The sequence below is a fragment of the Panthera pardus genome, unplaced genomic scaffold, assembly GCF_024362965.1.
Source record: "Panthera pardus isolate Hobbes unplaced genomic scaffold, ASM2436296v1 HiC_scaffold_25, whole genome shotgun sequence".
In the NCBI taxonomy this organism is placed as follows: domain Eukaryota; kingdom Metazoa; phylum Chordata; class Mammalia; order Carnivora; family Felidae; genus Panthera; species Panthera pardus.
This window is the reverse complement of record NW_026526821.1, coordinates 27080689-27150789: the sequence shown is the minus strand read 5'-3', so window position 1 is coordinate 27150789 and position 70101 is coordinate 27080689. Positions and strand designations below refer to the sequence as shown.

Genomic DNA, 70101 nt, shown 5'->3' with positions numbered 1-70101 from the left:
CTAAACCCCAAACCCAGGGGTCACTAACAGATGCTCATAGAGTCAGATAGGTAACATAAATCATGAAGTAGACTGAATGGAGGACATTAGGGAGCACCAAGGTCTGCAGCCAACTGGAAGCACCTGCCTTGTGTACGGGGAGCAACAGATCAGAGCTGCCTATTACTGCTGTTAGGAAATGAATCCAGTGTTGCCTGAATTTAGGTTTTTCCAAGAAAGCCAGCAAGGCAGATATTTATGTGAAGTATCCCAATTCTTGTTTTTTTTTTTCAACAAATGGTGTTGACTGTTTATTTATTTTTGAGAGAGAGAGAGACACAGAGTGCAAGCAGGGGAGGGGCAGAGAGAGAGGGAGACACAGAATCCGAAGCAGGCTCCAGCTGTCAGCACAGAGCTCGACGCAGGGCTCGAACTCACGAACTGTGAGATCATGACCTGAGCCAAAGTTGATCGCTTAACCGACTGAACCATCCAGGCGCCCCAAAGTATCCCAATTCTTAAATACTAGTTGCTAATTTTTATTTTTATTTTTTTAAATGCTTATTTATTTTGAGAGAGAGAGAGAGAGAGAGAGAGAGAGAACGAGCAGGGGAGGGGCAGAGAGAGAAGGAGAGAGAGAATCCCAAACAGGCTTCATGCCGTCAGCACAGAGCCCGTCAACCCAGAGCTGGACGCGGGGCTCGATCGCGCAAACCTCTATATCATAACCTGAGCCGAAATCAAGAGGTGGAGTCTTAACCAACTGAGCCACCCAGACGCCCTTGCTAATTTTAATTATTAAAAACCCTGGGGGAGAGGGGAAAGTGGGTGATGGGCATTGAGGAGGGCACCTGTTGGGATGAGCACCGGGTGTTGTATGGAAACCAATTTGACAATAAATTATATTGAATAACTAAATCAATAAATCAGTAAATAATAAAAAGCCTGGACAAGATAAGCAAAACATGTCCAACCAAATTCTGACCAAAGGCCGACAGTTTGTAACCTCTGGTCTGAACCCAAACAGTGACAGAAGAATGTACTCTCAGCCATTCCCCCATCTGCAGGGTCAACCCTCAGACCATGAAGTTAGTACTGAATTATAAGGAACAGCTTGTCCCTTTTGTTCAACTCCTTCCCTCCCCTTTCCAAAAGTGCCTCTTCAAGCCTATTGGGATACCAAAGTTGCCCAGTGCCAAGTAGTATATTTTTTAAATTGAACTTTGAATTACAAAAAGAATACATGTTAATTAGAAGAATAGATCAAAACAACAGAAAATATATGGTAAAAAGTAAAGATGTATTTATTTGTTAAGCTGCCCTCAGCTACACATGATAGAAATCCTTATAAGGATATTTTCTAACAAGGTGTCCAGAGGCCCTAAAAATGCCAGGTCACTGGGTCTGCGTCTCCATAATTCTCTCGGCGTTTCCTTCATGGTTGCAATATGGCTGCAACAACCCCAAGCATCACATCTTCACCCCAGTATCCCAAGCAAGAATGGAAAGGGAAAGGTCAGAAAGAGGTTTTCTTTTTACCAAAGAGGAAACTGTCTCCCAGCAGTTTCCCTTCATATCTCACTGGCCAAACTGGGTCTCACGACCAGATGCAAGGTGGGCTGAGAAAGCCAACTATCTGGCAAAAAGGAAAGAGATTGCCACACCTGGCTCGGGCCAATCATGATTCATCCCTATGCTACCCTAACAAGATGGTTTTCGCAAGCAAAGGATAAGTGGGGAGGGTCATTGGATAGGCAACTTTAGGATTTGCCACAGAACTCCTTTCTTCTCCCCCAGTACCACTCCTTTCCCTGGGGGTTCCCACCATTAGCAGCAGTTTGGGGTGTATCCTTGCAGATTTTTCGGTACATACATGCAGACATTTGGTCATTTTTCTTCTCTTCCACATTGTCAGAGTTGCAATTTTACTCTGTTGTTCTCTTTTCCATGGGATCTAAAAGAAATCCTGATTGCTCAGAACCAGAGATTGGTTTAAAGATGGACCTACAACCCAGCTATGGTCAATAAGACACGAGGGAGATTTTACTGGAGGGTTCTAGAAAAAAGTTTCTTTGCTCTTAAAAAAGAGCTGGGAGGGGTGCCTGGGTGGCTCAGTTGGCTAAGCGTCCAACTTTTGATTTCAGCTCAGGTCATGATCTCATGATTCATGAGTTCGAGCCTGAAGTCCGGCTCCACACCGACAGTGCGGAACCTGCTTGGGATTCTCTCTCTCCCTCTTTCTCTCTGCCCTTCCCCCGCTCATGCCCTCTGTCTATCTCAAAATAAATAAACTTTTCTTAAAAAGGGCTTGTAGATAAACAAACCGAGCTGCAGCAGGAGGAGACCATCCTTTCTCTTCTGCTGGTCATTGAAATGTATGAATGTGATGCTGGAACCGTAGTCAGCATTTTGCAGCTCTGACAAGGTCTAATCAGAGGGTAGCAAGGTAGAAAGATGGGAAGTACCCAAGTCCTTGATGAGGAAGTCAGGTCACTGAATTAGCCATCCCAGAAGTGTTCCACCTCTGGACTTATTGTTATGTAAGAGAATATGTCTTCAATGCTGAAGCAAATTATCTTGGGGACTTCTGCACCAAAGTCAAAATCACCCATTTGATACACATATATAGATTCGCTTGCTGTTTTTCACAGAAATGGAATCAGTTATATGCATTGGCACGGAGTTCATTTGCAAGGAACGAAACCCAAAATAGCAGTAATGGAAATAAGACAGGAGTCTATTTCTCCTTCATGTAAAAGAAGTCCAGGGGCGCCTGGGTGGCTTAGTCGGTTAAGCGGCCGACTTCGGCTCAGGTCACGATCTCACAGTCCGTGAGTTCGAGCCCCGCATCGGGCTCTGTGCTGACCGCTCAGAGCCTGGAGCCTGTTTCGGATTCTGTGTCTCCCTCTCTCTGACCCTCCCCCGTTCATGCTCTGTCTCAAAAATAAATAAACGTTGGGGCGCCTGGGTGGCTCAGTCAGTTAAGCGTCCGACTTCAGCTCAGGTAATGATCTCGCTGTCCGTGAGTTCGATCCCCGTGTCCGGCTCTGGGCTTGATGGCTCAGAGCCTGGAGCCTACTTCCGATTCTGTGTCTCCCTCTCTCTCTGCCCCTCCCCCACTCATGCTCTGTCTCTCTCTGTCTCAAAAATAAATAAAAACATTAAAAAAATTAAAAAAAAATAAATAAACGTTAAAAAAAATTAAAAAAAAATAAAAACGTTCTTCTTTTCTAGTACGAGCATTTAAAGCTATTTTAAAAGGGATGCAACTCTTAATCTTGGGATTGTGAGTTCGAGCCCTGCATTGGGTGTAGAGATTACTTAAAAATAAAACCTTTAAAAATAAAAAATAAAGCTATTTTAGAAAAAAACTACATAATTTATATAAAGCTATAAATTTCCCTCTACGCACTGCTCTAGATGCAGCCCAGAAATTTTAGCGTGTTGTTTCCATGATCACTCAGTTCAAAATATTTTCTAATTTCCCCTGTGATTTCTTCTTTCCACAGGTGATTCAAAGGCATGTGGTTTAATTTCCAAGTACGGAGGGGGGGCAGTTCTACGTATCTTTTTTGTTACTGATTTCTAATTTAATTCGACTGCGAACTTGAAATTTGTTCTATAGCACAACATCTGGTCTACCGCGATTCATGTTCCACTGTGCGCTCAAAAATACTATTCATTCCATGATACTATTGAATACTGTTCAATGTCAGGATTGGGTGGGGTGCTCTAAAATGTCAGTTAGGTCAAGGTAATTACTAATGCTGTTCAAGTGTTCCACACACTCACTGATTTTATCCCTATCACTTCACCAGTTGCTGAGAAAGCAATGTCGGAACCTCCAATTATAATTGTGTTGTGTCAATTCTTTCTGTCTATTTGTTTGTTTTCACCTTGTTCTTTTTTCATGGGTGCCAGATATTCCACAATATGGATGTACATAGTTCACCCACTGAAGGACATTAGTTTACTGTAAATGTTCTGCCCTTACAAACAGGGTGGCAGTGAATATTTTTGCACATATAGGAGAAATCACCAAATGCAAATCTACTAGGTCAAAGAACACGCACCTTTTACATTCTGACAGGCACTACCAAATTGCATTCCAAAAGGACTGCTTTTTTTTATATTCAGACCAACAGTGCCCAATTCCCCATACCATGACCCACATTAGGTATTACTAGTTTTTTCTTGTTTCACATTTTCTTGGGGCCAGGATGAGGAAAGTTTGGAAACAAAGATGCCTCATTACTTACTTTGCATTTCCTTAATTATAACCAAGTTGAGCAGTATTCCTCTTGGTGATTGTGCCCCTTAGCTGCCCAAAACCCCAGTGAAGCTTTGAAATTACAGCTTGTAAGGGCTGGATTAAAAATCTCAGCCAGAGCTATTCTGCTGTTTATTATCTGCCTGAGGCAGAGGGATGTTCTTTCTTCCAGTTACCAGAGCCTTGGTTAGAAGAGGAAGTCTGGAATCAGCCAGATCTGAGTTTGAATCCCTCTGGCTCAGCCATATGACATCTCTGACCTTGGACAAGTTACTTAGCTTCTCTGAACCTTTGGACCCTCGACTTTACAAAGGGGGTGACAGCACCTTGCACAGGTGTTGTATGGATTAGAAATCGGATACATAGGGGCATCTGGGTGGCTGAGTGTCCGACTTCAGCTCAGGTCATGATACCACGGTTCAAGCCCCACATAGGGCTCGCTGCTGTCATCGCAGAGCCCGCTTCAGATCCTCTGTCCCTCTCGCTCTCTGCCCCTCCCCCACTTGCACTCTCCTAACAATAAATAAAACATAAAAAAAAAAAAAGAAATCGGATACGTAAAGCATGTAATACAGCATCTGGCCTCTAGTAGGCTCTAATAACAATTAAAAAAAAAAATAGGTATTCGTTGAACACTTGCCATGTGCAGAGTGCTCAGCTTATTTTATTACCCTCACAACAGTAAGAGACAACACCATTTACAGATGGGGAAAACTGAGGCCCCAGGACGTGTCTTGTCCAAAGTCACACAGTTTAGTAACCAGCTAAGCCAATGAATAAATCAAGAATGTCTGACTCCTGGAGTGCCTGGCTGGCTCAGTTGGTGGAGCGTGCAACTCTTGATCTCAGGGTTGTGAGTTCTAGCCCTACATTGGGTGTAGGGATTTCTTAAAAATAAAATCTTAAAAAAAAAGTCTGACTCTCAAGCCGGCTTCCCAAGGTAGCTAGCTCATTTCACAGATTAAGAAACTGAGGCCCAGGAAGATAAAATGACATGCAAAATTAAAGGGTCCCAGAGCGGCAACCAGTTGACCAAGTAAGTATTTCCCCTCCTTCTGGGTCCTGGTGACCAGCTGGAGAAGAGGCTAGAGAGAGTGGAGGCAGGGACGGCTACCCAGCAGAGGAGTCAAGAGCATGGAAAATGTCTCTTTCAGCCAATTTTCCTGAGGAACCCTGGCTGGGGCTCAGGGCTGGGAATAGAAAGCGTGCAGGGAGGAGGCAGCAGCCGCGTCCATCCGTCCATCCGGAGAAGCTGTTTGCAAAGTCCTGCTGAGAGAGACAAGTGGACTGGGGGCGGGGGGAGAGGAGCAGATCCCGGGGGCCAACGGTCTGGCCTCTGCCCAGGGCCTAGTCTCCTGGGAGAGGGGGAGCAGGCGTCCCCTGAGCTCTCTGCTTCCTCCTTGGGCTCCCCTGCTCTGCCTCTCCTGCTGTGCCCTCCCCACTAGTCTGGGCATCAGTCATCCCGGAATTGAGACGCTGGCAAGTCTGACTCTCTAGGGATTATGCACAGCCTAGTCCAAAGGTGCAGTGACCAGGAAGAAGGACGGATCCTCCTCTCAGAGATCTTGATGAGGGCTTGGCTTGATCCTTCGCTACTCAGTGCCTATAATGCCACTATCAGAGACACAACAGAGGCTCGCGCTCAGCCAGTATGCAGAGTTATGGCCACCCCAGTGGTCAAAATACTTAGCTATTTGCCTACTTGTTGTTAACAACCCCTGTCCCGAGTGCCCTCCAGGTACCCCTCAAGCATACTGGCCACTCTGGACCCTCCTCTGGGACTCCCCAGACCTCCCCACTTACAGCTACTAAAGGGATAACCCCTGCCACTGCAGGGCAGTCCAGGCCTGTGTGGACGGGTCTGTGAGCGATGGCCAGTCAAAACAGTTGTTAATACTTTTCCGATCATTCCTGGAAACTACCCTTTGGCTTAAAACTTGGTCTCTTATTTAAAGGCAAACTGATAGGAATCTAGAGTGAAAAGGGCCTTGTGCAACGTCTTCATTTTCCGGATGTGGAGAAAGGCCCAGAGAGAAGCAAAGACTTGCCCAAGGTTACACAGCGGGTGACGATAAGAGAAGACACAACAAGGCAGGTCCCTGACTCCTGACGCCATCTTTGGGCGTCAGTTTCTCTGGCCCCCCCACAAACACTGAACTTCAGTGGGTGATGGAAGGAGGTGACGGCGAGGGACCTGTGTCGAGGCGGGACTGATAGCCAGTCCATTGGCTCTTGGACCTTGTAATCATAGTCATGGCAACAGTCACCTCGGTCACTATCTCCACAGAGATTGTCGTCAAGGCAACCACGACCTAGGGCCCCAACTTCCTGACACCAAGAGCCTTAAGATAAAACAGAAGCAAGTCTTTTCCATAGCACTGACCCAGATCGGAGCTCCGAGTAGGAAAGAGACTTGCCTGACATCACACAGCAAGTTGAGGGTGAAGGCTCTCACAGCCATTCCGTCCTTTGGCTGACACCCCCACCCTTGACCCATTTTTCTGCCTGCCTTGGTGCTTCCCACATTCCTCCAGCCCTCAGTCAGGGTCTCCTTCCCACGGCATCTCACCCTTGGCTGCCTGTCAGCCAGATCACCCTCCTGGGAACAGGCTGACATGATCTCAGTGTAGAACTCCTCACAGGGGTTTTCATCATTTGCTGGGGTTCCCTGGGGGCCAAAACGTCTTCGACACCCTTTGCCCCCCCCAAAGAAAGTGATCTCTCCACTGGAGGAGCTTCAGGCACTCTTAGCTCAGAATTGAGAAGCTCTTTGGGGGGGGCGGTCAGGCCTGTCCTCTGTGTAACACCAGAGTTGCTGCCCCATCGTGGAAAGGGCTCTGGGCTGGGAGGACAATGGCCCAGATTTCTAGCACAGTCCTGAATCTGATCCCCTGTTGCTTTTCCCAAGTCCCTTCTTCTCTCTGGGACCCTGTATCCCCACCAGAGAGACGGGCACGAGAATACTGGCCTTCTTCAGCACCACCACCGCCCGAAGGCTGCTGGAGACCAGATGCAATCCAGCATTTTAGTGTTACCAGAGAATGATGTGGTTCAAAGACCTGGCCTCCCTTCCGGCCTTCTCCTTTTAGAAGAATGGAATCTCAGGATTGGAAGGACGGTCCTGGCACAGGCAAGGGCTGGAGCCAAAACAGACAGGCTGAAAGAATCTGGAGACCCAAGAGTAGTTAATGTGTTGAAGTGTAGGTATGGTGCTGGGGGCGAAGAGAGACTAGGCCAGAAGGAGAGGCCAGAGGTGAGTGAAAACAATCGATCGGCAGTTCTAGGGGGAGGACATTGCCTCAGGGACTCCCGCCTGGGTCTGACCCTTGTACTCCCGGGCGCCGTGGGACACAGCCATGCAGGAGGAGAGACGAGAGCATACCAGGAATCAGTCCCTCATCCGTTGATTCATGAATACTTATTAGACATGATGCAGGCTGTGTGACCTCGGGCAAGTTATTTAGCCTTTCTGAACTGCAGATTCCTCACATGTAAATGAGGGCAATGAAGACGCCTGCCCATGGGATGGCGTGAGGATCAAATGGGTTGGTTACTATATATAGATGTTAAGCGCAGTGCCCAGGAAGTAAGCACTCCATGTGTGTGCGTGACAATGACCATGATGATAATTGAGTATCCACATATGCCTGGCGCTCTCTAGACAGTAGATGTGCAGGGTGAACACGGATGAACACTGTCCGTCATTCTGCCCTCGAGGGGCTCACAGTCTAATGCAAGAAACAAACCAAAAAAGAGAACCTCATAAAAGCGGAAATAATAAAAATCATAATAATAATTACAGACTGTCACATCAGATGGAAACCTTAACCCCCAGACTCAGGTGTGCAAGAAATACTCATTTCTTTCTTTTCTCAAAAAACAAATCAATTTCAGGATGCCTGGCTGGCTCAGTCGGGACACTATGTGAAACTTGATCTCGGGATTGTGAGTTTGAGCCCCACATTAGGGGTCTCTACCCTTTAAAAAAAAAAAGAAACATGGGGTGCCTGGGTGGCTCAGTCGGTTAAGCATTTTGACTTTGGCTCAGATCATGATACCACAGCTTGTGAGTTTGAGCCCCACGCCGGGCTCTGTGCTGACAGCTAGGAGCCTGGAGCCTGCTTCCAATTTTGCGTCTCCCTCTCTCTGCCCCTCCCCTGCTCACGCTCTCTCTCGCAAAAATAAACATTAAGGGGCGCCTGGGTGGCTCAGTCGGTTAAGCATCCGACTTCAGCTCAGGTCATGATCTCGTGGTCCGTGAGTTCGAGCCCCGCGTCGGGTTCAGGGCTGACAGCTCAGAGCCTGGAGCCCATTTCGGATTCTGTGTCTCCCTCTCTCTCTGACCCTCCCCTGTTCATGCTCTGTCTCTCTCTGTCTCAAAAATAAATAAACATTAAAAAAAATTTTTTTTAAAAACATTAAAAAAATTTTTTTAAGAAACAAAAAAATAAATTTCTACCCCTACTGCCCCCATCCTTCTGGACTAGAGAGAAATTTAATCTCTGCCCTTACTGAAGGCTACTCCCCACCAGAGGACAAGAAGGGAAGCCAGGGGGCTCTCCCTGGCACTGGACCACGGGAGGCCTCTGACGGCTGTGCGCAAAGCCTCAACAAGCCCTAAAGTCCAAGCCTGCTTCCAAGCCTGGGGCCTCAAAGTCTTGCTGGAGTCTGGCATCTCCGGGCCTGGATCCATCCCCACAGAGTCTGGCCACCTGTCGCCGCACTATCAAGAAGGGGGCAGGAGGATCCCCTCCCCCCACCCCATGCCAGCCTCCATCGACCTTCCTTCACAGCTTCCTAGAGCTCCTTTGTGTCTCCCACCGTCCCTGCCCTCAGAAGCAAGGAGCATTCTCTCTGCAACAAGAATTTGCAAACTCAAGAGTCTCTGGAGACCAAACACTTAACAACAGCAACAAAAGTGTGAAGCTTGGTACCGAGAGAACACGTGCTCTACCTAGAGAGGGCAGCACAGCTCAGCCCACAAAACTGCCATCAGGCCATGCGGTCTAACGGTTAGGAGCCCACATTCTAGAGCTTTGTTACCTGGGTTCAAATGCTGGTGCTGCTGTTTACTGCCCGTGAGTTCTTAGGCAAGCCACTTAACCCCTCTGTGCCTGCTTCTTTAGCCATGAAAAAGAATATTTGTACCTACCTGTACAACAGCTCCAGGGGAGAAAGCACTTTGAACGGTGCCTGACATCAGTAGATACTCAATATATATTAGTGGAAATACAAGCATGAGATTGCCAGATCCCCTAAGTGTTCAAGAGAAGCTAGAGATCCAAATTTTTGCTTTGAAATTGCTTTTTCAAAAAATGTGTACTTATTTATTTTGAGAGAGAGAAAGAGAGCACGAGCGTGAGTGGGGGAGGGGCAGAGAGAGAGGGAGAGAGGGAATCCCACGCAGGCTTCGAGCTGTCAGCACAGAGCCGGACGTGGGGCTCAGTCTCATGAACCATGAGATCATGACCTGAGCTGAAATCAAGAGTCAGACGCTTCACTGACTGAGCCACCTAGACACCCCCAAATTACTCTATTTTTGAACTTTGGCAACAGAGTGAAAACAGTTGTTGAACCCGTGAAGGTGAAGGTCATACAAGACACATCTGTGAACAGGACTGGACCTAGGGAGCTGAGTTTCCGTATCTGTTCTATGATGTTTAAACGTGTACAAAATGGAAGCCAGAGAGGAAACCGTCTTGGAGGCAGCTTCAGCTTTGAACTCTATGACCAAACCTTCCCTAGGCAAGAAATACAAAAAGGGGAGGAGAAAAGAGGGACAAAACCACAAACTGATATGTCAAATTACCCTGGTACACAGCACATTACCCACTGCAGTGTTATGTGCTATGAGGATTTTTTTAAGATGCTGAGATAAAGAATTTAAGGTAACATTATCGACTGATGAATGGGTAAAGAAGATGTGGTGTGTATATATACAATGGAATATTACCCGGCAATCAAAAAGAATGAAATCTTGCCATTTGCGACAACATGGATGGAAGTGTTGTATTACGCTAAGTGAAACAAGTCACTGGATGATAAAGATAAATATCATATGATTTCACTCATATATGGAATTAAAAAAAAAAACAAAGAACATAGGGGAAGGGAAAGAAAAATAAGATAAAAACGGAGAGGGAGACAAACCATAAGAGACACTTAAATATAGAGAACAAACTGAGGGTTGCTGGAGGGGCGGTGGGTGGGGGAATGGACGAAATGGGTGATGGGCATGAAGGAGGGCGCTTGTTGGGATGAGCACAGGGTGTTATGTGTAAGTGATGAATCGCTAAATTCTACTCCTGAAATCCATACTGCACTATATGTTAACTAACATGAATTTAAATTAAAAAAAAAAAAAACTAATTTAAGGCAACATTTAAGCTAAGACTCATGAGAAGGAGCTAGCTTAGCCAAGAGAATCAAAAAGAGAGAAGACCAGGAAAGGAGAAACAGCTTATGCAAAGGACCTGAGGCTGAAAAGAATTTAATGCAAAAGAGGAAAGCAATAATGGATGAGCTAAGTATCTTGGCAGGGACAGTGCATTCAGGGCCTTGAAGACCATGATGAGGAAGGAGCATGAGATTATCTTGAGGGCAGGGGGACCATTGAAGGGTTTCAAGCAAAGAGATAAGATACAGGGGGGGTCTCCAGGAGTTGAATGAGGAAGCTGTTGAAATGGCCTAGAAGAAACAATGTGGCCTGGATTGACCAGCAGCTTTGGGCATGGACAGCCCCAGACTTCGGTGTCTGAACTGGCCTCAAAGTCAAAGGCTGGATTTAGGCCTGAGAGCAAACCTACTGCTTTTCCATAAGCCAGGCAATGATTGGCTTTTCCAGAGTCAGGGTCCCTGGGACCGTCCTGGATATCCTCCTACCACCTATGCTGTGTCCGTTCACTGGCCTAGTCTGCCCTCTGCTGGCAGAAGAAGGCACTAGCGCAACGGGAGCATCTGCCTCTGGAAGTAACAGTAACAAGAGAGGACACCCGGGCTCCCAAATCTCCCCCATCTCAGTTCATCTTTATCTCAGCACCTTTATCATCCAGTGACTCTGTTCCAAAATGCAGGACTCAGTTTCTCCTCCTCCCTTACACCCCATCAGGGAGTCTTGTTGATGCCGTTTCCTAAATAGAATCCTAAATCAGAAATTTCCTAAGTATATCTTAATCACACCCACTGCTCCCCATCTCCACCAGGCCACAGTAGCCAAAGCCGCTTCCCTCTCTCCTTTGGTCTACTTACCTTGTTCTGGCCAATCCATTTCCCACTGGGCAGCCAGAGCCCTCACGATACCCTCTAATGCCAAAATTCTTTCTCCTCAATGGATAGCTCCTCGTACCGCTCAGTGTGGAGCCCAACGGGGAAATCCCTGGCATACACATGCCCTGGCATACTCATGTCCTTTCGTTGGCTCCTCTCCTTCCTCCATCCTCCCCTTCATTGCTGTTTGTCTCGTTCTCTGCCTCCTGTTCATGTCTACCACAAAGCAGATTTGTTATTTCTGTTTCTTTGGCACTTGCCAGCCAGGGCTCTCAGGGTCTCACATTCCCCTGGTGCAAATTGTCAAGGTCTTCCCATGCTAACCATATAGACAGTTGCTTCCCTGGGAAAAATACCAATGCCAAGGCGATAACACTTTCACCCTGAGTACAGTGTGATGCTAACATGCTAGGACTCTAATGTCTCATCATTCCAACATCCTATGGCTTGGCCCATGGTTACAGAAATCCTCACTGACCCTCCCAACCCCCACCATGTAATGGAAGGCTCACCCACCCCAGAGGCCTTCTGACAGTGGGGCGGCACATCATGACCACCCTGAACCAAGAGGGTTCATGAACCCAGGAGCCTCTGGGTTCCCAAGGCAAATCATAACATGTTAACTCAGCTCATGGGAGATGCCATTTGTAACACACAGGTTTGCTGTGAAAGAGAATAAAGACAGGGAGCAGAGACGAGCCAAGAGACAATCCTGGCAGCACAGGTGCCCTGGTTTCGGAGGGAAACTGAGGCCCAGCTCGGTCCCTGACGTCCTGTCCACGGGTTCAGTTATTCACCTCTTCCTTGTTGTTCAAGAGCCAAACATTCCTATCGTTGCCCAAAGTGTTTCCAGCTGGGTTTTCAGCCCTTGCAAACCAAAGAACCCTGACTCACTGTCTGAAGGGCACTTCATTCCTTTTGCAAATCCAGCCTCTGTCCCCAACCCAACAAAGAAGAAAGAGAACTCTGAAATGAGTCTTTGCTTCAAGTCTTCAGATATCTTGTCTTTTCTTTCTTTTTTAAGTAGGCTCCATGGCCAACGTGGGGCTTGGACCCATGACCCTGAGGTCAAGAGGCACATGCTCTCCCGACTGAGCCAGGCAGGCGCCCCATGTATTTTCTTTCTTGAATCTCCAAAGTAGAGGGATGAGTTCATCATACTCCTTCCTTCATGGCAGACGGTCTTCACTGCTGTCCGGCAAAGTCCCTGTTTTATTTTACTTATGTAAGTTTTGTTGTTGCTGTTGTTGTTTAAAGTTTATTTATTTTTGGTAATCTCTACACCCAACGTGGGGCTTGAACTCGCAACCCCGAGATCAAGAGTCGCATGCTTTTCCAACTGAGCCAACCAGGCACCCCTGTTGTCGTTGTTTTAATCCCCAGTTCCCACTCTCATTCCCACCCCTCTCTAGGGAACCATTCTAATGTGCTTGATGTATACTCTTTTCTTTTCTTTTCTTTTCTTTTCTTTTCTTTTCTTTCCTTTTCTTTTCTTTTCTTTTTAGGATTTATTCAGACCCAGGGTTTGGTTTGTTTTTTTTTATTATTTATTTATTTATTTTTAATTTACATCCAAATTAGTTAGCATATAATGCAACAATGATTCCAGGATTAGATTCCTTAATGCTCCTTACCCATTTAGCCCATCCCCCCCTCCCACACTCCCTCCAGTAACCCTCTGTTTGTTCTCCATATTTAAGAGTCTCTTATGTTTTGTCCTCCTCCCTGTTTTTATATTATTTTTGCTTCCCTTCCTTTATGTTCCTCTGTTTTGTATCTTAAAGTCTTCATGTGAGTGAAGTCAAGAAATTGGTCTTTTTCTGACTGACTAATTTCGCTTAGGGTAATACCCTCTAGTTCCATCCACGTTGTTGCAAATGGCAAGATTTCATTCTTTTTGATTGCTGAGTAATACTCCATTGTGTATATATATCCATTCATCATCCTTCAATGGACATTTGGGCTCTTTCCATACTTTGGCTATTGTCGATAGCGCTGCTATAAACATTGGGGTGCATGTGCCCCTTCAAAACAGCACACCTATACCCCTTGGATAAATTCCTAGTAGTGCAATTGCTGGGTGGTAGGGTAGTTCTATTTTTAATTTTTTGAGGAACCTCCCTACCGCTTTCCAGAGTGGCTGCACCAGTTTGCATTCCCAGATGTATATTCTTTAATATGCAAATATTCCTGTTAGATTTGCAATGTTGCTATGTGATAAGGACTTGTGATTTATGGAAATCATGTTGCACATTTCTTCATACTCAGCTCCACGTTTTAAAGATCTCTACATGTTGATGAAGATAAGGGAGATTATAAGGGATGTATTTGGTGCCCCACCCAGATCCCCTTTAACAGACATAGTGGCCCATCCCCCAGCTGTTGGGAGTGTTGGCTGAAAGCCACCGGCAATGGCCACCTTCTCTGGAGAATTGCCCTTGGTCAAACAGGGGCCAACTAGTCAGGGTACCTCACCCCTGACTCTTACACTTTGGCCAGTGACTGACAGATACAGGGTACAAGAGGTCTGGCCTCAAGGCAGGAACGATTCTGTGATGCCCCAGAACTCTCCTTGGGGTCACAGAGAACAAAGTCTCTGGCTGAGACCTCCTCCTCACTTAGTCTTTTATTTCCTGCATTCCCTCATGCCCGTCCCCCTAAAAACACTCTCCCTCAAAATCGCTTAAACAATGGGGTGTCTGGTGGCTCAGTCAGTCGAGCGTCCAACTCTTAAATCTCAGCTCAGGTCACGATCGCAGGGTTATGGGATCAAGCCCCGTGCTGGGCTCCGTGCTGAGTATGGATCTTGCTTAAGATTCTGTCTCTCTTCCCCTGCCCCTCTCCTCTGCTCAAACATTCTCTCTCTCTCTCTCTCTCAAAACTAAATAAATGTTAATTTTTTTAAATAAATAATAATTAGGCCAGGGCAAAGGGCATATACCATGACTCCCCGCCAAACCAGGAGGCAGCGTCACCCCAGCTGAGCATGCTCTGAGATTGCTTCTTGTTGCTGGCTAGCGTTCCATAGACACATCCGTCACATTTTGTCAATCCTTCCCCAGTGACACAGACCTAAGTTTGCTCTAACTTCCTGCTACCAAGAAAAATAACAAACACTGCTGGAAATCCCTGGGCATGTCCCTTGATAGACCCGCATGAAAATTTCTCTAGGATTATGGAGCTGAAAATAATCCACATGAGCCATTTGGGCCTCCAAAAAGATTTTCCAGGGCACCCGGGTGGTTCGGTTGGTTGAGTGGCCAACTTCAGCTCAGGTTATGATCCCGTGGTTCGTGGGTTGGAGCCCCACATCAGGCTCTCTGCTGCCAGGGCAGACCCTGCTTCAGATCCTCTGTCCCCCTCTCTCTCTCTGGACCTCCCCTGCTCATTCTCTCTGTCTCTCTCCCTCTCTCTCTCTCTCTCTCTCTCTCTCTCTCAAAAATAAACATTAAAAAAAAATATTTTCCTGAATGAGAATTCCAGCCCTAAGGCAAGGAGGTATGGAAGCACCAAAAGTGTTTCTCCCTGTTTCTTTCATCTTAGTGAAACCCCAGGGGCATTTCTGCCAGCTCTACTCTGCCAGAGATACAGGGGTTCCTTGGGGTTCCCCGATACTGGAACCTGACACAGAGCTGACGTTCAACTCAAGCTCGGAGGGATTGTGGGGTGAGAAAGTGAAGGTTACGTGAAGAGAATGATATATTCCCTCATTCATATACAAACATTTATGGATCACATACATGTAAAGGTCCCATGGCCTTGGAAGATATTGAGAACAGTAAACATTTATAGAGTTTTACTGCTTTCCTGCCCATTCTCGTACAGGGATCAAGAACATGGGACTATTTGGGCCCTCGGGCAGACATATACCATCTAAGAATAAGGAGCTTCTCCTACACCGGCATTTTTCAGACTAAATGTGCATGTGGATCAGGTAGAGATCCAGTAGTCTGGGTGGAGCTGAGATTCTAGATTTCTTCCAGGTTCCCAGGTGATGCTGATGGGGCTAACCTGGGCACCACACCTGGATTAGTGAGGTCTTACAATCAGCAGACAATCATCACACCTAAACAATCCATGTTTGAATTTTCCCACTCATCTCAAACTTTCCTTTCCAGGCTTTTTAAAAATGTTGTGACCCAGGGGCGCCTGGGTGGCTCAGTCGGTTGAGCGTCTGACTTCGGCTCAGGTCATGATTTCGTGGTTTGTGAGTCTGAGCCCCCCGTCGGGCTCTGTGCTGACAGCTCAGAGCCTGGAGCCTGCTTCGGATTCTGTCTTCCTCTCTCTCCGCCCCTCCCCTGCTCACACTCTGTCTCTCCCTCTCTCTCAAAATAAATAAATAAGTAAATAAAGAAACATTTTTAAAATGTTGTGACCCAGGAACCAATCAAGAATGGTACATTACATTTGTTTCCTTTCATCAGCAACAATCCCCCCATAGAATTTTTCCCCCATGGCACCAACATTTTTGAAGAGTCCAGGCTACCTCTCTTGTAGAACCTTCCACAGTCTGTACTTTTCTGACATTTTCTGAGGTTCCTTCATGAGTAGATGTGAGTCAAACATGTTTGGCAAGAAGACCACCCAGATGATGTGTCCCACACCTCACATCACCTGTTGTCATATTGTCCCACCCCATCCCATTTTGTCACTCCATTGTAAAGGAAACCTTTTGTAGCTAACAGGTAATCTGTGAGGTGACACTCTAAGACCATACGGATAGTTCCTCAACCTTTCTCACAACAACTTTAGCATCCATTCACACTCTTTGCTTGTGGGGTCTGGAAATATTTAAATATTTGATAGTGTGTGTAAGTGTGAGTGAATATGTGTGTGGGCATAGATGAGGGAAAAAATCAGAAAATCTGAAACCCATTCATGGTGACTGAACACAGTAATAAGTGAACAAGAGAGAGGGACTACATCCGTCTCTGGAACAAATATTTGGTCATTTAGCTACCTCAGGCTCTCAACAGGCTGCTTTCTTGACGTCAGTTCAGAAATTGGGAAAGTAACCCCCTACAGCAGGCTTCAGCAGATAAAGCCTCAGGACACCCACCTGCAGACTGTCTCATCCCCGTCTCCAGACAATATCAAGACAGGTCTGCTCCAAGCCAGAAATCCAACCCTCCAGAAGCCTTGACAGGATCTTTCTGAACTTGGGTCAAACCCTCAGTTCCCTGGGTCACATTCACAACCTCCCACTCTGGAGTGTGAAGAGAGATGGCCGGATCCGCCTTAGAACAAACTAAATCAAGTGCTCAGCCTAGCGGGAGACAGGAGTGTCCAACTTCCGGTCACAGACTCTCAGCCGGGGAGGCACAGAGCCGTGAGGCCTGGTTGCTGGGCAAATCCTGTGGCCGGAATTATTGATGGATGAATTGATTGGGCACACCACCTTCACCCATCCATTCATGTCAGGCCCAGCTTAGTGAAAAACAGAGGCTGAAACTGTACGCCATTCTCCCAAAACTAAGTTACTCTGGTCCAAACTCCTTAGCCTCTTGTGTAGCTGGAATATTGCAAAGAGCAAAGGCTTTGGAGTCCTACAGACCTGAGCTCAAGGGTCTCCTTTTCCACTGCTGACTGTGTGTCCTGGGCTGGCTAGTTTAGCTTACCTCAGTGAGGCTCAGTTTCCTCATCTGTAAATTGGAACCAATCAACTCCTACCAGTATTGTGGAGATAACACACACACACATACACATACACACACACACACACACACACACACACACACACACACAAAGTTACTAGTACAGTGCCTGGCATGTCCTAGGCAAATAACTCTATCATTCAAACTCTTATAGTCTGACTCCTTGCCTTTGTCTGCCTTCACCATGAGCCCCACGCTCCAACCCCACCTCACCACCTGTCAAGCTTGGACCAGGCCATGGGATTTTATACCCTCTGTGTCATTTATCAACTTATTGCCTCTCAGCTCTCAGTCCACTCTTTTTGCCTGCTCTGGGCTGATGGAGATGGGCCTTGTAAGTATTTCTCCTTTTCCAGCTGACATAGTTAAGCTTTTTCAGTACCGTGTACTAAAGGGACATTGGAGGGGTGCCTGGGTGGCTCAGTCGGTTGAGCGTCTGACTTCGGCTCAGGTCATGATCTCGTGGTCTGTGAGTTCAAGCCCCGCATCGGGCTCTGTGCTGACAGCTCAGAGCCTGGAGCCTGTTTCTGATTCTCTCTCTCTCTCTCTCTCTCTCTCTGCCCCTCCCCACTCATGCTCTGTCTCTCTCTCTCTCTGTCAAAAATAAGTAAACATTTTTTAAAATAATAATAATAAAGGGACATTGGAGGGGAATGGATCTTCCTTCCTGGTTTCAGATTGGCTTGCTTCCTGGGTTCCAGGAGAGCATACATTTTCTCCATCACTTGGCCCAAAGTTTCTCCAGTGCTAGGTTTCTGCGGGGTGTAACTTTCTCAGTTTGTCTGCCACATACTTTCTCCAGCTTTTAACCAGGGCAGCAATAACATAGCCAGGAGCCCCAGACAGCATGGGACTGCACCCAAACTCAGATCACGTCTACCCACACCTTCTCAGCCCTGGACACACATACATTGGAAGCTCCACAGGGCTGTCCATCTACAGAGCCAACCACCTGACTTTTGTCCGCTGGAACTGACTGAAGGGAATCACTCTACAGAAGTGCCCAAGCCATATGCAGAAGTACACTAGATTCCTAGAGAGGGAGATATCTATGAACTGTTTATGTCCCTTAACATGCTATGGAACACACAACTACACACTAACATCCTACACGCTTCATATTTTATTTTGCTCATTTTATTTATTGTTTTCCCAACACCTCCCCCTACCACTGCACTAAAAATGCAACAACCCTCATGAGTATAGGGACGGACTTTTGCCTGTATTCTCCCTGTGTGCCCAGAGCCTAGGACGGCGTCTGGCATATAACGGGATATTCAAATACTTAAGGAGCGATGCAAAGATTCAATATTGGATGAATGATGCATGCAGAAACAAATTCTCAGTTATTCGGATGAGGACTTGTAGGGAGCAGAACAGCCTGGGATCAAGGAAGCCGGCGAGCACCGGGGCATGGGCTCCTCAGGTCTCTCTCTCCGGATGGATGCCCACCGCAGCGGTCCAGTGTTCCTTTCCCGACCACTCGCGAGTTGCTTGGCAACTGGTCGCCCGGCCCTCCGCTTCCATTAGAGGGCGCGCGGGCGGGGAGACGTGAACGCGCACGCGTGCGCGGCGCGGGCCGGCAAGCGGGGCACGTCACTTCCTGTTTCTTTAAGGGAACGTGGCTTTTCCCTGCAGCGCCTGTCTTCCTGTCTGCGTCTCTGCTGCGGCGGCCGGAGCTGGAGTCGGACCCCGAGCGCAGCGTCGCCATGGACTCGGCCCTCAGCGACCCGCACAACGGCAGCGCCGAGGCGGGCGGCGCAGCCAACGGCACGGCGCGGCCGCCTTCCACGCCCGAGGGCATCGCGCTGGCCTACGGCAGCCTCCTGCTCATGGCGCTGCTGCCCATCTTCTTCGGCGCCCTTCGCTCCGTGCGCTGCGCCCGCGGCAAGGTAGGTCGGGTCGGAGGCAAAGCCGCGCTCGCTTTCCACCTCCTCTCCGGGACGTGACTGACGCGGATCCTTCCCCCACCCGCCCTACACGGGACAGACACTACCTCTCCCCGGACACTGACCTTTCCCAGCTTGGATCACCACCGCTTCCCCACCACATCCGGGAGCTGGCTTTAGGTGTCCCGGGATCTGACACCTTCCCAGATAGGGGACTGGCTTCTACCCGCAGTCGGACCCTGACACATCCCTCCCTCTCCGTGCATCATGCTGCAAACACTGTCAGCCTCACATGCGACTCGGGCATGTATTGTTCTGAGCCTACTGGACCCAGGCAGATCGGCCGCACCCTCTGCTCTGGCTGCCCATCCCATATGGGACACCTCATCTTGGGCTCTGGGTCAACCCCAATCTGTACCTGATGGGGCGCTGGTCCTGACAACTGAGTGGTACAATCCCTTGTCATTCCTCCGTTAGGAACTCTGCCTCACCCACCCTAGGGCAAGTTCTAGGATCCAGGTCCATCCCTAAGCTGTGACACCTGCCTAACTGGAATCTGTGAACCGCAGTGCGCTTTCCTAGAACGCCCAGATCAGGCCCCTGCACTGCCTCAAAAAAATTAACCCAAGGATATAGCCGCAGCTGAGGCCCCAATTTTTTGCATCACCTCTCAAACCACTTCCACGCAGCTAGCCCCTCAGAGCCTGACTCCATAGCACTTCTCTTTTTTACCAGGCATAGACCCTTCTTTTGCTGGTTTGCTCTCCCTGACTGGTAGACACCTCCTACCTTGGACCTGTCCTGGGCTGAACCCAGACCCTACGTCAAAGTAGCTTTTCTTCCTGTGCTCCCTAAAACAGTCTCTCCACCAACTTTGGCTTACCTGCTGAGGAACTAAGCCGCTATGGGCCTCTCTTAGACTAGGCCAGATCCACTTCTGACCTTCCTCAGTATATGTCCCATTGGATACCTAAGAGGACCCTGGCACCTTCCACCCCCTGACTTCCTCCCCTCACCCTTCTTCCCTGTATTAAGCTCTCTCCAGCCCATTACACCGGTGGCTTCTCACTTCCTGGCACCCTCTCCCCTCCTGATCTGTAACTCCTCCCTGGCCCAAACCTGAAATTGAACCTAAGCGGAAGCTGTCTTACCCAAAGAGGGCAGGTCCACAAAGCAGCTGCCACTTCGGAAACTGCTCAAGCCTGGGTTCTCAAAACATTACCCAACTTGAAGGCTGGCACCTTCCTTCCCCACGATCAGAGAACCTGCTGTTAGCTCCTTCTGTGGACAAACACAAAGGGGAGTAGTCAGGCAGGGCATAGGTGGCCCCATTTGCCTGCCTTTCCATTCTGCCTCTTCTAAGCAGAGTTCAGATGGCTTTCAGCCTCCCTGCCATGCCTTTTGGGCAGACACTTGTGTGGGGCGGGAGGCGGGGGGTGCTGAAATAGACCAGGACAAAGGAAAGTGAAGGTGGCATGGCGTGAGCTGATCTGAGGGGCTCCCAAAACTGAGTAATTCTCCTTGGTGTCTCCTCCACAAGGATCACTAATCTCTTAAGAAAACACGTTACTGACAACAGAATTTCCTGAACCTCCACTGTTGTTGGGGGGGCATGCTGCAAAAATGAATCGGTCAGAGCTCTGTCACCAAGGGCTTTAGGTGCCTGAATGGAGAAGGAATAGCTAGTTATGTGATTGCAGTACAGTCGTGCTGCAGAGTTTAGGGAGAAAGTTGGAGCACACCTGAGGCAGGGCAGAGAGACTTTGTGCTGGAGCTGGGCTTGAGCCTTGATGCAGAGGTAGAATTTCAGCTAGAAGACATTCTAGGCAGAGGAAACCAGGTAAGGAGCTGTATGAAGCAGTTTAGGAGGTGGTGGAAGGTCTGGTGTGGCAGGCACAGAGGGTGTGCATAGAAGGGAGCTTTCGATCCACCGTAGCCTCTAAATACCTCCGCCACAGTCTCCTGCAGGATAGGGGAGTTAGAAAACTGCATGAAATCGCAGGCAGCCAGACCCGCCACCGATAACTAGGATATTCTGAGAGTTACAGAGCCTTCGCCGTCTTTGCTTCTCCCAGGAACTGAATGGGACAGACGGAGCCAGTTTTATTTTCCCTGTGGTACAGAGAAAGAAACTGAGAGTCAGAGAAATGACTTCTCATGATCCCTCTGCCAATTAGGGACAGAACTAGGTGTTGCTAGATCTAGTCCAGGTGCCTCCAAAGACCCACACAAGTGGCATTTGGGCCTAGGGGAGGAAAAAAAAAAAAAAAAAGCCAAACAGCTCCCTTTTTCTACCCTGACTCATGTTTCCCTGGTCATGTGGCAAGGAGAGAGAAAAGTTAGTGTGGGGGCCCAGGAGTTTTGATTTCCCACCAGTGTTAGACCTTAAAGCCAGCTGAGAGAGGGCATGTGAGGACAGAGTTCTCCTGGGAGCCAAGTTGTCCATAACAGGCAGAGCAAATTGTGAAATCATGGGGAGAAGAAGGTGGAGCATCCAGGAGTGTGTTGGGAAGAAGTAGCCATGGGAGGAGCAGCCTGAGAGGGGTGCCCATCCCTGTCAGAGACCTGTGTTCCCAGAAGGGAGCAGATCCCAGCCCAGGCAATAGCTGGGGATCAGATTGCTTCAGAGGCTCTTGGCCTGTAACTCAGAGGAGCCCCTCAGCCAACTGGACTGGGCTCCTGCTGTGTGCCAGGCCCCGGGCTGGGTACCAGGGGTGCTGGGACAACGAAGGCCAGGACCTGCCCTCCCGGAGCTTAGTCCCCATAGAGAAACAGATGTGTGAGCAGCTGCCTAAACCGAATCCTGACATGCCTTCCAGAGGAGAGCACAGCTGCCTTTACACGGATGGGCGCAAGTTCAGCAGGCAGAACAGGAGAGAGGGAGGCGTGGCACCACGGAGTGTGTTCAGGGAGGCAGTGGGCACTGTGATGTGAGCTGGGGCAGGGGCTGGGAGATCGTGACAAGAAGATGCTCAGGCAGCCTGCAGCCTTCCTGGGCGACAGCATCCTGAAGGCAACAGAGCAGTTCATCTTCATAGTTAACAAAGCGACCACACACTGGCGCTTGTAAAGCCGTGCAGAAGTATAAAGGAAAAACCTCCTCAGTGCCACTCCTCGAAGGAACCCAGTTAGCTGTTTGGTGTGTAATCTTCCAGAACTTGTCCTGTGTGTATACAAATGTATTATGCATGTGCCTATGTGTATACACGTACATAGGTTTATTTTTACAACAGTGGGATTTTACAGTACTTACTGCTCTGCAATTTGATTTTTTTTTCCTGCTTTAGCCCTATGTCTTGGTCATTTTTCTATGTCAGTACATGCAGATCTGCCTCATTTTATGGTGGGGAGGGTGAGTAATGCATGCTTGTGGCATAGATTTCCAAAGGCGCAGAGGGGCACATGGTGAAAACCCCCCACCCACCCCCGCTAGCCATTTTCCCTCCCCAGAGGCAGCCCCCTTTACCTGTTTCTTGGCTGTCCATCCAACAAATTCTGTGCCTTTACAAATAAATAAGCATATGCTTTCCCCCGTCTTTGTTGTATAACTTCTATGTTGTTATAAGTACTCTCTTTTTTGCACCTTGCTCTTTTCACCAAATATATGCTGGAGATCAAATACGTCAGTACATACGGAGTGGTCATGTTCTTTAACAGCTACATAGTAGCCTACCTGTGTCCCACAGTTTGTTTAGAGCACTGGTTTTCAAAATGTGGTTTCCTAGACCAGCAGCGGCAGCATCACCTGGGAACTTATTAGAAATGTAGATTCTGAATTAGAACCAAAGGTGGGCCTGGCAGCCTGTTTTCACAAGCCCTCCTGGCAATTCTGATGTGTGCTCAAGTGCAATTTAGAGTCCTCCACTGGTCGTTCAGACGGGTGTCAGTCTTTTACTATTACAAACGGTGCTGAAATTCATCTAATACATTTGTTACTTGACACTTGTCTGTGTTTGTGGGATGATTTTTTTTTTTTGAATCGATCTGCTGGGTCACAGGCTATGTGCATGTTTGACTTAGATGGATTTTACCACATTTGAACCATAGAGGTTGTATAAGTTTTACACCCCCACCGGCAGTGACCTCAATTCCTGGGTGATGGCTGTGTGATAGTCCAGTCTCCAGGGCTTTCTGAGCCAGGTACGTATATGATACAGTCAAGCCTAGGCTTCAGAAAGTGCTCCTGGCAGGGTCAGTGATGGGCGGGAGAGAGGAGAGGAAGGAGGCTGGTGAGGTGGTCATGGTAAAGACTCAAGTGGGGCACAGGATTGGAGTGGGTAGTGCTAGAAACGCCTATGAAGCAGAGTTGTGGTGACGTGAATGAGTGAGTGTAGTGGAAAGGAGAAGAGACCCTGGGGTCTCCAGCTGGGGTGTCAGAGGAACACAATGGTCCACAAATCCCAGATCATTTCTAGGGCATGGCCTGGAAGCAGTACTCCCAGAGCTCAGGCCGAGCCAATGACTTGAGGTTGGGCATCTGTCTTCCCTCACTACTTTTGCTTCTGCCCTGCTAACTGAACGTCCAGAATGTCACTGGAAGCTAAATTTATTTCTCCTATTTGTGTCAGCTTCCCCCCCCGACACACACACACACACACATATTCTCTAATTACGTTTTGCGTTTCGGGAGCTATTGTGTTTGCACAAGAGCGTCTGGCTTAAAAATCCACATTGAACTGATGGAGAATCCTCATAACCTTTTGTATTTTTGTAATGGTGAAGGTCAACTGTTTTATTGCCACAGGCCCCCTGAGCATCCTGTCACCGCTTTCCAGCAGGAATTTCCAGGTAGGGAAGGTAGAGGTCATCTAGGAAGTAGGAGCTAAGAGTTGGCACACTAGAACCAGACTGCCTCAGTTTGAATCCTAGCTCTACCACTCACCAGCCGTGTGACCTTAAGCAAGTTGCTTCACCTCCTTGAGCCCCTGTTTCCTCATCTGTAAAGTGGAGCTCTTAAAAACACCTGCCTCATAGAGTTTTTGCGAAGATGAAATCACGTAAAGCACCTAGAACAGTGCTTGGCAGCTAGAAAGCTGTCTGTAAATGTTATGCTTATTACTGTTGTCACATTTCCAGTCTCCCATTCAGACCCGGCATTGCAGCATGGGTATTTACACAGTCACCCACCAAGGAGACCAGGTTCCTCTGTATAGTGGAGCATGTGTCCCACCTTGGCTTGTTATCAAGTAATTTTAAGCCTCTCCCCACCCAGGTCACTGGGCCGAATTAAAAGGAATATGTGGAAATGAGCCATAACACCGGTTTGTAGGTGAGGCCAGAGTCCCATGTGTTCTGCACCTGCAGCTCCCTCTGCCTTGTTCCCTACCTTGTACACAGAGCGGATTCTTCAATTCAGCATTCATCTCGCTCCTGCCCCATACCAGACCCTGTGCTTGACCTTCAGGGCCTTGCCCTGCTTTCATGTGATTCCCTTCTACACCACCACCACCGCCACCACCACCATCATCTTACAGAGAGTCTAGACAGCTTGTGTGATAGCTCAAGGCACAACACTAAGTATTTCCAGTGCAAAAGTCATAGAATCCTGAAGCTCACACAGGATGAGCAAATCGAGGCTTTGAGAGAGAAAATGACATTCCTGGGTCTCACAGCTGAGAAGAGGCAGAACTGGAAGTCGGGCTGGGCTTTCTGACGTCAGAACCTTCTCTCAACCATGTGGCACTCTCGTGCTGGGTATCACACCGGTATACATCTTACTTTGTCACGTGTCACATTGTATTGTGATACTCTGTTTACACAGCAGGGTCTTGGCCCGCCTGCCTGTGAACTCTCTGAGATCAGCAGCTGTCTAATTTATGTTTGTGCCTAAGCTCCTGCTACAGGGGACATGCTCTGGATTTGTGGAGGAATTTTCCCAAGCCCCCCCTAGCACACTGCTGCCCAAAGCAGAAACCTAGGGCCAGGGGAGAAGGAGGGAGAGAGCCCTGCCTCTCTCTGTCAGTACCACTCATCTGCCCCACTCCCCACCTCCCAGCAGAGCTGCCCCCGGGGGCTCCGGAGACAAGGGTCTCCCTCCCAGCCCAGTGCCTAGCCCACCTCAGTCATGCGTGTTGGGGTTTGGTGAAGTGCCTCCCACTCACCTCTCCCTGACCATCATGGCTCCTCATGCAGTCATGGTACTTTACAGTTTGCTATTTCACATCCCATCTCGTTTCGTTGAAGTCTTTTGGCCCTTTTAGAGGTAAATAAACCTAGAGATTGTGCTCCTGTTTGACAGATGGGTAAGCTGAGGCTCAGAGAACAAGGACTTGCCACAGTCACCCAGCAAGCTATTAACAGAGCACTGCATACCTTGGCCATGCTTTACATGCGTCATTTGCAGGTGTGTGACTTATCTGTAGGAAAAATTCCCAGCAGTGGAATTGCTTGGTCAAAGGTATGTGCATTTGTTGTTGTTTTTTTTTTAAGTTTATTTATTTATTTTGAGAGAGAGAGAGAGAGAGAGAGAGAGAGAGAGAGAGAGAATCCCAAGCAGGCTCAGCACTGCCAGTGTAGAGTCCGATGCGGGACTCGAACTCACGAACTGTGAGATCATGACCTAAGCCACAGTTGGACCACCAAGCAACTGAGCTACCCAGGCATCCGCATTTATGGTGTTGACAAATATTGCCAACATGCTCTCTGCAGGAAGACCGATTTACCCTCCTGAAGGCACTGTGGGTCAGGCTCTGTTTCCCCACAGCCTTACCAGCTCCACCTGTTAGTCAGCATGGGGACCTTTGCCATTCTGATAGATGAAAAATGGAATCTCTGTACTTCATTTCAAGTTTCTCTTATTAAAAAAGTGAGGGTGAACATGTATACCTGCGATTAAAAGCTTTAGGTGGTTCCTGCTCTGTGAACCTTCTCTGTCCTTGGACATGTGCAAATTACAGTTCGATGCAACTGCTAAGTCGTCCTCCTCAAAAGGCTGGACCAGTGTATATATACTGAAACCTACAGTGTATGTGCATCCCCGTTCCCCCACCCCCCATCTCCATCTCATAACCATTTAACGGGCTTGCTGCTCTCTGCCCCCCTCACCTTCCCCTCCTGCAACTTTCCTTCCATCCTTGAGCAGAAGGCCTGCCTAAGCCAAAATCTTCCCTCTCTGGGCAACTTCCCCTTGAGCATGTTTTGTGCTGTTGGTTTTTAAGAGGCAGCTGTGAGCCAAAAAATTAATGAGACTCTACGGCTGAACATGATCCCTTGTCCCAGGCGTGCTGGTACCTTACTCATAGGACAGATGTGGTGATGGTGGACTCTCGGGCATTGTGACGAGAGAACTTCGCTTCGACATGGGCAGAAGTCTCATCTGGCATTGCTAGGACTTCAGGTAGCTAGGTTATAAATAGAATTACACATATAATAGGAATTGCCTTGGGGGGAGTAGGCTTAGCGTGGTGGGAAATCTGGGAAAGGTTGGTGGCAGGGACATTGGCCAGGTCCTTGAGGACTGAGGATCCTGCCTAGCAGAGAGGGCATGGAGAGCATGATGATCTTGAAAGCTGTTGACTCTGTGTCTTTTTACTATAAATTTATACCAGAATTCTACTACCATTGATGGATTTTCATTAGAACGTTTTCTGGCAGGAATTCTATGAAGCTGATACAATCCCTGTGCTGCACTGTTGCCCTACTTTCATTTTTTTCCATTTTTAAAGTACTGACATTATTTTGACTACATTCAGGTTTTTTTTCATGTAAATATTTATCCTCTGTCATCTCTTCACCCAAATCGCACTGTCGCCAACTATGGCATCTGCCATTGTAGATTTAATTGTGGCTTTTACTCTTACCAGATTCACTTTTCCCAGTCAGATTCCTTAAGTTTAAGTATTGTCCAGATTTGCTTCTTACAGTTGGTGTCTTCCCACATACGGTGTCCGCGGCTGTTGTTGATTTGTTTCTACTCGTACCTATTGGATAAAAAATTCATCCCTCCAGAAGGAAATTGGGAATAGTTCTCACGAGGTCTAGGACTACTCTCGTGTTACCAGTTTCCAGGGTTTTTTCTCTCGGTTATCATATACTGGAACTGCTCTCGTTGTCACCCTTCTCCCTAGATGGGCCACATGTGCCCCGTGTCCTCCCTGGACTGTCCCTGTCGGGGTCCAGATCTCCCCAATGGCAAAACGGCAGGGTAGACCATCTTGCTCCAGACCGTCTTTGTCACACGGACAAGTCTTGGGTCCAGAAGACGTGGAGGGGAAGGAGGTGAATGAGCTGTGGCCTTTGGAGGCCCGAACCACAACCCCTGCTCACAGCCACCTTTCTTGTCTGCTCCAGAACGCCTCGGACATGCCTGAGACTATCACCAGCCGGGACGCCGCCCGGTTCCCCATCATCGCCAGCTGCACGCTTTTGGGGCTCTATCTCTTTTTCAAAGTAAGTCCTTTGCCACCTGTGTGTCATTTGGTTTCAATAACTTTATTTTGTTTTGTTTTGTTTTTCCCATCACAGGGGACATGCATGTTCATTTGTAGAAAATACAGAGCAGGGGGAAAACCATTAATCATTCACCCCTAGACCGACTCCGTAGAGATAACCACTGACAGTGTTTGGAACTCATTCCCATGGTCTTTATTTCTCTTCTCCACGTAGCTCTTGTGTTTTGTTTTCACAATGCTGTTTTGGTTGCACTGTCGTGTTCATGCTGGGACGGGGTGTGTAGCTTGTGTCTCCGCCACGCCTCTGCCCTACTAATTGCCTTCTTCTTTTTTTTTTCTTTCTTTCTTTTTTTTTTTTTAATTTACCGAGGTTTATTTTCCCAATAAAAGTTACACAGGCTCAGTGTTGAAAACCTGGAAAACACAGAAAAGTAAAAAGGGGAAAACAGCAGTCATCCAAAACCCCACCACCAGAGACAATCACAGATTCCCTTTGGAGGTGTGTCCTTGTTCTGTCTTCCCGGTGCGTGGTTGTCCGTCGCTGTGGCCGCGCGGCCGGCGTACTCACTTGCGTAGCTGCTGCTTTCCCTCCCCACTAATGACGTCATGGGCATTCGCTCACGTGACCTCAAACTCTTCTTACGCTTCCGTGTTTTTTTTAACGCAGCACGTAATATCTCCCGACTGTGAAAGCAGTGGTATCTGCGGAAAACTTAAAGGGAGGGGAAGATATCAAGAGAGGGAAGAATACGCAGAGGTGACGATCGCTGTTAACATTTGGGCAGGTCTCCTTCCAGGCTTTTAACACGCACGCTTTTAACGTAATTAATCATCCTCTTGTAACCGAAGCGGTGTGTCTTTTGGTTTTGCGGTAGTGCTGCGTCACAAGTGCTTTTGTCCTGGTCACTGAAAGTTCCTCAAGAAGGACTTTTAATTTACATTTAAGACATGTTTTCATTTTTAAATGTTTTTTAATTCTTGAGAGCGAGAGAACAGTGCGGGAGGGGCAGAGAAAGAGGGAGACACAGAACCCAAAGCAGGCTCCAGGCTCTGAGCTGTCAGCCCAGAGCCCGACGCGGGGCTCGAACTCACAGACTGCGAGATCATGACCTGAGCTGAAGTCAGGCGCTTAACCGACTGAGCCACCCAGGCGCCCCTAATTTACATTTTAAAAATACACGTAGATGGTTAAAACACTGTTTTCAGTCTAAGGGAAGGTGTCAGTGAGCCATAAGCTTCTCCCTAGCGTAGCGTCTTGTGAGTCATACGCGTAGATCTACGTTTATGTGAAAATTTAAAAGCATAGATCTGTGTCAGATAAAGGGTTCTTACCACGGAGATATTTTTGTATCGGCAAAAGTCACATCTACCTCATTCTTTTTAGCAGCTGCTTGTGGTTGTATTTTACGGAGGTGGCCCTGAGGGATATCTAATGCTGGGCTATCACCGCAGGGCCGTGTGAACATCACGCACAGTATTTTGGCCCGGCCCGTATTCTCAAGTGTATCTGCAGCGGGAGAAGCAGGTCACATACCACCTCCACTTGTCATTTGAATAGATAGTGCCAGATCCCTCCGAAAAGACTGCACTCATTTACATTGCCTCTAACAGTTAGGAGTATGCTGACTCCCCTGTACTTTCACGTGCATGGAGCAGTATCCGAATTCTTTCCCAGTCTGTGAGTGAGTCAGAAACATAATTTTTAACACCGGTTTGCTGTTCCATCGCTCCCTCGTTGGATCAGAGCTGCACTTCTTAACGGTTTCAGGATACCCCCACAAGCAGATTCCCCACAGCTCACCTCCAACATCCCCCTCACTTTAAACAGAAGAGGCCATCCCAGTTTTTACTCTTAAAAATAAGAGTGCATCAAATAACGTTAGGTATTGACTGATGGTTTTTTTTTCCTGGACCTCGGGTGAAGAGTTGAATTTATTCTCTGCTTTGGTTCACAGCCCACGATCATGCGTCTGTGCCAGGCTCCCCTTCACCCCTAGTGCCCGCCTCCATTTCCCACGTCATCTCCCTCTCCACTAGCAGCACCCGCTCTGATGCGTTTGCTTTATGTCCTCAGATGTGTGTCTCCTTATAAAATGTACGGTGTTAGTATATCTGTGTGTGCCGAGAGTCTAGCTTCCCTAAATAGAACTGTGTGGTACATCTCCCTGTATGCTTTCTCTCCCCGCTATACTTCTTTTTTTTTTTTTTTTTTTTTTTAATGTTCTTATTTTATTTTATTTTTGAGACAATGCAAGAGACAGAGTGCAGTCAGCGGAGGAGCAGACAGAGGGAGACACAGAACCCGAAGCAGGCTCCAGGCTCTGAGCTGTCATCCCAGAGCCTGACACGGGGCTCGAACTCACAAACCGTGAGATCATGACCTGAGCCGAAGTCGGACGCCTAACCGACTGAACCACTCAGGCGCCCCAGCCCCTATAGTTTTGAGAGCGCTCTGTGGCTGTCTCTACATCCAGCCCATTGCCCCCAACTTGGCTTTTGGCAGATAATTCTCAAGTCTCTGCCGTGCTGAGTGCCAGGGATATATACCCAGGCCCTTGCCTCAAGACCTTCTAACGTTTTTACTACTTAGGATTCTTTCCTTCGGCCAGGTTCCCTCTGAGAGAAATTTCTGGCAAGTGAAGGCATGGGCATTTTCCTTTAAAGCACTGGATGCTCAGCCTGTCCCCCTCTCCAGGTAGGTAAGCCCCAGCCTGCCTTGTGGCAGAGGACACAGCATACCTCTTGCCCAGGTCTCTAGAGGGCCCATACTGAGATTTCTGAGAGGCAGCTGGACAACACAGCCAGCGGATTCTCACCAAACTCTGGGCTGGCAGCTTGTGGAGTGGTTTGCCAAACGGTGGTAGCCCTCAGCCCCTTTCCTCCTCTCCCGCCGGGTGGGACAGAGAGAATTTGTAATGTTTTTCAATATCCTAAAATTTATCTTCTCCTCACCTCATTCAAAACTGATTATTCGAGGCAGCTTATAAAAATTATACCCAACAGTGTAAGGAAAAAAAGTAAAGGAAGAAATTGGGGTGAAGGAGAAAATTAAAACAGGAGAAAACAAAGCCTTGGGTAAGGACCACACCCTGACCCCAGGCTCTAAACTTGAAAGACTTGTACTCTTGTCAGAGTGACTCTGAAACCCGTGTGGCTCTGAGTTTCTAACAGCTAAAGCACAAAGAAAGCCAGACCTGGTGCACCATTCACAGGCCGCACAGTCAAGCCCACTGGGTAGCTCAGAGTTGCAGCCAGAGAGGTTTCACCAAGGGCCCACGTGAAAGGAACGCTGCCGAGAGGTTATGCCGCATCTTCTAAAACACGGCCCACATGCCATGGAATATGTCCATGGGGCCTTTTCTTTTCCTAGTCACATTATAGGCCACTGCTTTGCTTATCTAGTCATTCTTCAAACATTTATTGAGTGCCTGCTATGTACAAGGCCCAGAGTGAGAAAAACAGCTGACCCATCCCTGCCCTCGAGGAGCTTCTTATTAATTGGTGGAGGTGGACACCAGTCAAATCACATCGATAAATGTGAAGTGACGGTCCCGGGAAGCATCGCAGGGGCAAGGTCTGTGGCACCAGGGAAGCACGGAAGAGCCAGCCTAGCTAGCGGGAACCTGCTCCTGCCCCCACCCCACCCCTGCACCCCCCATCTCAGACAGCAGCACCTCCGCTTCTGCCGGTCCAGAACAGATCTGGAATCTGACTGCTGCTCATCCCTTCCCTCCGTCCCCCAGCTGAGGGCACCATCCTCCATCCGCCAGACTATGCAGTGCCCTCCTCACCAGGCTGTCTGCTTCCACCTTTGCCCTGTGGAGTCCGTCTTCCACACAGCAGCATGGGATCCTCTCACGCCGTCAGATCAAGCCATAGCCCTGCCCTCAGCCTCCAATACCAGCCTGCCTCACCCAGAAGAATCCAGTTTTTCTCGTGGCACTGCAGGGTTTCTCTCCCTCTTACCTTCCCAGCTTCATCTCCTGATACACCATCCCATTACTCCTTCGGCTCCAAGCTCACAGGCCCTCACTGTTCCCCACACACATAAGCAACGTACCCACCTCAGGACCTTTGCGCTCACCCTCACCTCTGCCCCAAATGCTTCCCCTGCCCGCCCCCCGGCCCTCCAGTATCCTCACAGCAGCTCTCTTGTTTCGTTAAGGTTCTACTCCTGAACAACAGAAATATCTTCCCATTGGGAGGCTTTCCCTGGCCACTTGTCTACAGGAGCAGCTCTCCCCTCTTCTCTGTCTCCTTGCCCGGCCCTGCTTTTCTGAGCAGCATTACCCCCTGATAAAATATAGTGCATATTTGTTTCTTTTGGGATTCTTTGGCTCATGAACTCCACGAGGGCAGGGACTTGTAGGCCTCATTCCTTGCTGTATCCCCAGGGGCTCTCACGATGCCGTGTGCATAGTAGGCAATCAGTAAATGTGAGCTGAATTGATGAGGGGTGGTTGTACCCAGGAGAGCTGCTCCGAGCTGAGAGCTAAAGAGGGAAGAGTGGCCTAGGCGAGGAGAGAAGAGCGTGTGCACAGGCTGGCTAACTGTGCCGGGGCTGTGGCGCCGACAAGGCCCCGCAGAAGGGCCACTGTGGCCACAGCAAGTAGAAGGAGAACAGTGTGGTCTGAGCCGCAGCTGAGAAGGTCCGCAGTGACCGTCGGGGGTGGTGAGGGCCGGAGGGAGCGTATGAGTCTCGAGCTTATGAAAGCGAGGCTTGAAGTAGGGGAGCAGCGAGGGGAGACAGGCGTTTAGACAGATTCCGTAACAGCCTCCTTGCGAGTGCCTGGTGCCCCATACCACGGCTACAAACCCTCCTAAAAACAAACTCAGCAGAGGGTGCGGAGAACATGGAGTGAGATGGCAGAGGCTTCCCAGACTCCTGAATTCACAACAGTGACAGCTGGCTTCGGAACACGGTGAAAGAGAGCTTGACAGTAAGGCCGAGAAGCCGAAGTCAGGGCCTGCTGTCATAACTTCCAGCCATCACCATGGGAGGAGTCATCCAGAAGCACATAACGTAGAGGATGAAGCAAGGCACGAGTGACTTGTAACTAGTGTGCTTGGGGCGTTGGTGGCCACCGTAGGGGGCTCCCTAGATATTTGGGCAAGGAGAAGGAAACTTGGAAGAGGTCATTCTGAGGTTCAGATGACTGCCTTGGGACTCTGCACTCCAGACTGTCCTCCCCCGTGATTCCCACCCGAGGACGCTGAGCACAAATCTATTGCCTGTCCCCCGATAGCGGGGCCACCAAGCCCGAAAGTACAGACTCCTTTGCGAGTGCATCTGGGGACCTGAGGTTCCTCCCTTCTTCTCTATAGCCACAGGAGCTAGAAGGCCCCTAGCACTCCCTGAGATTCTTCCTGACACCGTTCCCTAACTCCAGCGGGTGAGACCAGCCTGGAGAAGAGAAGCGGGGACTCTGGTTTCCTCCTAGCCACTGGCAACCCTGACTTCCTGTTTCTTTTTTTATTTCTGCCTCAGATATTTTCCCAGGAGTACATCAACCTCTTGCTGTCCATGTATTTCTTCGTGCTGGGGATCCTGGCCCTGTCCCACACCATCAGGTCAGAAGGCATCTCTGCAACATTTGAAGCAGCTTTCTCAGGAACCAGTACAGGGTCTTGGATGAGAACATGACCTTTGGCGTCATTCAGAGCCAGGTTTGAATCCTGGCTGTAAAACCCAAGGGCACCTTTCCCCTGTGTTACACCGTGGGTGACCTAGAACAAGAACCTTAACCTCTGGGGGCACCGTTTCCTTACAAGGAGTCATAAGAGTATCCAGTGGGTGTTTCCCACCAGCACGGTTGTTGGGAAAGTTAATTTGTGAGCAGTAACGTGATGTCAGTCGTCACGGTGCTGAGGTGGGGAATACCAGTGCCACCTGCCAGGTGTTGTAGGCTGTTGTGCACCAAGCACTGAGCCCGGCTTCTCCCACGTGATCTTATTTCATAATGAGAGAGAGGCAGTATAGTGAGAAGAGTGCAGGCTCTGGAATTTGATTACCTGAATTTGAATCCAGACTCTGCTACTTAATAGCCCTGTGGCTTTGGGCCAGGTATTTAATCTCTCTGGCCTCAATTTCCTCACCTGAACGTGGAGGAAAATAACGGAACCTTCCTCGTGGGTCATGTGGAAAGCTTTTCGCGTAGCATCTGGCACCTGATGTGTCCGGTGACTTAACTGTCGTTGCCATTATTACCTGTGCTCATCTGCCAGGTCACTTTATGAGGTTAGCTGTTGCTTTTAATCCCATGTTATCTTCAGAAACTGAAGCTCAAAGAGATTAAGGAATTGGCTAGGATCACACATTGGATAAGCAGCAGAGCCAAGATTCAAATCCAGGTCTGGGTGACCCCAGAAGCCCATCTTCTCACTGCCAGCCTGCTAAGACTGCCACGTGCTTATGTCCGTTCTGTGGGGATGAAGGACCTAGGCCAGAGGCCCTCAGGGGGTGCTGCTGTTAACGTTGTGGACAGGCCAGTTCTCCGTTTGTTGTAAACATTTGGCATCCCTACCCCTGCTTACCGAATGGGAGTTGTGTCCCCCGCCCATCCCCTAGCTTGTGACTACAAAAGCATCCCCAGCTGTTTTCACCTGATCCCTTGGGGTGGTACAGCCTCAGGTTGAGAACCACTGACCATGAGGTGGCCAGCAGACCAGGAAGTTCCCAGAAGGAAGGAACTCAATTTGTAGTCAACTTTGAAGGGTAGGAAACCTGGAAGAGGTGTGAAGGAGAGGGGGAAGCCAGGAGCTGGAAGGTCTGTATGCAGTGAAGGCACAGTCAGGATCTTTCCACAGTAGTCAGAGAGAAAGCTAGAGAGGAAGCGCAGGGCCTGCTCACCAAAGGCATTGGAAGCCATTTGAGTTTGGCTTTGCTCCTCTGGGCACACTGGCAGGACAGTGTGGTTGGTAATCAGGAGCGTGGGTTCAAGAGACAGTTGGTCCTGGGACCAAGGCCGGCTCTGCCGGCTGCATGATTTGTGTAAGTTTCTCAAGCCATCTGAGCATCAGTTTCTTCACCTATAAGACAGAGGCACTACATCACCTCCTCATTGGGGCGTGGGAAGGAGCAAGCGAGCCACATCTATCACCTGCCTGGAGCTCGGTGCTGGGCACACTGTGAGTTGTGCTTCTGGCCCAGGGTCGCATACTTGAACTCTGGTCTTTTGACTGAGTTCATTGTTGTCTTCAACTATACCTACCCTTTACCCACAAAATCTTGTTCTGGCCATCTTATGAGAACTTTAGTCCAGCCCCGTCCTTAAAATTAAGGCTCAGAGAACCTACCTAGGTAACTTGGACCTAGCAGCAAGATAGAGGCAGACCCGGTCTCAAAGGGCAGACCTTTCTATCTGATGGATCTGGGGTGGGGTGGGGGCAGTCACTTCCAGGCACTGGGGCCCCTCCTTCCCCATGATGATTAGGATCGCCCTCCCCCCCTTTCACCCATCCCACCCCTGCATCTGAGAGGCTTGAGATTCCCAGGCCTCTTGGTGGCCCAACCCCCACCTCAGAGTGAGAGAACCCAGTATATTTTGTTTGTCTGTCTTTTAACTAATTCGTGATTTTGACTGTTAGAAATTACTGACGGGAATAGAACCAACAGCAAATGGAAGTGCGTGTAGTAAAAACTACATCAGTGACCGAAACTTCACGGAGGAGTCATTTTCTTGATAAAGTTGAGGGCACAGTATTTGACACATGGGAAAATCCGACGTCCTAAGGCTAACAGATGACCAGGGACAGGCAAGGTGTTCACCGCACAGGGTCAGGGCTGTCCTCTGAAAAATTGCATATGGACCAAAAACAGTGGCATGAAAGAAATGGCTTTGGAAAATTTACAGGGAAAAGAACTGATCAGATGCAAATAATTTTAGCAAAAAGGGTGGAGGGCATAATTTAATCACGTTGTTTAGAAAGCTGAGCCAAAAATTAAATTTATTTTTCTTCTTCAGTCAAATTGAGTTTCCTCAAATACTTTATCGAAGAAAGTCTACAGTGTTGTTAGCATTTCCATGAGCTGTTTATATCCAGACTTGGAGTCAGACCTCTGTCGGGATCCAAACCAGAGGGTCTGAAGGTGGGATTCGGGGAGGGTGTGGCTCCAAGAGGTTGTGTGACCACTGGGATTCACAGCTGGTGGGAGCAGACAGGGTTTTGAGCCCAGGTCTGTCCGACTTTGCAGCCCATGTTCTTTCCAATTTGGTGAGAGTAAAGGGGAAGCAGAGCTTGGAGGGGGTGACTGGCTGTCCCCTTGTAGCAGTCCTGCGGTCCCCAGAGGACTGGGGTGGGGAACAGACCTGCTGAAGGGCTGGAAGAGCCCGCCCCGAGCCAGGTCAGCCCCGGGAGGAGATTCTCATGGATCCTTCCACCCCCGCTGCCATCGCCTGGCCGGCCACCTGCCTTCACCTCGTACAGCCACCGAAACTCGAGCCCCTGCCAGCACCCTTCCTGCCAAGGGAACCTCAGCTTATTTTTATCATATCTGCGCTCACACCCCCTCCAGCTGACCTTTAGAGGGAAAAGGGCCCACAAGGCAAAAATCTGCCACCCCGGGAGGAAAAGGCCAGTTTCACTGCCCCTTGCTTTCCACTCCCAGGGGAGAAGGGCACCAGGATGTGGTTTCCCAGCAGGAAGCGGTGACCTTTATTTAGGTTTGATGTGAACCATCAAGGGCCAGAAAGAATCTGTCTGCTACAAAGTCTGCATTCAGAGGCATTCAGCAAGCGTTTGCTTACCACCTGCCTCCCAGGCACCAGGCCTGTGGTGGGTGGGGGTGAAGGTGATGAGACAGGACCCCTACTCTCAGGTTCAGCCTCACCAGCCAGGTTGCTTGACTCCCGTGCCATGTCCTCCAGCAGCCCTTCTTTTCTAGGGATAACCAAGTCGTCAGTCTAGAGACTTCCTACTTTAAGTCGAAGCTGCAGTCGAGCTTACAGGGTGTCGAGCATTCATTTAATACCCTTAATAACTAAGAGAAAGATATTATCGTAGTGTTCCAAATGATCCAGATGAAGAGACCGTTGTACAGAACAGTTAAGTAGCTTTCCCAAGGTCACGCAATTGATCAGTGGCCGGGTCAGGATTTGAAGCCAGGAAGTCTGGTTCCCAGAGTCTGTGTTCTCAGCCACTGCACCCTGCTGGTTCCCAAGTTCAGCATCAAGCTCCTCAGGAAGAGACCGAGCTGCGGTGAAGGGCTTAGCTTCTCAGCCTTTTCTTGGCCTCTGCTTCAAGCTCTGGCCCAGCGTCTCCCAAAAATGATTCGGCAAACAGAGCTGAAAGTAGTTTCCAGCCTTACCTGTCCCAGCCTCTGCCCCCCACCTCTTCAGAGCCCTCCTGTGGAAGCCTGCTCCCGGTTCCATCCTTGTGCCCACTACACTTCCGTTCACAAAGCCTTCTCGTTCATGGCACAGCCCTGCAGACAGGCGTTGGCTGTGTGATGAGTGGGGAAACTGAGGCCCTAAAATAGTTCTTAACTCCACATCTTCTTTCTCTAACCTCCAGGGTCTTAGAAAGGGAGCTCTCTTTCCCTGCCTTTACTGCTGTGCCCTGGGTACCTCTTGGCCTGCCTCCATTTACCTACCAGTCGGGAGCACCATCCTGGATTTGCCCACCTCATCTGCCATTGTCAGTCTGATCCGGTGTTGCCAAATGCTTTTGAGCTCATGCTCCGGACAAGTGCCAACGCTGATGGACACTCACAGTTCTTACCTCCCTGCTGTGGGTCCAGAGCTGGACTAAAGCCTCTTCCCTGCCTTCTCTCTAGCTTTACAGCAACCCTTTCAGACACTGGTATTATTACCCTGACATACAGCTGAGGAGATGAGCCACTGAAGTGAGTCGCCCAAGGCCACACAGCCTGGTACATGACAGAATAGTCTTCCGGGCTGGGCTACCCCCAGGGCCAGGCTGGGCCAAGAGGTCCTTATCTGCTCATCTTTTTCTGAAGGTGATCCAGAAAAGAATTTCCGTTGCCTGCCTGGCCAAGGCATAGAGTACACTGGATAATCAGAGACAGTTTTTCCAGAGATGAAGCTAAGCCCATCCTGAGCAACAGAGGCCTCATGGAAGAAGTGAATGTGAGGTGCTTCCCCCCACCCCCCACCCCCCACCTTGGGGCTGTGATTCATCCAGCTAATTGAGTCCAGCTGAGTTTATAAAAATCCAGGCCTGACAAGTCATGGAGTCAGAGGTAGGCAGTAACCATCAGGTCATCTGACTTGATAGGTCTGGAAGGGAGTCCAAGAATAGGCATTCTTGACAAAGGACTCTCACAGAGACAGTAAGCGGACCAGGCTTTGGCCTCTCTTGCTGTCCTAAAAGTGCATTTTACATGGAAGTCTGCCCCTGCTTCGTGCCTCTTGGACGATAACCAAGAGGCAGTGTGGAAGCACTAGGAGTCCAGAGGCCTAGGTTCGCGGCTCAGCTCAGAGACCCTCAGCTGTTGACCCCGGGCGGTCACTAACTCTCTGAGGGTCTCTGTTTCCATCTGTAAAATAGGGACAATGACTCTTCCCCACCGGGGCAGCCGTGAGGGTGCCAGAGGGCAAGAGCTGTAAATGGGTGCCTCTGGGGTGGTGTTGGGGCTGTGACTGCCCGTGGGGGCCCAGTTTGCCAACCTGCTTTGTCTTTCCTTCCAGCCCCTTCATGAATAAGTTTTTTCCAGCCAACTTCCCGAATCGACAGTACCAGCTGCTCTTCACACAGGGCTCTGGGGAGAACAAGGAAGGTCAGTGCTGCCCGCTTTCCCTTGCCTTGGGGATCTCCCACCTCCGTTCCCCTTTGTCTCCAAATTCGGGGCTCTCCAACAGAGCGAGTGATGGAAAAGGTGGGCTCTCGAATTACACCGCCTGGGCTCCCGTCCCCACTCTGCTGCTACCTACGCATAGGACTCTGGGTGAACGCCTTTACCTCTCCGAGCCTTGGGTGTTTTGTTGGGTGTTTTTTTTTTTTCATCTGTAAAATGAAAATGATTATCTAGTACCTCCCTCATAGGCATGTTGTTGGGACTGCGAGTACGTGATGAGGGGAGCACTCAGCACCCTGCCTGGCTCACAGAAGCACTCAGTCAAGCTGGCTGTCATGGCTCCTTGTGTCATACCTACCTTTAGTGTGATTACTCTCCCACCAAGACTTGGAAAAGGGGTTCTTTGGCTTGAAAAAAAATTGAGAACTATGAGGGGCGCCTGGGTGGCTCAGTCGGTTGAGCAACCGACTTCAGCTCAGGTCGTGATCTCACACTTCGTGAGTTCGAGCCCCGCCTCGGGCTCTGTGCTGACGGCTCAGAGCCTGGAGCCCGCTTGGGATTCTGCTGTCTCCCTCTCTCTCTGTCCCTCCCATGCTTATGCTCTGTCTCTTAATAATAAATAAACATTTTTTAAAGATTAAAAAAAAAATAAGGCTAAGCTTACACCACAGAGTCTTTGGGGTCCCAGGTTTCATGTCTTGTACTCTGCCACACTTGGGTGGCCCTTAGGCCCAGGATGAGGTACCGTCCCTCCACAGGGAGGGAGAGGCAGCTGTATCATGGGCCCGTTTTAGCTACAGGGCAAGCCAGAAGATGTGGCCGTGAGCTAACTGACCTCATGTCCAGTTAAAAATCGCCAGGGGGCGCCTGGGTGGCGCAGTCGGTTAAGCGTCCGACTTCAGCCAGGTCACGATCTCACGGTCCGTGAGTTCGAGCCCCGCGTCAGGCTCTGGGCTGATGGCTCAGAGCCTGGAGCCTGTTTCCGATTCTGTGTCTCCCTCTCTCTCTGTCCCTCCCCCGTTCATGCTCTGTCTCTCTCTGTCCCAAAAATAAATAAACGTTGAAAAAAAAAAAAAAAAATCGCCAGGGTGCTATTACCGCAGAGGAGAGAACAGAAATTGGGGCCAACCAGCAGTCCACTCCACTCCAGAATCTGAAAGAAATGGCTGCACTCCGTGATCGTGGGCAAGCCCCACCACCTCCCTGGGCTTCCTCACTAGGAAACTTGAAAGTGACAGAGATTGGCTGTAAAGGGACGTCTACCATAGGGCTCCCCACGGGAGCAGACTCAGGGACTCCCTCCTGCTTTCTCTCCAGGCCTCCCACTCTTACCTCCTCCTCCTTCCTCCTTTGCTGGTGAGGTAGGGCTGCCAGCAACCTTCTTGGTTTCCTTTGGTGGCAAAGTAGAGAGATTCCTGAATGAACTCGGACCTAGCTAAAGACCGGGGCTCAGTGGCAGCTAGTATTCATGGAGCACCCACTGTGTGCCAGGCACTGTGCTGAGTGCTTTCTAAGGACCATCTCACTTGGTCCCCATGGCGGCTCTATCGGGGAGGTGCTGCAACCCCCTTGTTACAGAGGAGGAAACTGAAGCTCAGAGAGGGAACTGCCTCCCCCAAGGTCACCCAGCTACAAATGCTGTGTCTGTGCTTCTGGCACCTCAGACCACCTCCCACTGACCCTGTGCCAGGCCTGAGTTCTCTCTGGGCCTCCAGTCCCTCCGCTAGGAAATCGGGGAGGGGGGGGTGCTGGGGAGGCTCTGACAGTGCCCACAGCCATGCCCTCCTCCGTCCAGGGGCTGACAGGTGGGAGGGGCAGCCCCGCCCCGGGGAGTGGACTTACCCGGCCTCTCTGCCCAGAGATCATCAATTATGAGTTTGACGCCAAGGACCTGGTGTGCCTGGGCCTGAGCAGCATTGTGGGCGTCTGGTACCTGCTGAGGAAGGTAAGGAGCCAGGGCCCGGGGGAGGGGACGTAGGGGCAGAGGGGGCAGAGACCTGATCTCACTCCCCCCTTTCCCCAGCACTGGATTGCCAACAACCTCTTCGGCCTGGCCTTCTCCCTTAACGGGGTGGAGCTCCTACACCTGAACAATGTCAGCACCGGCTGCATCCTGCTGGGCGGACTCTTCATCTACGATGTCTTCTGGGTGAGTCGGGCAGGGACACAGAGGGCCCTCGCTGCCTCCTCCCTGTCTCTCTGGCCCCGGCGGCAGTCATCTGGTGGAAGGCAAGACCCCGGAGCGGGTCCTCTCTGGGTCCGCTTGCCCTCATCTGTGAAACGATGAGAGAACAGACACCCCCCTCGGCTACGAGCCCACGGTGTGCCCGGTGCCTTCCAGCCACTCTCGCCTCTTCCCGCTGGTGGCCCTGGCAGGGCACTTCCTTTCCCATGTCTTCCCAGCAAGCGAACTGAGACTCAGTTCAGGCAGGGGCGGTTAATGATGATGAATGGGCCCAGTGAGGGCACTGATCCAAGGACAGAGGCTGCTGTTGGCAGCACGCCCTGGCACACACCAGCCCTGGGCCGAGGGACCTGCCACACACACTCCCGACAGGCATTGCCGAGGCATCAAGGTCAGCCTGACTTAGGCCCCCTTTCCCTGGCCTCATGCAGCCTCTCTCCACCTTAAGTGAGTGGTACTGAAGGACTTTATCTCTTGGGAGGGGCAGAGCCCTGGGCAAGCAGGAGGCCTGGCTGTGGCCATCAGAGGCCCTCTTCCAGCTCCTTCGAATCATCTGTTTGTTGCCCAGAACCAGGAGCCCCATGAGGTGTCCATGTGACCAGTATCGGTGGCCACCTAATCTCAGCTTCACATCTGCTCTGGAGCACCTCCTCACTCCCTGCCCCTCCCTGCGGATCTCAGGCAGCATCGCATCCAGAACCCCTAGGACAGCCATTCTTTCCCACCTGGCCCTCACCTCCCTCCAGACTCCTGTCTTCTCCTCCTAGGTATTTGGCACCAACGTGATGGTGACAGTGGCCAAGTCCTTTGAGGCACCAATAAAACGTAAGTGACCACATCCTTGTGGGGATCCCCTCTGCTTCTGCCTCATGGCCCTTCCCCTCGTGGTCCTGTTTTGGTCAGTACCTCTCCTTTGGCTCTTCCCCACGCACCTCCTCCTCCTCCAGGCTTCCCTGTGTCTCAGGCTGGTTTCTTTCCCCTCTTAGACTCATCTGGCTGTGTTCGTGCGCAGCCACCCTCTGCCCAGGTCCTGGCGTCCGGCCGCTCGGGCCCAGTGGAGTGTGACACGGGATGAGCTGGAGGGGAGCCAGCATAGAGGGGGCATCTGACAGAGCCTGTGGTGGGGCGTGCGAGGACTCTCCAGGAAAGGAGATTCCACGCTGAGACCTGAAGCCTCACTGGATGCCTGGCTATGGGCACCATCTGTCCCAGACCTCTCCCACTGCTCAGGTTTTGTTCTTTGGTGTAGCTACCCATTGTATAAATATGAGAAAGTCTAGCTGTAGGCACCTAGGCGTCAGTGAGCAGTGCGGAAATTTTTTTTTAATTTTTTTTTTAATATTTATTTATTTTTGAGACAGAGAGAGACAGAGCATGTGCAGGGGAGGGGCAGAGAGAGAGGGAGACACAGAATCCGAAGCAGGCTCCAGGCTCTGAGCTGTCAGCACAGAGCCTGACACGGGGCCCGAACTCGTCAACCGTGAGATCATGACCTGAGCCAAAGTCAGACGCTCGACCGACTGAGCCACCCAGGCGCCCCAAGCAGTGCGGAAATTTTATCTCACGCTATAGCAGGCCCATAGCAGAGCGTCTCAGGAGTGAGTTAATGACCCTCACAGGGTGGAGGCCCCAAGAGCTGGCTTGCTCCAGTGTCCACACCACCGTCTTCAACACGTTCCCCTGTCCCTTCAGCTCATCACTCCATGGTCCCAAGCTGGCTGCCGCAGTTCCTAGCACTAACTGCCCATGTCCAGGGGCAGAGAGGGAACTCTGTGTCTCTCTCATCAGAGAGAGATTTTTCCCCCACAGGCCCAGATCCAGACTGGTCATCAGCAAGGAGGTGGGAAAAGTATGATTAGCTTTACGTTTAAGGCTCAAACCACTCAGTCACCTCCTGGGATCACGAGACCCAAAGAAGAAGATGGGATGAGTCAGGCCGATCGCAAGGAAGAGGGTAGCGTCCTGTTGGGAAGGCATCGTCATTGAGAAGTGAGCGCCACGGGCACTTGGCAGCCAGGGTGAAGCCAGCCTCGGAGAAGCAAGAAATAACTGTCCTTCTCACAGTCATACCCACCACTGCTGCAGACTGGCCTCCATGAGCTAGACAGGCTCCTGGCCAATGCTGCTCCCAGATGCTATGGTCCCGGCTCAGAGACCCCGAGGAAAGGAGTTTCTGCCAGCTTGGGCTTGAATAAACTGATGGGGCCCAACCCAGCCCATGAGCCAGGCCCTCCCACTGGGAAGATGGGGTATCACAATGGACAGGCCTGGGTCACTGCCCTCCTCAGTGTCTGGGAGCAGAGTATTTGAATTGGCCGTCCCCCAGAACCAAGGATGTGAAGCAAGGCAGTTCTCCAGCAGGAGAACAGATGCTGGGCCAGCCGGAACAGCAGCTATTCCCCACGTGCTGTGATAGATGAAGCCAGCCAGGGTGCCAGGAAAGCTTTCGTGAAGGATGAACACATGTTTGCCGAGCAGGCGGGGGCAGTATGCAAAGGGCAGAGGCACAGAAATGCGTGGAGGGCCCCGGGAGCAGAGAATCGGGGAGGGATTCTCATGGCTGAGTTTAGGGGAACAGCAGAAAAGAGGCCGGGTTTGGGAAGTCAAGAGTATCGTGCCAAGAAGCCTGGGCTGCCCAGTGGGCGGTGAGTGAATTACTGGAAGACTCTGAAGGGGGAAGTGACACTATCATACTTGGGTTCCAGCGTGGGGAGAAGCCCCATTGCCCTCCACTGCTAGGCGTAGAGCTCAGGAAGGATAGCACAGTGGTTAAGTCAGGCTGCCTGGTCTAGAATCCCAGATCTGACACTTGCTGGCTGTGTGGCCTTAGGCAAGAGACTTCACCTCTCTGGGGCCTGGTTTCCACATCCACCACTTCGAAGTGGATGGTAGCAGGATTGGGAAGATTGAATGAGGAGATCTGTAAATCACTGTGACTGTGCATTCAATGTGGAAAGAAGTGGGAGGGGAAGGGCATCTGGGTGTTCGCTAGGGAGGCACAAGCCTCCCCCAGTTTACCTCTGCTTACATATCATTGGCCAGAGCTAGGCCCCACAGCAGGGTCTGTGCTAACAGCTCAGAGCCCGGGGCCTGCTCCAGATTCTGTGACTCCCTCTCTCTGCCCCTCCCTGCTCGCTCGCTCTCTCTCTCTCAAAAATAAATAAAAACATACCAAAATTAAATTAAAAAAAAGAAGGCATGGGGTGACGGTTAACAATGTGTGCAAATCATCTGATCCTCACACAGCCCTATGGGGTCAGTTCTGTTATACCTGTTTCACAGATGAGAAAGTTAAGGCACAGAGCAGTCAAGTGACCTGTGCAAAGTCACGAGCAGAGCCAGGATTCAGACCCACTCAGTCTGACCCTGAAACCCACACCTAATTGCTCTCCTGCATAGCTTGCAAGATGCTGTGGGTGAAGTCCGGTGACAGCCACCTCTTGCCATAACTGGACACAGAAGGAGGCATTTATCTCAGTGTGTGTTTATATAAATAAGCAAGTGGGTCAGCGTGGTTTTCAAGTGGGGGGCTTTAAGTACAGAGAGTGTAGGAATGTGGCCTTTTCCATTTAGCATATCCAGAAGGAGCCTATAGCCAGGGCGCTCCCTGCTGCGGACCAGGCCCCACCACCTGTCTCTACCTCTGCTGTAGTGAGACGGAAAGCCTTTGAGATGTCAGCACCACATGGGCTCTTTGGTCTCTTTTGTACATGTGGCTTTAGGGTCAATCCCACTTAACCAAAGAGTTCCATAACTATCAGAGGTCACCGAAAGGGTATGGTGTGTCTTAGCTTAGATTCTTCCTCTTCTAACCAGCCGTGATTCCAGGTGGAGGCTTTGCCGTTCAACCTGTCAGCATCCTCTTACTTCCCCTGCCCCCTTGACCACAGGTGTGCAAGTTTTGTGTCACAGAGGTGGGGAGGCTGGGAGGTGGTCTGAGCTGGGCTTTCGCCAATTCCTTACATCCCCGCCTCCCCCCCCCACAGTGGTGTTTCCCCAGGACCTGCTGGAGAAGGGCCTCGAGGCAGACAACTTTGCCATGCTGGGACTTGGAGATATCGTCATTCCAGGTGACGGGGATGGGATGGGGGCCGCAGTGCGAGTGGTGGAGGGACTGAAAGGTGGGGCAGGAGCACTGTGACACAGTCTCGCCCGCCGGGAACCTGGAAGGGTGAGGCCGGGCGATTCCAGACACCCACCCCGTGGCTCAGCCCAAGGTCTCAGCACACATTGTAGAGCGCCAGTCACATGCCTGGCCCTGGGCTGGGTACTGGAGGGACGGCAGTGAGTGAGACTGTCCCCACAGAGCTTCTGATCTGACGGAACACACCTTACTCAAGAGCTGCAAAAGTGTCTGTGGCCGACCGAACCATGTTCTGTGAAGAACACAGTTCATGACCCTTCTCACACCTACACACGTACGCTTCCCTTGCCAGTGTTTATAGGTATTACCAATATGCTAGAACTGCCAAGGCCCCTGTGGTCCTCCTCCCCCAGCTCCCAGGAGAATGTGCCCGGGTGTGTGGACACAGGCGCCGTGAGCGTGGGCTCCTGTACTCTGGGCAGAGGGACGTGTGGCACACGCCTGCTCGTCCACATGAGCTGACCTTTGGACCGTCTACATGTGGGCGCCAGTGCACCTGTGGCTGTGGGCATGCATCTCTGGGGGCCCACGGCCTTGCCTTGGGGTGCCGGCAGCCCGAACCACCAGTCAGAAGACTCAGAGCTGCTGCTCTGCGCGTAGCTGCAGCGACTGTGCCCGGGATACGCACATCCTGGTGACAGGTGTCCAAAGGGGACACTTGTTCCTGTAGTCCAGAGGCTCAGACTCAAAGGATCAGAAGCACCCCTGGTGCTTGCTTGAAAGAAAGAACAAATGAAAAGCCAACCTGTTCTTCACTCGAAGAAGTAACAGCAGTTCTAATAACGTGAGGTGGCACAGGCACTTCCGTCGTGACACTTGGATTTTGTGTGCGGTAAGGCAGCGGTTTTCTCTTTTACCAGTAAGGGAACTGAGGCTCAGAAGTAAATGGACTTAACACACCTTCACACGCTGGCCCCGGGCCAGGGCCAGGACTCAGGTCAAGTTGTCTGTCTGCAGAGAAGGGCTTCACTGTCAGAACTGCCCTCTACCAGCAGTTACAGTGAGAAGAGGATGATGAGCACAGCTACCATTCGCCAGGCACCTGTTTCGTGCCCACCACCGTGCCAGATGCTTTTCATACAGTGTCTTTGCTGCTCCTAGCAGCCCAGGGAGCTAGAGGGTATTTCCATTTTACAGATGAGTTAACTGAGATTCAGAGACTTGCTCACGTTCCTGGGCACGTGGGGGTATGGTCTTGAACTCAGGAGTTTCCATGATTTGCAGTGCTAGGAGGCAGGGAGACGCAGTTCCGTCAGACAGAAGAAACTGAATCCTGGAAAGCAGTCAACCCACCGTGCAGGACACCGGCTGCCCCAGGCACCCACACAGACTTCCCCGGTATCCTTGTTGGCTATAGTTCTGGACTTGAGGCGTGCACGGGGCGTCACTGCACGTCCCTGTGTATCTAAGTCTTTGAGCAATTTCTGTAGGTGGAGGTTGATGACACCCTCACAGCGCCCCGGTGATGCTCTTCAGAGGATAACGGGTTGCTGCAGACCGTTGTTTTGAGGACCAGATGCATTACTAGGAGTGAAAGCTCTTAGCAGAACTCTGGCCCCTGGATTGGTAGGAGAGCAGATGTAGAATTCGGCCGTGGGGGGCGGGGGGGAGGGCACTGGGTTCCCAGCTTTGTTTCCAGAAAGGCAGCATGTATCTTCTCGTTGCACCCGCCCACTCCTTCTCACACACAGCCTCATGGTCTTCAGGGAGGATTAATTGATTTCCCGATTTAAAATAAGTCCTGTGTCAGGGCGCCTGGCTGGCTCAGTCAGCAGAGCACGTGACTCTTGATCTCGGGGTTGTAGGTTCGAGCCCCACATTGGGTGTAGAGATTGCTTAAGGATAGAATCTTTTAAAAATATAAGTAAGAAATAAGATGATAAAATAAAAAAGAGTCGTATGTTGCCATTCGGTGCTTCTGACCAGTACAGAATGTTTTGTTTCTTGAGAGCCTACTCTCAACTAAACGAGATTCAGCCCTTGCCCTGTCTGAGCCCAAAGACCAGTAAGGGGGACAGACATTGGTATGTGAACAGCATACAGAGTCTGGGCTAGCCTGCTGTGTCTCGGGGACTCTGGCTTTTGGGGGTGTCTGGGCTGGGTTTTGAAGTGCGAATAGGAGTGCAGCGGGTAGACAGAGTTAATATTCTCCTGCGCTCCCCCAGGGCCTCCGGGTGGTCTTCTTGCTCCTACTCCCTCCAAGCAAGCAATTGCCACATGATTTGTTTTCAGAATCTGTTTAGGTTTTTCCCCTGCTTGTAATTTAATTCTTCCACGTGTTCCCTTAGTCAGGATGGAGACCCAGTTCCTCCTTGTGCCCCATGGCCCTCCCTGCATGGCTGGTCCAGGCCCTGCATCTCCTGCTCTGGGCTGCGTGCAGTCTCAGCTGGCGCCTTGACCCCTGCCACAACTCCAGCCCCTCTTTCCTCGGGACCTTTGCACGTGCCGTTCCCTCTCCCTGGCAAGTGTCGCTTCCTCAAAGAAGCCTGCCTTCCTCTTTCCCTCCACTCCCCCCTAGCCTGGCATATCTCCTGATAGACCTTCCCATGACACAGAAAGCACCCTTTCACGGTATGAACTTACATTGCATTTTGTTACTGTTTGGTCAGCTTGTCTACCTCCTGCCACCTCAGCTGAGCTCTGTGTGTGCAGTGGTCTTGCTTACTGTTGCCTACAGTGCCTGGTACTTATTAGGAGGCCTTAAGACACATACGGGTGGATGGACCCAGTGTGACACAGTGTGGTGCTCTGAGGTGCCGCGTCAGTGTGGTCCCAGACCAAAGCAAACCCCTGGGACCTTCTCATTGTTCTAGGTGGCCTGATGGCAGAGAAGCGGGATTTCTGCTGGCAGTTGGCAGTGTTGGCCACACCCTTGTTCCCCAGTGATTGCTGCATGACTGGGAACACGAGGCTGGGGACCCGGTTGCGTGTTAGTTTACTACCCCCCGCTCCTCCCCATCCCAGGCAGGGGACTCCATCCCCGAGCCTTCCTGAGTGCCAGTTTCCCTGCCACCGTCTAACCCTGGCTCTCTGCCCACAGGGATCTTCATTGCCTTGCTGCTGCGTTTTGACATCAGGTAAGCTACCTGGAAGTTCTAGCCCTCAAGCTCCATGAGTGGGGGGCCTTCTCTGGGCAAGGTACTCCAGGGGCTTCCCAGAGGCTTTCAGACGCCCAGAAGAGTAACTTGGAGATCAGACCCTCCACCTCCACGGCAGCCAGTGCAATTCTGATTTTGTCTGCACTTGACGTCTGAGTGTTCAGAGAGCCTATGGCCAGAAAGAAAAAAGGATCACGGTCCGAGAGATTTAAACGCGAAAGGTCCTAGTGGTACTCACGGTGCTTTCACTGTGTGTCCTTGCCAAGTGAGCTGACCTTTCTGTGCTAAGGTTTCGCATTCTGAATGTAGTGTATTACCAAGAAAATCTGGAGGGAGTAAGCACAGGGCCTCAGGGCAACCCAGCTGCAGCCCAGTCAGCCGTCACCATGTATTATCAACCGAGGGTCGGGTCACTGCATCCCAGCTGCTCTAGCTGCTCCCGCCCTCTCTTTACTCAGATTTTTTCAGTCCATTGTAGGAAGTGAGCACAGGGAGAGGGAAGGGGGCCAACTTGAGTCCCCACTTCGAACAGAAGAGGTTGCACTGTTAACTGAGCACTTGGGCCCCTGGGCCTCCCACCAGCAGGTGGCGCCCGGTCTTCCCTGTGTAAGGCTGGCAGCATGTATGCTGAATTTCGAGGTGGTTCATGAACTTTTCTTAATCTCCTCGTGCCCAGTAGTTGCAAAAGGAGTAATGGTGTTGACAGTGATAGCAAGAAACTCTGTACCAGTGTCACTGAAATCGAATTGGCCTATGAAACTTGACCCTGCCGACGTACATCTGGGTTATTTGTGTAGTACCACTCGGAGCTCACGAACATGGGCTTACAGGCAGCCTTTGGAAGGGACCTGGCCAGTTTGTAAGTAGAGGCACATCTGTGCCAACTGGCTGTAGCCCTGGCTGTTCAGAGGCAATGCAGAGAGAACCCCAGGAGAGTCCCTGGGCCACTGGCTAGGGACACAGATTCACATTCGGCTGCCAGCACCCTCAGAGGCGGGATCTCCTTCCTAGCCTGGATTTGCAGGATCAGCTAGCCCTTCAGAGCTGGTTCCAGAATCCGGGCGGCATGCCCGAAGTGGTCAGCTTCACCCCAGGGTCCACGGCAGCATAGCTTCGAGAGCACTTGCAGCTCTGGGCTCAGCAGCAGCCAGGACAAGGAGAAAAAGGACTGGAAGGACTCATTCACTCCACAGATGGTGCTGGGAACACGCGGAGGTCATAGAGCTGATGTGAAAGGGAAGTCCCGTCATGGCAATGTATCCAGCCCTTCTGAGGCTGATCTTGGATGAATTGCCTCCAGGAAGCTACTGGCACTTTATCCAAGGTAGTCAGGGTCTATTTAGCGTACGGAACAGGTTGCTGAACTGTTACATCCACTGTACTGAAAAGTAATAACTCAGCTTTGCAGCTTCTGCATCGGTGTTTCTCAAAGCATGACTCCCCCATGTGAGATTCTCCTGGGTGGTTTTTCAAAGTGCACATTCCTGGGCACCTGGGTGGCTCAGCCAGTTAAGCATCTGACTCTTGATTTCAGCTCAGGTCATGATCTCGTGGTTCATGAGTTCAAGCCCTGCATCCGGGCTATGTGCTGACAGCACAGTACCTGCTTGGAATTCTCTCTCTCCTCTCTCTGCCCCTCCCCGACTCGTCTGCATGTGCTTTCTCTTTCTCAAAATAAATCTATATTTTTTAATGTAGGGGCGCCTGGGTGGTTCAGTTGGTTGAGTGCCTGACTTCAGCTCAGGTCACGATCTCATGGTTCATGGGCTTAAGCCCTACACGGGGCTCTCTGCTGTCAGTGTGGAGCCCACTTCGGATCAGACGTCTCCCTCTCTCTCTGCCCCTCCTCCCCCCACTCGCATTCCTTCCCTCTGTCTCTCAAAAATAAACTTTAAAAAATATATGAGGGGCGCCTGGTTGGCTCGGTTGGTTGAGCGTCCGACTTCGGCTCAGGTCATGATCTCGCAGTCTGTGAGTTCGAGCCCCGTGTCAGGCTCTGAGCTGACAGCTCAGAGCCTGGAGCCTGTTTCAGATTCTGTGTCTTCCTCTCTCTCTGCCCCTCCCCCACTCATGCCCTGTTTCTCTCTCTCTCTGTCAAAAATAAACATTAAAAAAAAAAAATTTTAAAAAAAAGGTCAACTGCTAAAAAATATATATATATACACGCGTGTATATATATATATATACACGCGTGTATATATATGTGTGTGTATATATATATACACGCGTGTATATATGTGTGTGTGTGTATATATATATATACACGCGTGTATATGTGTGTGTGTGTGTATATATATATATACACGCGTGTATATATATATATGTGTGTGTGTATATATATATATGTATATATATATGAAAAATTTTTAAAAATGCAGATTTCTGGGGGCGCCTGGGTGGCTCAGTTGGTTAAGTGTCCAACTTCGACTCAGGTCATGATCTCACAGTTAGTGGATTTGAGCCCCGCATCGGGCTCTGTGCTGACAGCTCAGAGCCTGGAGGCTGCTTTGGATTCTGTTTCCTCTTTCTCTCTCTGCCACTCATGGTCTGTCTCTGTCTCAAAAATAAATAAAACATTTAAAAAAAATTTTTTTAATAAATAAAAATGCAGATTCCTGGTCCTTGCCCTAGACCTATTTAATCAGATTCCCTGGGATTTGGACCTGAAAGTCTGTTGTTTTTTTGGTTTTGAGGGATTTTTTACAAGCTTTCTAGGGAACTTGTATGTTGGCTGAAGTCTTAAAGCCACTGTTACAGGTCATGGCGCTTGATATTCGCAACCACTGAGCAGATGGGTCGTGGTTTTCCCGTTTTGCAGATGAGTAAACTGAGGCCTAAAGAAGGAAAGTGACTTGTCCAAAGACATACGGCTGGGGCAGCACCTGAATACACAGCCAGTGCCAAACTCTCAGCCGTCCCAGCCGGCCTCCATGGAGGCTCTCCCCGCGGAAGAGGTGGCGCTGCTCCCATGCCTGTAACTAACCCTCCTCCTCTTTCTCCCCACACCTTCCTGAAGCTTAAAGAAGAACACCCACACGTACTTCTACACCAGCTTCGCGGCTTACATCTTCGGCCTGGGCCTTACCATCTTCATCATGCACATCTTCAAGCACGCTCAGGTGAGTAGGACTGTGCTCGGTGCCTCGGGAATGTTCTCACTGCAGGTAGTAGGGACTTACATACCTGGGGCTTGTCTGTCACATACACAAGCAACCCAGAGGTAGGTGCTCCCCAACGATGTCAGAGTGCGCACGTCTGTGACCCTTGGCCTTTCCCCCATGGCAGGATGCTGCTGCTTCTCCAGGGAGCACAGGCACATGAGTGGCAAGGGAGAGGAGCACGGATACCAGCCACGCCTGTGGCCTTCATCAGGAAGGCAGAACCTCTCCCGGAACACTTGTCAGATTTTTGCTCAAATCTCATGGGCCAGATCAGGGTCACATGGCCCCTACTGCAGGGAGCCTGGGAAAGAGAGGCTGCAGCTTCTGAGCCTCCGGAGTGGGGCCAGTGGAACAGTGTCGGGTGGGTGTTGGGTGTTTCAGCCCGGTGCCCACCCTACCGGGTGAGGGAGAAGCTGTTCGGGGCCCTCCCTGACTCCCAAGCATCTAGCCTCTGCTTCCTCCTCCCACCAAGATGGGTACTGAGCCGCCGCAGAGTGAAGCAGGGTGGATGAGGGCTGAGAGCTTTTATTGAGACCTGAGGAGGGGGCAACAAGGAGGAGACCGCCAGCAGATGGGCTTGCTGAGTACTGGAAAGCAGGGCCCTTCCCGTACACCAGTCTCCATTCACTTCTTCTCGAGGGTCCTCACGAGCAGGTAAGGGAATTGGAAGTCAGGTGCCACATGGCAAGCATGTGCTAGAGCAAGGATCCCAGATTGTGACATGTGGAAACCAAGCCCAGGCTCTGAACCTCTGGCAGTGGGAGAGGCTGGGTGAAATGAAGGCCAAGGGGACTCGGGGGAGGAAGTCCAGACTCCCCCATCTGTTCAAAGCAGGACTGTGGGCAGGTTGCAGAAGTCCTGCTTGATTTCCTGTGGTAGTTAATTAAGAAAAAAAAAGATTAGTTAATCGTAGCTAGCTTGGAGTTTTTTGAGGACGAAATGAGTTGGCGTAAGGAAAGTGCTCACAGTTGTGCCTGGCCCAGGTAGTAGTAGCTGTCATTGTTGTCACTGTCCCCTCCATCCTCCACTCCCTCTGCTCCCCCGCTTTCTCCCCTCCCCAGGGCACCAGCCACAGAGAAGCCACCTTTGAATTAATCACAAGAGCTGTTGGTTGAGCAGTTACTCTGTGCCAGGCGCTGTGCTAAACCCTTTTGCTCATTAACTCATTTAGTTCCTACAGTACCTATGATGTTTATGAACCAAATAGTAGTCTCTTTCTACAGAATGTCCAAGGGCCAGAGTCCCCTAGCCTATAGGTAGAGAAACCAAGAACCAGTGAGGAGTCATGTCTTATTCACTTCTAGCCCAAATGGCCTGCAAGCCGAGAGTGACACACACCTGACAAGAAGGTCTCCGAGAATGACTGGGCCTGGCTTGGGGGACGGACTCAAGAGTCCAGATTCCAAGCCCGGAGCCATTCCCCCAGAGGCCACCAGGTGGCAGCCTAGCCCGCTGCCTGGGCTAGACTGGAGGATCTGGTTGGGAGCTCCCATACTGGCTGGAGAGGTGGTCCTCTGTGCAGGGACACTGTAGGCCAGAGAGAAAAGGAGACTTCCTGGGTCACACAGCAAGTTAAGCTGGGCCCTGGCTGGAGCCCCGGACTCCTGACCCCTGTCCCCAGGCCTGTGCTGGCCCCTAAGCAGCAGCCCAGCCATTGCCCTGTCATCCACGTGGGCCTCCCCCTAGAAATCTTGGGAAGGGGATCCAGGACACAAGGGCAGCCTGTTTCTTCAAGACCCTCTTCCTCTCCATGACACAGGCAATCCCAGTGCCAGTAATTCCCTAGGTGGAAGTCCCAGTGGTGCTGCTTAAGTGGTTTTCAACCCATGTAGCCTCTACCAAAAACCCACTCCAAGCCTGGGGTCTGGCAGCCTCCTAGAAAAGCCCCCTCCAAGATGATCAAGTGTCCTCATTGTACAGAGAGAGGGAAGCGGTTTAGCTGTGGTCACACAGTAGAGCAGAGGCCAGATGGAAAGCCAGGAGCCTGACACCCAGTTCACCATCCCAAGCTATACATCCTAGCCTCTCCTCAGCGCCAATTTTGGAGAGGTTCCTCGGTGCCTTGAGAGGAAAGAAAATAGTAGGCGTGTATTCCTGTGATGATAGCAAAGTCGCCACCTCTCAGAGGAGCCTCAGTGGCCCCCGGCCCTCAAGTGAGGCAGGCCTGGAGGGAGCCAAACTTCTTCCACCCTCCCCCGGGAAGCCCTGTACCTTGCCCAGCCTGGTGCTGGTGACTTAGAGACAGAGGCACCTGGAGCCACATCCTGGCCAGCTGTGTGATTAGGGCAGTCCTTTCCCTCCTCTGATCCTCAGTCTCTTCATCTGTAAAGTATAAGGAGATCTTTTCAGGAATTAAATTCTATTAAGTTTGTATTTATTTCATTTTCTGTTTCACAAATTTCTGCTTTTTGCCTTCATTATTTGCTTTCTACTTTTTGGTGTTTTATTCTTTTTCTGGTTTCTTGACTTGAAAGTTAAAATTATTTCAAGTCTTTGGTGTTTTCTAATAAATGCACCTAGAGTTATAGATTTTCCTCTGAGTACTGCTGTGGCTGCCTTTCACAGGTTTTGGTGTGGACTTTAGTCATTGTCATTTCTATCGCTCTCCAAAAGGCCTAAAGCCTAACTCGCCCAAGTCCTGACTCAGCAAACACCTAATATAGTGAGAAAAGCTCAGCCATTTACACACCTCGTGTGGCCTTGGGTGAGTCATTTCTCCTTATCTAAACCTCAGTAGCATCGTCTGTAGAACTCAGATTGTGTTACTAGCTCCAAGAGTAATACATAGGAAGCGGTGTGGTACATGACCCATGCGTGGCAGGTGCCAAGAAATGGTCTGAAGGTCAGGCTTGGGGGGCTCTGGAGTCCTGTCCTCTGAGCAGCGGCTGGCTTCCCCTTCGGAGTGAGGTCTCACCTTACATCTACAAGACACCCTCTTAACTTTGCAAGCACCCATGAAGAAGCCACTTGCTTAGGATTTACCAGGCCTCCTCCTGAAATGCCAGGAATAGAGCAGTGACGAAGACGGCCGTGGACCCAGCCCTCATGAAGTTCACAGCCTAGCAGCAGAGAGGCTGAAGTCTGCAATGATACAGCAGTGTTCCACTCCACATTGCCAGAGAATGCTGCAGGGCATGGCAGGGGGCCTTGAGAGTGGATAACAAGGGGGCCTGGCTCCGTGCCAGGGAAGGATTCCCCGGAGAAATAAAACTGAGCAGAGGTCCAAGGAGGAGGAGTCTAGGCAAAGGTGGGAAGAGCATCGCAGGCAGCAGAAACTGCCGTTGCAGAGGTCCTGTGGCTGGAGGTGACAAGGAGGACCAAAATCAGGTCCTCCTTCCTATCAGAGTAGGGCAGGTCAGGTGACACTGGAGAAGGAAGCGGGGTCACGTCTCACGGGGTCTTCAGGCCCTTGGGAGCATTGGTGGTCATGGAGGGCTGGGCAGTAATGTCCAACTTTCGGATACTGTGGGGAAAAGAATAGGTTCAGTCCCCAGTTTACCGTTTAATAGCTGAGGCCTGTGCTGTCCCCTGTCCTCCCGAAGCCTCAGCCTTCCTCCTGTGAACAAGAGGATGGTCATAGGGAATTGGAGATGGGCTGAAGTGTTCCTTGGGAGGCTGAGCTCAGCATAGTGTGTGCAGCACATGCTCCATCCTGCCCTCCAAACCCAGCTTCAGCAGGAGTCTCCGCACACAGGATCTGGAGCCAGACTGCCTGGGTCATGTTATTGTAACAACACCTCCTGGAGTGTTTGTTAAGGACGCAGACTTCCACCCTCAGACTCGGGAAGCAGGGGTGAGATCCGAAGCCTGAGCTCGGCACCTGCCCTCACCCTCTGGCTCATCTGTTCTCAGCCACCCCGCTAGTTTCTGGGACTAGGACCCACCCAGGAGGTTGTTTGTTTGAACCTGATGTCCCAGGTGATTAGGATACTGCCAGCCAGACTCCTGGGGACCCTTAAAGCCCTGCATGCTTGAGTTTCTTTGGGTTCCTTGCATTCCCTCCCAGGGAGGAGCAGCCTGGTCAGAGAGCCAGGAGCCCCAGATAAGGGCCCAGCCACTGACTTGCTCTGGGAACCTGGGCAGTCATTGTCCCTCAGTTGCGCCCAGAAGAGGGTTGGAGTGATGGACGTGGCCCTGAGCAGGTACCCTATACAGCATTTTATCACCAGCCTCTGTTCTCTCATAGCCTGCCCTTCTATACCTGGTCCCCGCCTGCATCGGCTTTCCCGTCCTGGTGGCACTGGCCAAGGGAGAAGTGACAGAGATGTTCAGGTAAGGCAGGGCAGGGGCGGACGTCCGCATGGCCCAGGTGCACCTGCAGGCAGCTAGTGGGGCCTGCCGGGGCTGCTTGTACACGTCTCCAGGGGAACATTGTTCCTGCCACCAGCCCACCTCTTGTCCTTTCTGCCAGCATGTGGGTGCCTGGCCTGTGGCGCCAGCAGGCACCTTTCCTCGGGCCGAGAGCCAGGGGAAGGCAGCCCCCACATCCAGATGCCTGCTGGGTCTTGAGAAGGGACTGGCTGAGAGAGTTTCCCCCCAGGCTGCCCCACTGTCAGGAGCCCTGGGTTCCCAGCCTGACTCTGCCACATGACTTCAGCCTTCCTTTCCCCGACCTCAGCTTTCCCATGTGAGTAATAGGGAGGATCCTAGTGTGGTGGGAGGTGCCCCAGGTTGGAAATCAAATGTCAGTCCCTGTTGAGCTGCCTCAATGGCTCTGACCCACAGCTCTGTCTCAGCAAATGTCTCACTCACACACATACCCCTTCCCCGTGGCCATACGCACACCTGCCACGCCCTGTGCACAGCCCCACCCATACCCCAAGGCCTGCGTGACTCTGACAGGTGTCTGTTCCCCAGCACCACTGACCCCGCCTGCCGGGGACCCAGAAATAGCTGCCAGCTGCGACTGAAGCTGCCCACTCGGGGGCCTTCCACCCAGCTCCACCTGCCTGGCCTCCAAGTTGTCCCTCGAGTGCCTGCCAGGGCCATCTGTGCACCTGGCTGCCTGCAGGGGAACCCGTGACTCACCCCCTCCCCCGTACCTGCCTCTGCCCTCCCTGTCTTGCCTAGAAGCCCCAGGCTCCCAACCTGCGTGCCCGAATCTCCTGGCCGGGCAAAGCCCTGTGGACTCACGCGAGGCTGGGGGATGAACTTGGAGGCAGATCTGGGGGCAGGGGTGGGATCTGATGTCTGAGCTTAGCACCTGCCCTCACCCTCTGGCTCATCCATTCTCAGCCACCCCCCTGCCTTGGGGTAACCCTCTCCCACCAGTTCCAGTCCTGTTGTGTCCACACTGGGCCAAGCTCTGAATATCCACAGCCAGGTCACCTGTTCGGTGCTGGGCTCCCCTGAATATTCTACCACTTAGACACTCTACACCCCTTCTGCCCCCACCCCCAGGATATCCTCTGGTTAAGGTGAAAAAGCAGGTGGTCTCTCTCTTTCTCCATCTCTCCCTAATTCTCCACCTTACCTTTCATTTTACTTTTCCCTTACGAGGCTCTCTCTTTTTTTATTCACTTGTTTATTTTCAAATAGGTAACACAGTCACATGGCTCCAAATTTCATAGCCATGGAAAGGAAAACCCCCTGACACCCCAGCCATCTCAGAGCTCTGTCGCATAGACGTTCAGAGAACACTTTGCTCCTAACAGCACGTGTGCGCGTGCACGCTCCTGCACAGCCGGTGGCCCTCTCCGAGCATTCTGCATCTGGGTTTTTCACACCACGGTAGATCTCAGAGATGTTTCTGCAGCAGCACGTGCACATCTAGAGCATCCTTGTTCTTTTGCACAGCTGCATAGTGTCCCCTTGTACGGGTGCATCATTTTATTCTCCTAGTAATTCCGGCTTCTTTCCGCGGAGTCCAAAAGTGCAGAGGAAGACAAAATTAAGACACGGCTCTGCTCCCTGCTCATTGCAAGAGAAGTCTCTGTCCTCCCCCGTCTTTTCCTCTCCATCTCTTTTTTCTGTCTTCTCTGTCTCTCACACAGCTACGAGTCCTCGGCGGAAATCCTGCCTCACACCCCGAGACTCACCCACTTCCCCACAGTCTCGGGCTCCCCAGCCAGCCTGGCCGACTCCATGCAGCAGAAGCTAGCTGGCCCTCGCCGCCGGCGCCCGCAGAATCCCAGCGCCATGTAATGCCCGGCGGGTGTCCACCTGCCCGCTTCCCCCCACTGCCCCGGGGCCCAAGGTAGGGCAGACATCCCAGCTCCAGTGTACGGGGCAGGGAGCATTGCCAGGGGCAGGCAGCAAGTGGCACCTCCACAGCCATGAGGCAGTCACTACACCCAGCCTCAGGGCCGGGAGCAGGGCTCTAGAACCTCACTGTCCTCACCGGTAGCGTGGGGCTCATGCGAGAGAGAGCGGACAGTACAGCCCTTGTCGTCCAGGAGTAGATATTCTTACATGTAACCCTGGGCAGATCACTTTCCTCTCCCGGAGCCTCACTCTGTTCATCTGTAAGTGGGCACATTCCTGCCTCATGGGGTTCACCTGGGGAAGAGATACAGGTACTACCCTTGGTGTGAACTCAGTTGTTCAATAAATGGGGCCCATAGCAAGAGCCAAGCTTCGAGAGTGGCACCTTGCCACTTGCCAGTAGAGCAATCCCCTACCTGCCTGCACCCCTGGGGCTGAGTTGTTTGACCCTTGCCATGTGCTCTGGGAAGCAGCCCATCTCCATAGCCTTGTCCTGGTTGCCCCATTTTTTCCCCACTCTCTCCAGTGGAAAGTTCAAGAAGCTTAAAGTTAGTCCACCCAAGGCCAACCAGCCCTTCTTCCATCTGCCACTGCCCTTGCCACCTCGTGGCACCACCAGGCACAGAGAAAGGAGAGAGCAGCCTGTCTGAGGAGGGCATACAGTGGGGCCAGGGCCAAGTACTGGAAGATGCTGGGCCATGGATGCCAGGCTGGTGTTCCTCGTGTGCCCAGGGATTTTCCTGGGATGGTGGGGAGGCGGGGCCCAGAGATTCTGCCCTCCGCCTCCTCTAAAGGTGTTGTTTTTTATTGTTTTGTTTTTTTGGTCAGTTATGAAGAGTCAAATCCTAAGGATCCAGCAGCAGTGACAGAGGGATCCAAAGAGGGAACAGAGGCCTCGGCATCGAAGGGGCTGGAGAAGAAGGAGAAATGATGCGGCTGGTGCCTGACCCTCTGAGGGCCAGACCAGGCAGGCGGGGACGGACCAGCATAGGCCTGCACGGGCAGAGGGCGCAGGAGGCCTGGCAGCTCCGGGAGAGGGGCGGGGGCAGCAGGATCCCTCCAGCAGGGCCTCCCGTGGCCTGATTCCCTCTTCCCCCTTCTCTGGCCTTCTTCTGCCCCTTCACATCCCCTGCAGGCAAAGGAAGCCCCCAAACTCCCCCACCCTCCCAGAGGCCAGGTGGGAAAAGTGGGTCTGATTTTTAGACTTTTGTATTGTGGACTGACTTTGCCTTACATTAAAAATTCATCCCATTGCCCGGGCAGGCCACTGTGCCCCTGGAGGGGTTCTCTGCACCCAGCATCTTGCATTGACTTTACTAGCTCTCACCCTCCCACCCAGAAACTTCCCTGCAAGCCCCTTCCTGGGGACTGTGAACTCTCACAACCTGGGGGAGAGGCCCCGACCTCCAGGTCCTTCCATACTCCTGGATGCCCACCCAGTGCCTGGCTAGCTCAGCCTCCCATGGATACCCTCTAGCCAGCAGAGGGGGCCCACGAGCCTGCCTTCATTCCCCCCCACCCCCACCCTTTCAGTTCTCCTTGCCACTTCCTCCAACATTTGGGGGCTATGAGGCTGTGGGACAGGTGCTCTATGTGTCACCCACCCACCCCAGCAAGTCCACAAGGAAAGTACCAAAAAGCCGACCTGACTCTGCAAGGGGACCAGTATCTGCAAAGCTAGTGAAATGTGCAGGGCCTCATGGATCCCAGGGATGAGTTTAAATTTTATTCCCAGGCTGGCAGGAGCCTGCTTCTCTGGGCCTGATGTCCATATGGCTTCAGCTGGAGAGCACTTGGACTCTAGGTCACCCTGGAGATCAAGCCCCCATCATTCCTATTCTGCTCATTCCCAGGGTTGTTCCCACAATGACTGTGCAAGGCCAGGAAGATGCTGTTGCTAGAAGCCACCCACCCCACCCCACCCCCACATTGACGCCACTCACAGCACAGGGGCCAGGGCCCCTGAGAGGCTGGAGTGGGAGGACAGGAGGCCCAGTGCTTCTGGGAGGTGATCCAGGCCCGAGAGCTGGAGATCTCAGAGCCAGCGTTTCTCCAAAGTTTGCTGAAGACAGCAAGCAGCCCAGACCTGTAGGAGAATCTCCAGTGGACCAGGCGAGGCATGGGCACCGCCCTTCTCCACCTGCCTGGTGCGGGGTCACTGGGTGGAGAAACAAGTGGGAGGGGGTGACCACCAGTCTGAGACTCAGGCCTCCAACTCCCATTCCAGAGCTCTCCTGCCCAAGCTTCGGGTTCAAAGGCTGGAAATAACAGTGGCTTCCAGACAGTTTGGAGGTGGCCAGAAGACAAGTATGAGCAGAGAATAGGAAGTATCTCTATAATAATCACACCTCCATACGGGATTTCACTTCATTTCCGTCTTAGGCTCCAGGTGCTAGTATTAGTCCCCTTGTGCAAATGAGACAATTGAGGTGGGTTGCCCACGGGGGTGGATATGACCTCAAGCAATCCACGCTGAATTCCAAAGTTCCTAAGGACTGTGCAGCTCCCCTCTAGACCCTGGGCCTGCGTCACTGACTGCTGTTCTGGGCACCTTTGAGACAACCGCCCAATTTCTCTGGGCCTACAGAGAAGGAAAGAAAGGGTAGGAAATCTCAAAGGTTTCTCCCAGCCATGGGGTCCCTTTCAGGGGCTTCTCGGATCTCTGCCGGCTCCTGCCGCCTCCAGAGGGGAGGCCGTGTGGTCCTGGAACAAGGCCCCTCTGAGGGCAGCAGATGGGGCAGGCAGCCCAGGCACACAGCATGGTTGGCTCTGCGGCCCAGGGCCCACAAAGGCTTCATTGAGTCACCGCCGGCCCCCGGCGGAGGCTGAGGTGGCAGTGGCGCCGGGCGCCTGCCACCTAATGACCGTCCTGGCCCGGCCAGATGTTCCACAGACCTCGGCAGCGGCCATCCAGGGCCCGCCCGGCCAGCCGGCACCGCAGAGGCCACTCTAATTCCAATTAACCAGCTTCAGCTGAGCAAACAGCGGGCAGCGGTGGCCCAGCCCGGGCAGTAGGCCCGGCCCGCAGAGCCTCCGAGTCTAGACTCCAGATGTGAACCGCCACCGCCAGAGTCCCATGGAAAAATGGCACCAGGCCGGGCACGGATTGGGCCTGCACGCGGGAGAGGTGGGGGTGGGCGGGTGGCTGGGCAGGGCTCTGGGTGGGCCTGGTGCCAGCCTCACCCTGGGGTAGGGGTGGACTCTTGGGAAACAAACTGCTCCAAAACCCCCAAGTTCTGTCCCTGATAGAGGAAGTGTTCCTCTCTGGCCTCCCATTTCCCCTGACTACAGTAGGCAGCAGGGGGCTCCAATGGGGAGGACCAGCCCTGCTGAGAGCCCTGATACGATTTCCTTTGTATTTAACATGTTTCTAGCAAGATGTTAATGTATTTTTAAAACATGTATGTGATCGTTATAACAACCCTGTAAGGTAGTACCATCATTTTTACAGATAAAGGGAACTGAAGCAAAGAGACATTAAGTGCTCAGGGGGGGATCTGAACCCAGGATGTCTGGCTTCCAAGACCACGATGTTCACCACAGGTGCTGTTTGACATAAATCAGGATACTGGATTCCGGGTTCCCTTCCTTGGGAGCAGCGCTGGAGAAGAGGGTCAGCATCTGGCAGAGCAGGGCTGGCTGCCACCGTGTGCCTGGAGGGGCCTGCCCGCTCTGTCCTGTTTCCTCAGCTGTGAAATGGGTAAGACCCTCCCAGGGCCGCTCCAACTTCTGGGGTTAAAGCCTTGAGATAACCCTGTCAGAGCTCAGCACCAGGAATGAGCTGGGCACCGGTCAAGTCAGTGGGCACAGCAGGGAACACAGGTCAGCCCCCCCCCCCCACTCCCGATCTGAAACTGTGATGGGGAAATAGACTTGAAACGGCTGAAAAAGTGAATAATGTCAACACTTGGGGCAGGAGTGGTGCCTCCGGTTTCCACAATCTTGTCCGGGGTCCCTGAGAGGCAAGGCGAGAGCTTTCGAGATCCAAGAGGTCAGAGTTCATCTGTCCTTGCACACGTGGGAAGACTGGGCCCCACCCCGCCAAGGAAGGGCAAGCCTTACCCGGGGTCTCACAAGGAGTGGATACTGGGGAGGGGTGCTCCGACCCCCGCCGGCTTTCCCACCGCTGGGATTCCCTCCGCGACTCCAGGCCGGGTCTTGGGAGGCGGACGCATCCTGCCCGCGGGTGCGTCAGGAAGGGCCGAGCGGGAAGGAAGGCACCACCCCCACCCCCGCCGCGGCCACACCTGGGCTCTCCCGGCGGGCGGGGGGCGCGGGCCGGCGCCTGGCTCCAGCGAGTCTGGGCCGCCTCCCCGCGCCGCCTCTTGGGGGCCGCCAGATGGGCCGGCCGCCCGCCCAGCGACGCAGGCAGGAAACGGCCGCCGGGGCTGCCAGGGACGCGGCCGCGAGCGCCGGGGGCGGGGCCCGATCTGGGGCCGCCCCCTGTGGGGAGGGGCCAAGCGGCCAAGCGTGGTGTCGGGTCAGCGGGTGTGGTCCCTGAACTCCCTTGGGCAAACCTCTCCCTTTCTCTGGCCCTCAGTTTCCCCACCAGTGGAACGGGTCTGCTTTTCCTAGCTCTTTTCTCAGCACCACATGACACGGGGCAGTTTCTTGCCCTTCTGTTCCTTTGTTCCCTTACCCGGGAAATGGGGTGACGGTGATGGGCCATCTCCACTAGAATACCAACTCTGAGAGGGCTGAGCCGCCCTCGCCACCATTTGAACCTGGCCCAGTGACCGAAAGATGAGGACACTCAGTACCCTAGGGGCCTGACACATAGTAGGCACTTCATAAACGAGCACACGTTACCTTGAGTCCACCGCTTACCAGAGGTACAGCTTCAAGCAAGTGGCTTCTTGTCTCTGAGCCTGTTTCCCCATCTACCTCGTGCGTGGCTGTGAGGATTAAGTGAAATCATCACGGGAAGCACACGTAACAGGTCCTCCATAGATGATATTTACCAAAGCATCTACCAGATGTGTAAAAAGAGATATTATTGGGGTAAATTTGAGGGCCGGAAAGATTAAAAAGGAATTGGTCAGCTTGGGAGGAAAATTCTGTTGTATTGGTATTCTTTTGTATATTTTGTATTTTTAAAATTTTGAGCCAGGTGAACATACTTTTCAAAAACAAATACAATTGAAATAATACAAATGAAATGGAGAATAAAAAGAAATCCAACCCCAGCAGAAAGAAATATTAACTATTATCTGCCTCTGGCAAAGGAGGCATCTAAAACTCAGGAAGGGTCTGAAACCTGCCCAGGGTCCTGAAGAGCTAGGAAATGGCAAGGATGTGATTTGCACTCCAATTTGTTGGACTCCAAGTCAAATACACAGAGGAGAGATCACAGCTTCCAGGAGAGATCCAGTCTGAGCAGAGGGGCCAGATGAGCGAGAGTGAGAAAGAGTGAGAGAGCCAGCAGAGTGAGAAAGAGTAAGAAATGAGGAGAGGTAAGCAGGTCCCACAGGCCAGGCCAAGGAGTGTAGGTTTTATCCTGGAGGCAGTGGGGATCCAAGGAAGGATTCTGAGCAAGGGAGTGACATGGTCCTTTCTAAGCATTAGAAATGGAGGTCAGGAAGCCAGGTGTGGAGCTACAGGCCAGTGATAGTGATGTTAGGGCAAGGGCCATGGACATGAATAGACGAGAGCAGGCCAGAGTGGACCCAAGTTCATCCAGATGTCCCTCTGTAGCACAGCAGGGCCACAACCCCAGATGTCCCAGCTCTATTTACCTCTGTCCTTTTCCTTGGAGGTTTTTGGGGGGTTTTTCATGTCTATTTTTTGAGAGAAAGAGTGCACACGCCAGCAGGGGAGGGGCAGAGAGGGAATCCCAAGCAGGCTCCATGCTGTCAGCGCAGAGCCAGATGTGGGACCCCAATCTCACAAACCCTGAGATCATGACCTAACCTGAGCCGAAATCGAGAGTCTGATGCTTTACCAACTGAACCACCCGGGCACCCCTGCTTGGAGGTCATTCAACCCACACCACTCTCACCCTTACAAATGTCCTGAGACCCCTGAAGCAGCCCTGGACCTGGTGAGGTGCCAGGAAAAAGCCTAGATTTCCAGCGACTTTCAGCTGAAAGAATCGGGGACAAGGGTGCTGGAGGTGGAGAACTGAGAGGATGTCAGCACCGCCCACCGAGGGGCCCTGGGCCAAGGGTCTGGCTCCTGTTTGCATGCACTTTGTGCATGTACGTGATGTTCCACGCGTGTGCAATGTGCACGGTTTGGGTGTGCGCACATGGGCGGATCTCTATGCGTGTGAACCTGCACAGGAAGTCAGCCTAGGGGACTCGCGCACACCCTTCCCTGCGGGCAGTACAGATGACACTGTACCCTGGCAGTGTAAGCAGAAACCTTCACTGGAAGAATAAGAAGAGCAGCTGCCTTTATTGAGCACTTACTGTGTCCCGAGCACCAAGTGTTTACATGCAGTACACCCTTAAAGCTCACATTGCCCTCCATGTGGCGAGTCTCCATTATACAGATGAGGAAAATAAAGGCACAGAAGAGAAGGCACCAGCCACCGCCCGCCTGCAATCAAGAGCCTGCCCAAGCTCTGGGCTCCCATGAGGCCACCACCTCCTTGTCATTTTTTATGCCATTAAACAATCATTTACAAAAACCTGTTACTATCCAGAAGCTGCATCCATGCCCTGTAGAAAATTAGAATATGTGTTTTAAAAATGGGAAAACAGCATATTCCTGCCACCCAGAGATCATTGCCTGCCGTTGATACTTTAACATAGATTTCAGATTTGGGGTTTTTTTTTAATGCTCATTATGTCTTTTTTGTAACGCAAATTATATCTAGGCTGCATCTATGTTGACATCTTTTTTTGTTTCCACAGTTAACAACCTTCCCCTTCCCATTTTGGTCAGTTGTCAACTCAGCTAATGCCCTGACTGCATCCAACCTTTTTTGTCATTTAAAGGCAGACCAGGTGAGACAAACAGGCTATCTGCATGTGAAGGCAGACCCCTGTGTGGCGGATGAGACCCGCTGGGATCTGCGGTGAGCCCTTCCTCCCCTCTGGTCCCTGCCCTCCTCAAAGCTAAAGAGTGGAGTGGCCGGCCCCATGCCCGCCTGGGAGCAGCCCTGCGGGGACAGCGGAAGGAAACCCAGAGAAGAATGAGCCCCTTGGCTCTGCATTCAAGGCCTCCACGTGCCTGTCCCCCGCAGGCAGGTGCCCACCCTTGCTGCTAAGAGCTGGATGCCCACCGCTTCTCGGGCTCCCTCAAGGGCCAGCCGGGGCACCCCAGCTGGAATGGGGGAGAGGGGGTGGAGGCACACTAGACACACGCGTCACAGATGGTGGGGGACAGTAGAGAAAGCCCACGGGCCAAGGCTGGGGAGCCAGCTGCCCAAGTGTGGAGTTGGGGGAGGGGCCAAGGCCCTCTCTGCTGGACCCGGGTCCTCTCTTCTGGAGAGTTGCCCTGTGCACTTAGGAGTACGTGTGTGTGTCTGCGACAGCGAGACCGAATGTGTTCTTTCGAGAATCCCTGTGTGCTTGGGTCTGTACAAGTATGTCGTAAGCACGAGGACATCTTATGTGGGACAGTGTTGTAGACGTGCCTCCACCTGGTTGCGTCTGTGAACATGCACTTGTGCTGTGTTTAAGGGTGTGTGTTTGTGAGCAAATGCCTGCCCTGGTGTGCGTGTGAGAGAGAGCAAGATCGATCGTGCATGACTGGGAGAGTGTCTAGGCTTATGAAAGGGTTTTTGGAAAAGCTTGACTTGGAGGAACTTCTGCAACCTTCTTCCTGCCTACGTGTGTGTGGGTCTGTGTTCCAGGTCTCCTTCTGTGGTCCGTGCTCCCCTCTGCGTGGGTCCCTCTGAAGCCTCAGTTCTCCCACCCGTGAGACGCGGGTGCTTGGTGACTGGTCACTGTTGGGGTTGTTCTGATCACCCTTATCTTCCTCCACCGCCTGCCTCCTTTCCAAGCACTGGCCAGTCCTTTCTGCTCCAGTCAAATTGATGACATCTTTGTTTTTTAAGCCGAAAACCTGCTTCTCCCAATTTGCTCAGCAACTCTTTGCTAATCACCCTGGATTTACCTAGGACATATTTTACAGGAATGAAAGAGCCATTCAGGGAACAGCCTGGAAAATGCCCCCACGGAGCTGCTGATCTGTGCGGCATGCTGTGAAAGGCTCTGACTTTAACTGTTCAGGCCCAAATGTGCAGCGCTATCAACGGAGAGGGGGAAAACAAGGGTTTTTTTGTCCTTTAAAAAAAAAAAAATCTTTTTGTTTTCAATCTATGTCTCTCTCAAGCCCCACAGGATGGAGATGTCCTAAAATAAGAAATTAGACAAGAGGGGAATTCCCATTATCTGAGTTTTTTTAATGGGTCCCTTAGGATTCCACAGGGACCCCCTTCCCAGCTGCTGTGTGGTCCAGGCCTGTGAACGCCAAGCCCCCCGCCCTGGGGCCCGCGCCCACCCACCACCCAGCCCCGGTGGCAGTTTCCCAGGATTCACATGGTAATGAAGGCATCCATCTTCTCCCAGACACACACTGGGCCCTCCGACCCTCCCCGGCCCCCCGCACAATGGCCCCCAGCGCCTCGGCCTGCCACCTGTTGGACTTTCCCAGGGAAGGGGGGGAGAGGGTGGAGGAGAAGAGCCCCTTCCTCCCAGCCCCCAGCCCCATTTGCCCCCTGGTCCTGGGAGTCAGACACGGGGAGAGCGCCCAGGTCCTCGACTCCCCACGCCCCTCAGCCGTCTGCCCCCTCAGTTTCCTCATCTGCAAAATGGAGGCGATGTACCTGGGGCACGGTGTGGCTGGAGGGATTCCGTGGGGGACGGCGCCAGGAAGCGTGGGCTATGGACAACGGAGAGTCAGACCAATGACAAAGTGTCAGGAGTTGCTGCATCCTTGTCAGGATGCGTCCCCACCACAACCTTTCCGAGTGGCACTGCTAGAATCCCATTTGCAGAAGAGGACACTGAGGCCCGGGGAAGACGGACCGTGTGCCCAAAGCACCACGGTCCCCAAAGCATCAGAGCCCTGGTTGGAATCGAGGTGTGCCTCACCCCAGAGCCTGAAGTCTTAACCCCTACATTAGATCATTACCACCATTATTATCCTCACAATTACTGAATTAGATAATGATCCTGGAATGCATACTTCTGCCTTGTGACAAGTAACAGGGACCTGGGGTGGGGGTGGGGTGCAGGGGGAGAGCATTCCCGGCAGGTCTCTGAGAGCAGGGATAGTTACCAGTTACAGCAAGCAACAGAAAATCAAAATCATGGCCTCTTTAAAAAAATTTTTTTTACATTTATTTATCTTTGAGAGACAGAGCGAGACAGAGCACAAGCGGGAGAGGGGCAGAGAGAGAAGGAGACACAGAATCCGAAGTAGGCTCCAGACTCCAAGCAAGGGGTCCGCGCAGAGCCCGACACGGGGCTCGAACCCACGAACCGTGAGATCATGACCTGGGCCGAAGTTGGTGACTTAATCAAGTGAGCCACCCAGATGCCCCCAAATCATTGCCTCTTTAAATGGAGTCTTGGGGGAGCCCAGCTGGCTCAGTCGGTAGAGCACACGAGTCTTGATCTCGGGGCCATGAGTTGAAGCCCCACGTTGGGCAGAGAGTTTACTTAAAAAATAAATGTATTACCTATTTAAAGAAATAAGTCATAATAAACGGAGTCTTTGGAAATCACTGGATTCTGCCCCACCCCCCGGCTGCTCCCCAGTGCCTTCCTACAACTTGCCCAAATCCAGCACCCCCCACACACACACTTAAGTATTCAGAGGTTTTCTCTCTGCATTTATGGGTGCACGGATAGGATTAAGGAGGATTTTAATTTTGTTTAGAGTTGACCTGCATGTCCAAATTCTTTATAATGAGTATGCATTACCATTGTAACCAGCTTTTACACCAAGAATGAGTCCATTGTTATGAAAAAGCAGATCCTAGAGAAGTACATACAACAAAAAAGAGAAGGTCCACCTTCAGTCTGAGCCCCCTACTTATAGGAAGTATCCAGAACAGGTAAACCTGTTGAGACAGAAAAGAGGGAATAGATTAGTGGCTGCCAGGGGCTGAGAGGTAGGGGCAAATGGAGAGTGACTGCTAATGAGAACGGAATTTCTTTTTCTTTAGAACATCTTGATGAAGGGGCGCCTGGGTGGCTCGGTCGGTTAGGCGGCCGACTTCGGCTCAGGTCACGATCTCGCGGTCCGTGAGTTCGAGCCCCGCGTCGGGCTCTGTGCTGACGGCTCAGAGCCTGGAGCCTGTTTCGGATTCTGTGTCTCCCTCTCTCTGACCCTCCCCTGTTCATGCTCTGTCTCTCTCTGTCTCAAAAATAAATTAAAAAAACGTTAAAAAAAAAAAAAAAAAAAGCCTATTTAAAAAAAAAAAAAAAAAAAGAACATCTTGATGAAAATATTCTATACTTAGCTGTCATGAAGGTTGTGCAACTCCATGATGTACTAAAAACCGTTGAGTCGTACCCTTTAAATGGGTGCATTGTATGATATGTGAATTGTATCTCAAGAAAGCTGTTGGAGAAGGGCGCCTGGGTGGCTCAGTCGGTTGAGCGTCCGACTTTGGCTCAGGTCATGATCTCGCAGTCCGTGAGTTCAAGCCCCAGGTTGGGCTCTGTGGGCTGACAGGTCAGAGCCTGGAGCCTGCTTCAGATTCTGTGGCTCCCTCTCTCTCTCAAAAATAAATAAACATTGGGACGCCTGGGTGGCTCAGTCGGTTAAGCGTCCGAGTTCAGCTCAGGTCATGATCTCACGGTGCGTGAGTTCGAGCCCTGCGTCAGGCTCTGTGCTGACAGCTCAGAGCCTGGAGCCTGCTTCGCATTCTGTGTCTCCCTCTCTCTCTGACCCATCCCCATTCATGCTCTGTCTCTCTCTGTCTCCAAAATAAATAAACATTAAAAAAAAATTTTTTAATAAAAATAATAATAATAAATCCTTAAAAATTTTTAAACAAATAAATAAACAAGTGTAAACATCTGGGTTTTCCTCCTCAGAGGCAGAGATTGATCGGTATCCCAGCGAGATACAAACAAATGCAAAACAGGTATATGATCCTTTTTCTTTTCTTCTTCTTTTCTTTTAAGTTTATTTACTTATTTTGAGAGAGAGAGAGAGAGAGAGAGCGGGGGAGGGGGGGAGCAGAGAGAGGGAAGGAGAGAGAATCCCACATAGGCTCTACACTGTCAGCACAGAGCCTGATGTGGGACTTGAACTCACCAACCATGAGATCATGACCTGTGAGCCAAAATCAAGAGCCGGATGCTTAACTGACTGAGGTACCCAAGCACCCCTTTTCTTTTTCTTCTTTTAATTTTTTTTTTTTTTAATTTTTCTCCTGTTTAAAATATAAGTAGATGGGGTACCTGGGTGGCTCAGTCCATTAAGCGTCAGACTTAAGCTCAGGTCATGATCTCCTGGTCTGTGAGTTCGGGCTGTGCCGGGCTCTCTGCTGTCAGCTGGGAGCCTGCTTTGGATCCTCTGTCTCCCTTTCTCTCTGCTCCTCCTCCTCCCCTGCTGTCACTCTCTCTTTCTCTCAAAAATAAATAAACATTTAAAAAAATTAAAAAATACGATAAAATCTTAAGTGGCGGCAGTCTATATGCATAATACTCGGCAACTCATTTTGTTTGGGGTTTATTTCCACTTAACAATGTACCGTGTCGATCTTAGATCCCTGTGACAGGCAGCTTCCTCCTTCTCTTTGACAGCTGCTTGGATTCCGTTATATGGAGAGAACATCCTTCATTCAACCAGTCCCCTAGTGATGGGTTTTTTCCAGTTGCCTGTTCTTCCTGTACATACATCATTTCACACATTGGAGTGTGTCCTTAGTATAAATTCCTGAGAGTGGAAGTGCTGTCTCATGATTTCCCAGGGCCACATGGCATTTCGTAGTTTATTTAACCATTCTCCTTTTGTTGAACACTTAGGTTGCTTCCAATTGGTGGCGCTTCTGAACAAATTTGCTATGAACCGAATAAATCCGCTATGAACACTTTTACATCCCTCTCAGACCCCTTGAACAATGTGTTAGGACCTGTGGATCCTCCCCACTTCTGGCAGCCACCCTCAGGGAAAAAAAAAAAAAAATGCATCAAATTCACCCAACTTGGAAACCTACCCAGAAGCATCAAAGTTAAGAAATTCTGATCTGGGGGCATCTGGGTGGCTCAGTCGGTTAAGCGTCCGACTTCGGCTCAGGTCATGATATTGCGGTTCGTGGTTTCAAGCCCCATGTCGGGCTCTGTGCTGACAGCTCAGAGCCTGGAGCCTGCTTCAGATTCTGTGTCTTCCTCTCTCTGTGCCCCTCCCCTGCGCTCTCTCTCTCAAAAGTAAATAAAACATTTAAAAATTTTTTTAGAAAAAAGAAAGAAAGAAACTCTGATCTAAACCAACTGCTGCCATCATTCAAGTGGAGAAACATAAGACCCGAGGGGGTCAGGGCCATGCTTCACACAGTGGGGATAATGACTTTGCAGGGGTAGCATCAGAGCTGTTGAGATTCGGCACACAGTCAGGTCACACAGTCATCTCTGCCGAAAACCCTCCCTTGGCTCCTGCCTCACCGAGAGTAAAAACCAAAGTCTTCACTGTGGCCTATATGATCCCAGCTATGCCTTCTACCCACTCCCCCATACCTCCTTGACCTCACTTCCTAGCACCCTCCTCCTTGCTCATTCTGGCTAAAGTCACACTGGCCTCTTGAACACACCAGGCACACTTCTGCCTCAGGACCTTGGCACTGGTTGTGACTTCTGCCTGGAATATTTTTCCCCTGATAGCTGAAGGTAGTGAGAGAACAAGTTTTGGTTTTTTTTGTTTTTTTTTAAATTAAATTTTTAAATTTTTTTTTTTTAACGTTTTATTTATTTTTGAGACAGGGAGAGACAGAGCATGAACAGGGGAGGGGCAGAGAGAGAGGGAGACACAGAATCTGAAACAGGCTCCAGGCTCTGAGCCGTCAGCACAGAGCCCGACGCGGGGCTTGAACTCATGGACCGCGAGATCATGACCTGAGCCGAAGTCGGATGCTTAACCGACTGAGCCACCCAGGAGCCCCAATATTTATTTATTTTTGAGAAAGAGAGAGCAGGAGCAG

The 70101-nt window shown here is 51.2% G+C and overlaps 1 protein-coding gene and 1 long non-coding RNA gene across 6 annotated transcripts; one reads left to right on the top strand and one right to left on the bottom strand.

The window, feature by feature from the left end:
- Window positions 1-18767: 18767 nt before the first annotated feature.
- On the top strand, window positions 18768-58289 carry HM13 (histocompatibility minor 13). Of its 5 annotated transcripts, none has more exons than XR_008417747.1 (13): window positions 18768-19061; window positions 27348-27446; window positions 32937-33019; window positions 38098-38186; window positions 40010-40149; window positions 40228-40353; window positions 41157-41214; window positions 44376-44459; window positions 47574-47610; window positions 50648-50750; window positions 54979-55064; window positions 56786-56988; window positions 57825-57937. XR_008417747.1 is itself a non-coding variant. In XM_019458871.2 (13 exons), the coding sequence occupies exons 1-13, from the start codon at window positions 18879-18881 to the stop codon at window positions 57925-57927; spliced, it is 1284 nt and encodes a 427-aa protein (XP_019314416.1). In that variant the 5' UTR covers window positions 18769-18878; the 3' UTR covers window positions 57928-58289. The 5 variants fall into 5 exon arrangements, 3 of the variants coding, with proteins under 3 accessions (XP_019314416.1, XP_053746343.1, XP_019314417.1); XM_019458871.2 differs by having other exon boundaries at window positions 18769-19061; window positions 40064-40149; window positions 56786-56932; window positions 57825-58289; XR_002082522.2 differs by having other exon boundaries at window positions 18770-19061; window positions 40064-40149.
- Window positions 51302-61398, bottom strand: LOC109272597 (uncharacterized). The gene is made up of 3 exons (XR_008417748.1): window positions 61059-61398; window positions 52131-54255; window positions 51302-51662 (listed from the first exon to the last, which is right to left on the bottom strand). It is a non-coding gene; the product is annotated as an uncharacterized LOC109272597 (long non-coding RNA).
- Window positions 61399-70101: the final 8703 nt, after the last annotated feature.

Coding starts and splice junctions, on each gene's coding strand:
- HM13 (XM_019458871.2), top strand. CDS start 18,879: ATGGACTCGGCCCTCAGCGACCCGCACAACGGCAGCGCCGAGGCGGGC. Junction 40,354..41,156: donor TCATCTACGATGTCTTCTGG/GTGAGTCGGGCA, acceptor TTCTCCTCCTAG/GTATTTGGCACCAACGTGAT. Junction 55,065..56,785: donor GAAGTGACAGAGATGTTCAG/GTAAGGCAGGGC, acceptor TCTCTCACACAG/CTACGAGTCCTCGGCGGAAA.